This window comes from Nothoprocta perdicaria, unplaced genomic scaffold (assembly GCF_003342845.1).
Source record: "Nothoprocta perdicaria isolate Ctin4 unplaced genomic scaffold, notPer1 scaffold_219, whole genome shotgun sequence".
Classification (NCBI taxonomy): Eukaryota; Metazoa; Chordata; class Aves; order Tinamiformes; family Tinamidae; genus Nothoprocta; species Nothoprocta perdicaria.
This window is the reverse complement of record NW_020455406.1, coordinates 263642-335730: the sequence shown is the minus strand read 5'-3', so window position 1 is coordinate 335730 and position 72089 is coordinate 263642.

Here is a 72089-nt window from a genome sequence, read left to right as displayed (position 1 = left end):
CATTGGTAGTTCTTAGGTACAGAGGTCTGTCTAATGTTTGTTGATCACTTCTTTAAATGGCAGAGTCTTTCTTCATGAGATGCATTAGTGCTAACATCTGAATATGACTTGCGGCACAGTAAGTGCATTTCAATGAGCAGAGTCACAAAGGGCAGAGAGCTTTGACAGATTTTTGAGCTCTTCACTGCAAGAAACTGCAGGAAACTATGTAACGTACAGCAGATTTCCTTGCTCCCCGGCAGGATTTCAGAGCCTCTTCGAGTCCTTCTCAGCAGGGTTCTCTTCTTGTCTACTGTCTACACGCTGCAAATAAGACTCCAGGTAGCCAGTGTGGTATATGTGCAGTCTGTGTTTTGTGAGGATAGGAATGGGAAAAGAATCCTCATTTTTTTTCTGAAAAACAGGCCAAATTCATATTTTTCAAGATCGAACTAGAAAAACACTTCAGGAGTTTTTAAAGAATGATCATATTGCTGGGTGATTATTTACACTGAGAAGGTATTTTACTAAGAGAAGAGCAAGTAGTTATTTTTATATTTTTAGCATTGCAACTTTCAAACTTGTTAATTCTTCAGTGAAAACGTGCCCTGAGAACCAAGGAATTCATAGATGCTGCACAAGTTAGCTGCAAAGATACATCATAATTGTCTTGCTGCTTTCTGCATGGTAGAAATTACATACAGTTGTTTGAACATTCCCCTCTCCGTTTGCTTTAATTGGAGTTAGAGCAGACCCATTCTTCAGGACTGCTTCAAGGTCTGATGCTGCAGCCAGAGGTGTGTCTGCAGACCGATGAAGTTGGCAAAATTGACTGCAAATGTCATAGCAGGGGATCATGCCTCTGGATGGAGATAATACTTTGTAATAAATGGGATTCTTACAGTTTCTTTTCTGACTGTTGCTATGCAGTTATCCTGCTCTGTGCTAGTAAAGACATTTACTTTTGGGATCAGTCTTAATGAACTGATGGGCTTACAAATGTGATCAGGAGATTTGTTAGAAAATAATTTTTAATTCTCATGGTTTCCAAAGATGTAAGTGAAGAACAACTATAGTTAATATTGCTTTTTATTCAGTGTAAATGGCCTCTGTCTTAGGAGGAAAATTAAGAAAGTAGTTTGAGAGAGCTGGGATATTGCCAATAAATAAGGGACCCATCCTGTAATCCTTACTGAAGAATATCAGCCAAGGAAGGACTAGAAGGTTTTATCTCTTAAGCAGCTTCCCCTAGAATCTGGACTTTCACTCCAGCTGTTGGAGCAAAGCCATGAATGTGGTTTTGTGATGTGGCTGCAATAGTCACATACACAGTTCAGTGATGGGCAGAAGTAATGGCCAACAAGAGAAGCAGGAATCCAACAAGTACAATATGTAGCTTTGTCAAGTAATCTAAGCTCCCTTCCACCACTGCAGCATATGACAGCAAAGTAGTAAGGATTACATATTTTAAAGCATGTTGTTGAGGATTCACTTACATTTGTAATGTGCTATCAAGTTGAAAGCAATATGCAAATGCAGAGTATTATCAGCATGCAATCCGTTTCAAAAGGGAATACCATTGTACTGTACTAGTACTGTATTGTTCAGATTGAGAAATATCACTGAAAACGAATAAGCTGAGTTTTCCTTTCTGTATATTCTCCTCCTTCACTCACTGAATAAACCTGTTTTCTTGATAAAGTAATACAACTCTCAGCCATGTGCAAGAAAATATATGTCTAACAAAGATAAGCAAATGTGTTCCTTCTAAAGAGAACATCTGCAGAATAATAATAAATATTTTTCAAGAATACAAAATTGGCACTTGTTGCAGTTTCAGCTTATGCTAGCAAGTTGCATGGCTAAGAGATGGAATTGGAGTTGATTCCTATTTCCTGTGTCCATGTCATTTGTTATAGAGTTTGCAAAGAGGAAGATCACAGAGACAACTAAAAAGTGGTGTGGTGGGGACACATGACCTCCGCAGAGATGTCATCTCCTGTACCCAGTGGAACAGATCTCTGTGGCATGGCCCAGAAGGCCCAAGGTTTGGGATAGTGGGACAAGGTTGGAGCAGGGCTCAGTAATGCCCTTGTTTTGACAGAGCAGGGACACAGCGGGAGAAAAGCAGCACAGCAGCTCTATGACCGTGATTTTCTTTTGACTGCTTTGTATAAGGAAAAAAATTCTTCCCTTCTGGGTCCACCCTAAGCTCTAGAGTTTGAGGTGTCTGAGCTGTAAGAATTTTTTTGACTGATGATTTTATGTGGCTAGTGCGGGACCTACCTGCAATTTGGGGGAGGTCTGTCACTTTTTTCTCTCTGTGCGAAAAGTGTGCTGTCAAAATTGCATTAACAGCTCTGAATGATTCTACAATGTACTGCTCACAAAGAGTGTGTGCATATGTAAAAGCATCGTCCCCACTTGTTATTGCTAGTATCGGGGATGGTAGGAGTGGAAGGTTGAATTTACCCCCACTAAAACTCAGTATGGTGGCTGGATGCTGATCCTTTTTTTCCAAAATTGTATACATTCCTAGAGAATCATTTGTTTCCTGAATCGCATCACTGTGATTCCCACTAATACATAGAGAGGGAAGATGTTCACCCTTTTTCCTCATCCTTCTGTGGAACTGAAATTCCGTGAGTCCATTGTCAAGCCTTAACAGGCAATGAGAAATCCTCCCCAGGAGAACTCCACTTTGTGTAACGCACTGAAGATGGCACTGTAGCAACAACTTCACACTGTGAATGATAAGATACACTTGTGTTTGTTGCTGGGAATTTACGTTTGTAGTTTGTCTTTCTTTTTTAATTTATTTGGCTCAGATAATGTAAAGCCAAAGGTCAGCTTAATGTAGCACTACCCAGCACTGCTATTGTAATCAAGGCTAGAGAAATCCTGCCATTACTTAGACTTCTGTGCAAGGAGATTCCCACTCTGCCCAAACTACATGAAGTAATTTAGAGTTGATCTTATTAGCTAGTTTTTATACATATATTTATTATTTCTAAAATAGCAATGAAAGTAACAAAATCCTTCATGTTTGGGCATAAGTTCTCCATCTATGTAACCTTTAAAGGTCATGTTAACACCGTAGTGACTCTTTAACGTATATGGGGACCACAGGTCAGAGCCTCATGGTAATAATTATTTATATTTTACAAACTTTACAGAATTCAGCTTGTCCTCAGATTGGAATTTTTTGTTTTGTATGAAATTTCATATTAAAAAAAATCTACTGGTAGGTAGGAGTCATTAGAATAAAGAAAAGAGAATGAATGAAGTAGCAAGTGTCTGAACTGTTATTTCATCCATTTCTTTCACCTCCTTTAAACTCCCCACTCAAACCAGGTGGGAGTTTTGATGTATGTTGGTAACTGGGTTCCTGTGCAGGAACTGCTTGGCAAAGCTACTGCCATCATACATATCTAGGCTATTTTGGAGGGGGATTCAAAATGGAAAACATTTATTATTTTTAGGATTTGCTCTGCTCCAGACAAGCCAGTGGAACTATTTGCGTGAACTGCTCATCAGAGAGCTTGCTTTCTGGTGTGCAGGAATATTACAGAAAAGTTTTAAAGAATGAATATTAATTTCCATCATAGATAGTTGCACCAGCAGACCTGGTGGTCTGTCAGAAAGCCAAATGCGGGGCTGGCCTTTTCAAACCTTGTAGAATATGTATTTATTGTGAGAAGCTGCAGGCAGAGAGGTGCTTATGGTGTTAGACAGAGCCTTGTTTTTTCTTTTTATCGAGAGAAATGCGAGGCCAGCCAGAGATTACATGATGGCAGAAAAACCTCCATGTTTCATTTCCACTTGAAAGGCCTGACCCCAGAGCCACTGAATCCGTCCCTTTGGGCTTTTCCATCAGGCTGGTTTGTTTCCTCTACCCACGGGGATATTTTTCTGCCCAGCAGCCTCAGCCCTGGTGGGAGGGGAGGGAGATGGCGCTTGGCTTCACCCAGCGCTGCCTCCCCCGATTAATGAGCAGTGTTTAGGGCCTCGCGTAGCCATTGGGTGCCCTCCGCAGGCAGGATGCGGGCTGGTGGGCCATGGGAGGTGGTGGAAGTGTGGTTGGAGTGAACCCGTGCAGCTGCTCGGGGCTGGGGAGCCGGGAGCGCGCTAGGCCGTGCAGTGGGCCCGGCATGGCGGCTCTGCAGCTAAGCCCGCCAGGCTTTGGGATCTCCTCGTCCTCACAGAACAGGCATTTCCAAGGTCCTCTCTGTGCAGCACTTCAAGGAGATGGGAGTTAAATAGCTAAATATGTTTGGGGCCTTGATCTTGGGATAAATCTCCTTGAAGCACTTTCATTATCCCAGCGGGGTGCTCCCCTTTGCACACAGCTCTGCCAGCGACATTCGCTCCGGAGCCGCCTCAGATTTTACCGCTCTGCCTGCTCAAAACTTCCTTCAAAAACGGCAATTCCTCTGCAGGGAGGATGCAGTCCAGGTTGTGCTCAGCTTCCAGTGGAATCCAGGGATTAATCTTTTTATTTATGAGGAATGAATAGATTCTCCCCCACAGCTCCCAACTGGAGTAGAACAGAATGTGGATGATGGAGACACAAATAAGACATGAAGCATATGATAAGGTTAAGGGATATTTCATAGATGCTGAGGGAAGAACCAAAGCGTTTCAGGCCCAGAGAGGAATTTCTGCTTAAAAGTGACTTGGGAGCTGTGGATTGCTTAGGGAATTGTGAGACCCTGATCAAATCAGAAAGTTGCATGAGAATAGGCTGAGCTGCAGCAAAAATATGCACTCCGACTTAGACACCAATGTAAACTTCTAGGGATCTCAGTGATGCATTGGCCATTAATCTCTAATTTAATACTTATTAAATATTTCATTTTGTATAGTTCTGTAATGGAAAGGTGATGGATTGTATTGCCTACAAGAACCACTATGAAAGATCTGGCAGATTTCCCCTTCTTTTGAAAAATAATTGTATTTATATTCAATTTTCAGGAGGCAGAATGTATTATGAGGAGATTAGTCATGTGCAATGTATTGTCTCATTTTAGTTTAGAAAAAGGCAAGGATGAACCAACAGGCAGCGTGTGCATTGCAAAGGGACACTTTCTGTGACTGCAGCAGACCTGCCACCTGCATCTCCTCTACCACCCGCACTGCACCCAGTGGGTGAGCTGCACAAAATCCTGGTGTACATTGAAACCAGCCTCCCTCCCCATTTCTCAAGCTTCCTGCTGTGTGATTGACCATAAACTCCTCCCTCTCGCTCCTCTACCAAAGGTTTTCTCTCCATCCAGCAAAGCACCTCCTTGGGTCCTTAATAGCAAGCTTTAGGTTAAGCATTTGTTTAAGCAGTCTGCTAAACTGTGTTTCCCTGAATCCCTGCCAGATGAAAACAGATGGGCTAATTTACCCTGATGTTCTTCCTCCTGAGCCTTCAGGAGTGCAGTAAGAGCAGCAATGAAGCCAGCATGGGGCAGAGCTGTGCGATTCCAGGCCACAGGACTGCTCAGGGCTCTTGCAGGAGCTGTAGACCTTGGGAACTGAGCTTGTCCTCTTTATCCCTGCTTTTCCTGGGAAGAAACATCAGGTCTGTGAGGATCCTGACTGCCTATAAGGAGCAGAGGCAAAGGAGGCTAGTCACTCCCGTGGCAATGGCCTTCCTCAATTTGTCCCCAAGAGCTGGAGCTGGATGGTGCCCAGTGAGCCAGGCTCTCCTTCCTCTCCCATCATCCAGGCTCTGCTGTAGCATGTCTGAGGATTGAAGGTTTGAAGTATTGCCCTCCTGTAATGGCACGTCTGCTGATCCAGAGGGCACACAAACTATTGATAGATCCGTAAAGCTGTTGCCTGAAACTGAAAAGAAGCCAATATAATCTGCTTGCTGTAGGATTGAAAGATTTTGGAGCCTGATACTAAAATAATGCAATTTAATAGAAAATGGTGACCAGGGTCCATCAACCAAGAAACAATGTGATAAATTTTGCAGAATGTCATATGCTTAGCAAAAGAATACTAAATAATGACTTGTGCACCATATAAATGAAACTTATTTGCCTTGAAACACAGATTTGAGGATCTGTTTCTAAAAGAAATTAATAACATTATTCACAAACCAAAAAATGCAGCTAAAATTTCTGCTCATGTTCAAATGCCCTGATTGTAGTATAAGCTGTCAGGAGAATATAGGGCTAAATGCAATCGAGTCCTAAGGAAAAACACCAAGTATGGATTTAAAAGCTTGAATAAGACTCAATCAGTACTACACTGGCAGTATTTTTGGTTCCAGTGTTTTATGTAAGGGTTTTGTGTGTGTGTGTGTGTGTGTGTGTGTGTGTGTGTGTGTGTGCGGGCGTGTGGTTTGGTTTGTTTTACTGATGATACTCCTGTTATCCATAGGGCATCTAGCTTGTTGCCAGTGTGATTGTTGATAGTTGTTTTAATGCCAAATGCAAAAGCACAAGGAGAAAAGGATGGGTAGAATTTGGTGTTTAAAAATGTTTTTCTCATGAATTATTTATACTATTTATTTGTCGAGATCAAATGCTGTTTTTTTTTTTAAAAAAAATGGTATGACAGGGAGCACGTAAGTGATTTCAGAGGTTGTATATGAGCAACAAATCTTCCCTAGGAAAGAGAAAATGATAAAACCATCTCCAAACCTCAAACAGAAAGTTTGCCTAAAAAATATCAAAGACCTGTGTTGTGGGACTGTGAAAGGCAGACCCAAATCTATCATTTTTGCAGCAAGGTGTTGTCAAGCTCTTCTCTGATCTAAACTAAACAGAGCAATTTGCAAAATGGGGTGGCAGAACACAGATCACCTGGATTTTAGCACTTTGCAGTCTGCAGGGAACCGCTGTCTGTGCTAAGCTCTGTATAAACGCAAGGAAATTCAGCCTCATTCGCAGCACTTGGTTCTCTTTTGGTAATTAGCAGTAGTATGTGGAAGTGCAGTCCCCTGATTCAATGCAGGGAGCAGCAAAGGATATATATAAAATTCCAATCTCATCCTCCCTTGTTTTTTATAGTCATTTAGGGAACAGCAGTGGATATCTTTCTAAATGTCAGTGGCTATGTATTGGGAAAAAGAGGAGATGAAAGAGAAAAAAAAAAAAACCCACACTATCTTCAAATCACTTTTTGACTTTGGGCAATTGCTGAGATTGGCTTCCTGGTAGAACTCTCTGCACTGCGGAGGGAAGGCAAGGAGAGCTTGTGGCACGAGTTGGTCCAAGGTGGCTTTGTGGCTTTGATGGCTGCGGTAGATGGTAGTGGATGAATTTCATGTCTTGATGTCTTCATGTCTTTATAGAAGATATAGCAAGAAGTAACTTGAGTTCATTGTTTACAAAAATGTCTCTGATGTTTAGGCATTAAGTGCCAAAAAGTTCTTCATTATAAATATAAACAAATGACAAACTGCCCTACAAAAAATACGACTTTTAAAAATAAGTGCTTACATGGCATGCCTTTTCTCATGTTATATGTGTTTTATTTTGTCTCCATCTGCCTGTTATATTTTAACATGATTTCCCACAGAAGTTTTCTAAGAGGATCTGTCACTTAGAGCTAGTTTTTTGAGACTATTTTTCTTCTCAGACAAAATGAATGGTTCTAGGATCAACAACTGCCATCTGTTTCTTTCCATCTTTTTCATAGTGTAGCATGCTGTTGCCTCAGTTTCTACTTCCTATGCTAATGTTTTGTTAATTTGTCCATCTTAATCATCCTGTTTCAAGGTAAATTCAGCTAAGAGATGGCTCCAACAGTGACTCTTCAACAAAATCTGCAAACACTGCAGACCTTTTAATTCCTCAGATGCTTTTCCGGAGATCCAAGAGTATCTTTTTTAAGTATCTTTTAAAATATTTTAATTAAAAGCAAGCCTAACCTAAGCCCCTAAGCTTATAAAGTCTTTATGAGTCCTGATAGATGCAAAGACTTCATTGTGTTCATGAGCACAGATGATATTTTCCCCACCTTACTTTGCACAGTTCTTCAGGTGAGCTAACTAGGAGCATATGGTGGATGCCCTAAAGGTTCTTGTGCTTATGGCCTACTCCTTGTTTGCATTGGCATGTACAGAACTTTATCTCATATCCTTTCTCTGTATTTAATTTGATATAGAAAAGCATCTGAACTCTGCTTCCAGACATGTGGTCAAAGCTGGAACTTGAATAGCTGGAGGCCGGAGTTTTGAGGAGCTGCAGGACACAGTTCTTGCTCCTGCTCATTCCACATGCTTTTTTACCGTCTGCTTAATGTACATGCAAGAAGACAGTCTGAGCAGAAAGGGAAAGATGAAGGATTATCGGACAGTTGCTCTTGAACAAAAGTGTGACATTATCTTAGAAATACATATTTTAAACTAAAACACCGGGAGGTTGAAACTCCTTTTTACCTCCAGCTCCCAACCGCATGCTTGATTCAAAGCTTGACAGAATAGAAGACTTTCTCTTAATCTTCATTGACCTTCTAGAAAGTCTCTTTATTTTGTTATATTTAAACACCATGTGATCAGCAGCTCTTTCTGGCCTGGAATTACAGCAGGCTCTGAGGTGATTTGGAAACTCTCTGCCCACCCATTTTACAGAGCAGGAGGTGGAAACACATGTATGCAAACCCAGTCACAGAGGTGAAGGGCTTTTTTTCCCCAAACTCTAACACTCTCTGCCATACAAATGTGACGAGCGTCAAGATTTGTGAAGAAAGCACTTGCTTTGCAGTTGGGTTTTGTAATCCCACGCCATGTGAGCAGTGCGCTGTGATGTGGTGCATGGCTGCTGCTCGCTTAAGAGCAACACGAGCTCCCCCAATAAACGGTGCTGACCCTAAAGAAAAGCCAACATTTGATCCTTGCCATAGCAGCAGGTTTATTCAATAATGAACATACTATGGATGCACTTTCCCCCTATTAGTTTTGTTCCGCAGGGCCCCTGTTAGCTCTGGCATGGTGACTCAATGTGAGCTGAGGCCCCAAACACCGTTTGTATGTGTGATTTTTACTGATGATTTCAGTTTTACAGTTCCACCCACCCACTTGAACACCCATGACGCAAGGCACTATTTAAGAGCTTTGCACTGTACATACCGGTGTGAGAAATCTGCAGTAAAAATAGGTTCCTCTGCAATGCTTCTAGTGGGCAAGTGATTTGGGTTTCAATAAGAAGCACCACTGGGAAGCCTCACTGTCTTTTTATTATTATTATTATTATTTATTTATTTTTAGCAGTATTACAGCCCAAGTGCAGCACACCCAATTTACTGCATGCTACTAAGACTATTCTAATGATCAATGTTAATCTTAGGTCCTGCAAGTCCTGGGTCTGAATTACGTTGTAAGAAGCTTACATTTTATTAACTTAAAGAAAAAGCCTCAAGAAACACCCCTCTGGCTTTCGAGCCTGCTTCAGCATGGAAAGAGGCTTAAAAGTCTCATAACCCAGGAGTCAAATTAAACAGTACACAAAGATATTCACCATTATGTTAAGTTCCAAGATCTTCTTTTTAAGTAAACCTGATTTTTTTAAGGCATAATTTTTGATTGCTTGAGGCTAACGACCTACAGTGGTTTGAAAACGACGCCAGCGCCGAAGCCACCCCTTGTCTATGCAAGCCCCATATTCCAGTTTCTGCAGGACATTCGGCCGTCCAAGCGTGGCCGGGTCCTGCCGGAAGCATCTGGGAGAAGCGCGGAGAAGGAAACCCGTGTGGTCGGAAGCGAGGGGGAGGGATGGGGCGAAGATGAAGTTTGGCTCGGAGCTCCCACATGGACCACGTTGCTATGGAAATGGGGGCCTTTGCACTGCCTGTTATATCCATATACGTTGAGAAGAGCCATCTCTTCTGTATGTCATTAGGAGGAGTCTGAAACGAAGCTCATCAATTAACTGCCTGTGCTATGAGGAAAAACGTAGACAATAGCTTAAATTGTGCACTCAGAAAACACTAATGAATCACCCTTTTATGCAGTGACATATAGTTGCATCCAGATGCCATGCTGTGCTTCTTAGGGAGAAGAAAAGCAAAGACTGATAAAAATGGAACTGTGCTTTTAAATTCAGTTGCTCACAACCTTTTGCATGTCCTTATCCTCACGGGTGAGCCAGTCGGCCTGTAATATTGCCCTGCCGTTCTGCCATTACCGTGAGCATAGGATAGTGTTATAGGATTATTCCTTCAATTAACAACGCCTGTGCTTGGAGGGGTAGATGCTGCCACTTCAAGCACATTTTCTTGTGCTGTTTGCAGTTTGTTTGTGTGAGTGACTGTCTGATTGTTGCCCAGGCAACCGGCAGAGGCACCGATTTGATCCGATGGAGTTTCGCAGATGTGGGTAAGTGTCTCCAGCGCCGTTTGCTGCTTCCGTGCGTGCTGGAGAGAATTCGGGCCGCCACCTTTCGGAAGTTGCTCTCCTTTGAAGGACTGGAAGAAAAAAGACAGAAACCATAAAAAAAATCCATTTTGATTGGAATTATCTCAGCTTGGTAGTTGCTCTTCCTGCTTGCTAAGGGGCAACTTGTTCTCATGAGGAAGGCAAATCATTCTACGTAAGGCAAAAGGTGGAAAAGTTCCAGTATTGACAGAAGGGAGACATGGGAAAGCACAGGCAGTTTTATTGTCTCCACCGAAGCAGATTAAATTATTGTGATCGTTCTAGAAGACAACAGCTTTAAAATTTGAAAACTGGTCATATCCCAATGATAAAAGTAGCAGGGACATATTTTGATGTTTAGCTGTGCCTGGGCTGTCTTGTGCAGAGGCAGCTTGGTACTTTAACCGATGGCAACCTTGTGCTCAGCGAGTTTGTTTTCCAGCTGCAAACATCTGTTGAGTATGTAGCTGCAGGACACGGCTCTGCCCTTCCGTGTGCGCTGCGTTGCTGAGCAAGGCTTGCTTTCGTCTCCTGTTGCAAAAGCAGAATCGGGAAGTCAACTTGGAGATAAATAAACTGAAAAGACTTCCCCTAATGCTGAACTTTTCTGATTCCAGACTTGCTGTTCAGCTTTGCAGAGACATAAGCTCTCGTTGCAGTGTTCAGCTCCGTTTGCTGGTACAACATTCAAGGGAGTTGAAATGTTGCGTTCTATTTCGAGCTAAGCTCTAGAGTAAACAGGATTCGCTATTTAACCGTGATTACTTGCCTGGCTTTGCAAGGAGCAGAAGCCTGGGAGCTGCCAAGATGACTTCCCGCACACATGGGGTAACCTTGAGAGCTCTGCTGCGTGGGATGACTTCTCCGGAGCAGGTCAGCACTTCCTTGCGATCCCAATCCTGCCGGAGGGTCATGTGGCTGCCAGCAGCCCTAACTCATACCCCGTCTGTCTGTGACTTTGTGGGAGTCCAGTCTTCTCCTGGGAACAGTTAAGTCTGTTTTTTTTTTTGGAAAGAAGCACAACTCTAAAGATGATGTCGTCCATCTGCCTGTGGGTTGGTCGCTTGCTTTGGAATTTCTTGGCAAAGTGCAACCCAATTTTCAAATATCAGCTAATTTGGTAGTACAGGCATGATCTGGAAGATGCTGCATTCCTACATCTGTTAAAATCAGAGGCTTTGTACATGCAACAGAGCCTTTAGTGAGGGAAAAAGAGGTTTTCCATCCAATGCTGTCCTTTTTTATGGGAGCCATGTAGCCAGCGAGCCCTCGGGAAGAAGCTGTTATAGATCAAAACTTTATTAATGGGATGACTCCTGCTGACTAGAGTGGCTGTGGAACTGAGGTCGTGTTTGGTAAAAAGAAAAAAAAAAGCAAGTAATCAGGGATCAAAGAAGGAAATAGTAATTGAGAGAGTAATTAAAAAGTCCATATCCAAGGGCTAGATTTGGAATGAGTTTAACCTTGCTCATTGATGGTCATTTAAAGCTTCAGTCTGTGAGATTCTCACAGATTAAGGTGTGATTTTATTTAAAAGGTTAGGAGATGCACTGAATAATTTATATTAAAAAAAAAACCCTCTAACCTAATGCTTCCTTTGGAGACTTCTAACTATTCATTCTAATAAAATTAGCTCTTTCTGTGAGTACTGTCAATACAGGCTTTGATTTTCTGCACATCTTCCTTATTCACCCCTGTTAGCTGAGAAGGTGCGAGCGCGAATTCTGCCCTTCCAGCTGATTGCCGGTGAGTGTTAATGTGCTGCGCTTTGTGATCAGCTGCCATTGCTCCCGCAGCCAAATAGGGCAGTTTTGCAAGACAATTGCTACCAACACACACCATATGCTGGGCACTAAGGCCTTATGTCCCATGCAAAAATGGGAAATTTGTATCTGGTTTCTTTGTCAAGTATCCTTGCATATAGAACAGCCACCGTTTCCCATGAGTGTGGTCAAAACACTCTACCGTGTGGTCCAACACCATGAGTGTGGCCAAGTCTGTTTGCATGGTGGCTGAAGAGCAGAGCAGTTAACAGCTGCCCCACGCTACCCCCAGGGTTACTGTGCCCCAACATTGCTTTCCCCCCCATGTCCTGAGTAACAGTATAATTGTGGCTTTTTGACCAGTTTTGAGCCCGTTAAAATAGAGCATATATAAATATTTGGGAGGAACAGGGAGAAGTGTGAAGAATTGACGTAATTCAGTACAATTTCATTTCTTGTAAATGGAATGGGAGTAGCTTTTGATTCCTCCTTTGAGTTTTTAATACTAACTCCTCTGCAGACAAAGGTAGTTACTCAGATTTAAATATCCTTCCACACCAATAAATAAATAATAACCTCTCCCCAGCCCCTCAGTCTTGTATAAAGGTAAGGACAAGGACGAGTCAGTATTTTAGGCTTTCTTTTTTCTTAGACTCTAGACTGTCAGATGCAGCACCATAGCAGCCTCTTAAACTCCATATATCTGTGTGTCTCGATGCATTTTACACAGAATAGCTCTTAGTTTGACTTGACAGAAATGGACTCAGATAAAGGATGATAGGTCACATGCCAGGGATGGTTTATGTCCTCTACGGAATGAACAAAGAAGCCCTGTCAGGGCTGTAGATGTGGTACGTGCTGATCGTACTGAGCAACAGATCACATTATTGTAAACGTAAGGCAGCCTGGACAAAGGCTTGCAGGTCTTTATAAAGCAGCAAGCCACATACAGGGAAACTGTATTCTTTCTGTACATTAACATTCACCCAGGAAAGACATTGCAATTCAGGCTTTTTAATAGCACTGCTACTGAATCCGCTTTGTATAGTATGTTTTCATAAAAATAATATATGTGCTTGACACATAAGCATATGCAGATGTGGAAATATTAAAAATAGTAGGGAATAAAACAGTTGGAGATTGGAAGCCGAGCTTGTTTTAGAGTGGGGGACCAGTTCAGTTGTTCAGGCCACCGCATGATGTTGTGGGAATGGGAGTTACTCCAGCTTCCTGCATTTAATTAGCAGCTTTTAATTATGCAGTTCCTAACCCTTAGCATTTCCTGCTGCTTCCTCAGCTACAACCGTTCCCAGCTCTGCCAGGTGAACACACAAAACTCTGGATATCCTGAAGAGCTGACCCTTTCTTAAAGTGGCTGGGAAACCAGACAGAAGGATGTGCTTTTGTACTTTGCTTGACATATTTTTATTTCACTTGCTCACAGAATTTTCTTGCAGCAAGACCAGTTGTTCAGCTGGGATCAGATTTTTAAAAGCACTCGGGTCTCACTGGGCATCTGGAGAGCTCAGCACAGATTTGGTGAGATTTTTTAAAAGGAGCAGGGTGAATCTCCACCAAGTCTCAAATCCTTCAAGAGTTTCTAGGAGTGGCAAATACCAAGCCACTAACGAAAGGCTCGTGGGCAGCACACATTTGAAAACAGGGACATATTATGAAATTATTAAAGTTAATGTCAACCCAGTGCATTGTAGCAGGCATGGATATCCATCCTCTTTCCCACGGACAGGTGGGTGAGGCAAACTCTGCCCCGCTGCGGTTTCCCCGTAGCATCACTGCCTGCACATCCCGTGCTTTCACAGGCAGCCCCTCCTTGGCACGGGAGCGCCGCACCGGGGCTGTAATTGATTCACTTTAATTGTCCCCATTCTGAGTTGGAGCAGCAGGGATGAGGCTGTGCCAGCAGCAGGAAACGCTGCCTTCGTTCTTAGTCACTAATTAAAGCAGAGGTGTGAGGCTGGATTGCTCCAGTGATAGCAGCCTTGAGCTTTGTGGGGGCCTGAGCTCCCCACGTGCTGCAAGACTCTGTCTGAGGATTTGTGTGAGCACGAGGCAAACTGATTTGTCACTGCAAAAACAAGCCCGGCCTCTACAGAGCTGGCGTCCCCCCTATTTGACAGCATGGCTCTATTCTGAGAGACACTTGGGCACCATAATGTGTCAGAGTGGTTCCCTGCCACCTCTGGCTATAGAAAGGACAATCTCTCATTCACTGGGGGACAAAAAAGAAAAAAAATCCCACAAATATAAGCTACTCTTAATCCTGAGCAGAGAAAATCTCTCTAAAAGTCCCCATGTCTCATCATTGAGCTGCGTTGTGCTCGAGGCTTCTGATAAAGGCAGAACTACTTTAGCTACAAATGCTTAAGGTTCAAAACCTAATATTTTGTTTTCCTCATTTATGTATTAAAGTCAGTCCTATGAGATTACACTTTAGGTTCTGTGATAGACTGGAAATTGTAAACATTTCTCAAAGAGTAACTGATACATTGCTTCAGGGTTTGTGTTATCAGTAGCCTACTCCATTGCTGAGTAAGATTTTGAGTCTCTACTGCTTAACTAAAGCTACAAAATACCATCGTCGCTGTAATTCACTGAAATTTTCATTTGATTGGGGGAAAAAGTAATAAAAAAAAAAAAAAAAAGACCCAGGAAAACAAGCAAGTTTCTTTGGCAAGATAGAAGCCCAAGCTGTTCATTGTAATTTAAAAATCTAGTTCTCTGCAATGCCCACAGGAAGGAATTGTGAATAGCTTTGAATTAAGAAATCTTTCGTGCTTCAATTTGGGACAGCAAAACTACTTACATATCTTTCTTCGAGCTTACTCAAAATCCAGATCTGTATTCATCTTCCCATTTTAGATTCATCCAGAATCACAAGTATTTTGATAAATAGATTAAATTGCTGTGATATTTGTATTTGTCCAGCCAATTCCCCTTTTAATAATTTTTCTAGACACTCACTTGGGAGGCAGGAGGAATTAATATATATCTATGTCATCTTTGCTGAGAGAAGTAACTCTGGGAATCAGCCATGAACGTGTGTCAGATATATAGAAGGTGAAATATAAGGTAATAAATTCTGTGATTTAAATATAAATATATTTGGTAGTATGAGAAGAACAGGATTGTGTTATATTAGGGGATATGCAAGGGATTCCTTTAGCAGTACTGATGCTATAGACAGCAATGAGAGAAACATGCCTACCTATACACATTTCTTAGGTTGCTGATGTCAGTGGAGTCATATTCTCTTTCAGTAGCCGTAAATTTAGCCTAATTTGCGGGATTCTTTTTTTTTTTCCAGCTGCCACCTTTTTTTTTCCATCACCACCCCAGATGCCATTCTTTATTCCTTTTTGTCTTCCTCTTGTAAAGCTCTCCAGAGTAAAATAAAATAATTTTAAAAAATCCTTGAAGCGATAGATCAGAATAAACAGCATGGAAGAGAAAGTGATAAATTTCTCCAGGAGAGATAATGGAATTTGGTTTCATTTATGGTGCAGGGAAAGAGAAGATGGAAGAGGAGATAATGGATCAGCTGGTTGTCATTTGGTTTGATGTGGTCTGTCCATTGATCGGAGGATGCTAATGATTCAGCCAAAGGGGAGTCCTGAAGACGGTGATTTTGCATTGTGAGAGTGTAGGGAAGGGCACGTTAGTGCCTTCAGGCTGAAACCTGTCTATTTTAGTAGCATATTCTCTGAATGTTGTTGTCTGTTCCTGTTTGTCTTTTCACGGAGAAAAAGCACAATGCATATTTATTGTGTTATTCCTCCATCTCTTGACTAGAGAAATCAAGCGAGCTTTTTGTTATGGCTGTAGGCTACCATTTGCAAACTGCTGGTTATCACAGTGTATTGTAACCTTAAGGTACCTAGAGGAGTTTCAATGGAACTTTGTTTTAAGCCTTTAAAAGTACATGTTGCTGGGCAACTTCTTAATGACTCCACCGTAAAGCTACAGATGTAAAAACATGGGCAATTTTTATCTATCTAGCACTTCTCAAAATAGAGCACATAAACATCAACCAAGATTACAGTTCAGTCCTAGTTTGTTCTAAAAAACATGCAGTAAAGGTTTGCTATTTCTGAAAAAACAGTCTAAGCAGGAGAGCCAAAGTGTAGGAGAAAAGAAGAACTGTTTCTAACATTTTCTAAGGCTGTCTGATCTAGGCTACAAAGGAAGCCTCAGCAGAAGCAGAAGTTTAATGGTTATCTCAAGAATTATAAAAAGGTTCATGGAAAAACACATTTTCTTTGGAGGCTTTTTTTTTTTGTATTGGTCACATACAAATATTCTGTCTTCCCTCAGCTTACATTTGATGAGTATTTATTTACAACCACTGTTCAATAGAAAAACCTAATATGAGGGCACAGAAGAGAGAAGATGTGTGGCCCTGTGACGTTCCTAACAAGAGAGGTGCAGAAGAGAAATGCTGGATGTCCAACATACCAGGTTATGCTGTTCCCCTCCTGTTCATTGACCCCTTAACGCCTATCCTGAGCTGTACGTGTTTGCATGCTACGGAACATGGTTATACTGTGTGAAGAATGATGCATATATGTTATCGTCTTAAATGGACTGAATATGTCACCGGTTGATGGAGTCCGAAAGGGAAGCAGGTGTGAGGTTTCTGTGGCAGTTTGTATTTGCTTGGTGCTTTTGGCTGTCCATAAAGAAATCTGCTTGCATATGGTGTTTTATTTAGTAAGAGGCAAGTGCACCAGGAGTCAAGTTTCCTGGAAGATAGTTGTGAGAGGCTGAAAGCTGCTTTCTGCAGTTGAAGGAGGCCATGTCTGAAATCTCAAAACTTGTGCTATTGCAAACCTGGGATGAAGGCTTTGTTTTAAATGGGAGCAACTGGCTGAACAGTTAAAATATAACATTATACAAGGAATCTAGCGGAAAGTTCCTGTCTCCTTTCAGGAATTTCTCAGTTTCCTTCTTTAGTGGCCAGCTGTAACTTCCATCCTCTTCCTAGAAATCGATTTATGAATTCTGTGAGAGCAGAACAGGACAATAATGTTTCTGTCAGTCCTGTGATACAAAGGACACTACACAGTGAGTCCTCAGGCAGGCTCAGTTTCCTCATGCAGTGGAGAAAAGAGCTTCCAGGAGTTTCCTAATACTCTGCTAACCTGAGAGCTGCTTCTCAGCAGGTAATTTTTCAGGGTAAATTGACAAATGATAGTTCGTTTTCCTGTCCCCCACAACACCTAACCTTACACGTTCCTGGGAGATCTTTGCTGCTTTCATCTCTGCTCATTCTTGTTTTCAAAGATGAGCTGTGCTTACATTTCTGTGTAGGTGAATTTCTTTAGAATACAGAACAAAAATCAAAATAATCAAATCAATGCTATTGCATGTTTTTGTACCAGTTGCTTTATTCTTTTTCTAGGTGGCATGAAAAAGCATTTTGAGAAAATACTTTTCAAAGAGGTGCTTGGAAAAGCGTCGCTGTCCAGGGAAGCAGCCCTGTCTTGCGAGCGCGTCCGTGCTGCAGTGGCCCGGAGCGCCGGTGACTCACAGGGACCTTGGAGAGTGTTTCAGCAGTAGCTTAGATCAGAAAACTCTACTTTTAAAACCACTGAGCCCAAACCTCCCTCTCTCCGTATCCATGCAATTCATCCTGCTAAAGAAATTATAAAAACCTGTGGGAGTAAAAAGGAAGCGTGTGCAGTACATGGTTGCTAAGATGAGTATGTGTCTGAGGGCCTGACCCTCAGCCGAGTCTTCAAACTAATCAGATATAGGGAAACAAGGCCCTGCAGGGCTCTGACGGAGGGAGAAATCAAGCCCATTTGGATCATTCTTCATGTCCGGTGCCTCTGGGAAGCTACAGGTGTGAGGCCAGGTGTGTTCAGGTGTGCGCAGGCAGGGAGAGCTTCAGCTGTGCGCGAGCTGTCCAGCTCAGCATGGTGCCCCGGGTGGCTGCAGACACGGCGGGCGTGGGGCTCGCAGGGCCTGCTTGCTAAAGGGTGAATTATTTCAGACGCTGAGCATCCTGAAGGAGTCATCGCCTCTCTGTCACTTGTTCTGGCTTTGTTAGTAAACACCGCTCACCTGTGACAGCCACTGATAAATCTCCGGAGCTCCTGCTCTGTTATAAACAGCTCTCAGTTGCTCCCCTGAGGGAGGTGTTTTGGGGAGTTTGGCATGTGTTATTGCTCAGATGGCAGCATTAGCAGGGCAGTGCTTCCCCGGTGTCTGGCGTGCTTGTCAGGAATGCTAACGAGGCCCCGGAGGGCAGCCTGCATTCCCGCTCCCCCACCTGCCCTCGCGCGGCCCCGCCGGCACCGGGGCCTTCAAGGGAGTCTCAGCAGTGCCCTGAAGTCCACAAGAGCCGCAGCGCTTACCAGCCAAACTTTCCTCCCTATCTGATGAGTTCAGTGCTATTTTCCCTCCCTCGCACCTAAAATCCTCATGATTTGTGATTTCTGCTGTCTCTAGGGTGGATTGCCTGGACCAGCAGCACTGCGCGCTCCGCCGGGGTTGTCCTGTGGTGGCTTCCAGTCCCGTGCGCTGCCCCGGCCTTCCCTGAGGCCCAGGGAAGGCAGGTAGATCAGACACAGATTTAAACCTAGGCCAGAGCTTTAGCACCTTGTTGGACTAGGGTCCTGATTACCATAATGACAAGACAGAGAATTAAAGATAAATGATACATTTATACAAACTAATGAAAAACATGCTGGGTTCCAAAGTTCTCCCATCGTATTTGCTCTCAAAGGATCTGCAGATCTGCAGTGGTGTTTACATTTCAAAAGACTCGTTGCCATTTACAGATCTACTAATGCAATGCAGTAATTTTCTCCATGATTAAGACCCCAGGAAGTTATGAGAAGGCAATATGAATAACTATATGTAAATTTTTTTTTTTTTTTTAGCGGAAGCCAGGGTTTCAGAAATGCAATATACATATTAATGAGTGCTGTGCTCATAAAAGGTGCTGGATTAACCTTCCCCAAGAGGAGAATATTCAATTTATGCACTGTAAAAGTACTGCATTAGCAGCAGTGCCAGAATTGCCAAATTGGGAGTATTCTCCATCCCAGTTGGGTCCATGCTGCTGCAAAACCCAGACTTAATGCCTGCTTTTACACATAAGACTAGCTAGAACCACTTAAATTAAGTATAGATTCCTTGTTTACTGTGTATCCAGGGGGGTTCTATAGCTTGCATATATGAAAGAGATATGCTTTGAGAAAGGGAAGACTGCTTGTCCCCTGGCCTTGCTTGTCCTCTAGACCTTCAGTGCTCAGCCCACAGCTCTGAACATATTTGCAGTATGTGGTGAGATTTTGTTTGTTCATTAGGAAGGTGGCTGCATAAAGGGCATGGAGATGGTGAGAAGTGGCAATAGTGTCTGACTGGCAGCCAGCAACTCTTCTCAGATGCAACAAGTTTCAGACGGTCACGACTTTTGGGTCAGCCTAGGCCAGATTCAAAGCAAAATCTGGTCCAGGACAACGTCTACATGTTGCAGCATTTCTAACAAGTTTGAGGGATCTTGACAATCTTCTCATTGCCCTTCAGCAATGCTAGTGAAATTCATGAGTTTGGCAAGAAAATCCAGTAATTGCAAATGGATGGCTAGGAATCTTCAGCAGCACATAGCTACCACACATTTTGTGGGTTTCTATAACCCAGATATTTCCCAAGATTACATTGCTACATGGCAGCTTCCTCTGCAAGATTGGAGTTAGTCATTATCTGGTTTAAACCTGCAGGTTTATAGATTTCAATAAGTCTATGCTGATTTAGCCCAGCTGAGGTTGTGACTTGCAACTGGCAATAAATCTTAAAAATACAGTGTACATTTTGCTAGAGAAAAACAGACTTTACAAATTGAATATAAAGCTAATGAAATAATACTAAAAATTAGACTGTAGAGTTTGATATAGACTTTAATTAATGCATATAGTTCAAATTCTAGTTTCAAATGACAGCTACTTTTGGCAGGAATATCAATTTCCTCTCAAAAGTGGTCAAGACAAGTACACTTTTTATTAAGAGTTATTTCCTCTCAAAATATTTTCTTTTTGAAAACTTGTAAATCATCCGATGCCTTTTCTATTTCTATTAATATTCATGGAAGTGATAAATCATAACATTACATCATTAAATTGAATACTAGTAAAATGATTTGAAATTTGCATCAATGAAATGGAAATATTGCACATGCTTCAGTTACTCATTTAAAGAGGAAAAAACAATACTAAATCATTAAACATGAAGCAAAATATGGAAATACTTCAGCAAAGCTGAACCCACAACTCTGAATAATACATGGAGGCCACTGCAAATGTAGTTGTGAAGGGCATTGTTAGGAAAAATAAAAAGCAGTCTAGCCACAATCAATGTTAATTCATAGTTCCATGATATTTTTATTGTTGAGGAACAGCATAATGTTCACAGGTAGGAGAAATATTTATAAGTATTTTTCAATAGTATATTAAAAGTATGACCTTTTAATGTGAACAGAAATCAAATTAAACCTAGTTGCTTCCTAAGATACCTACTTTATATTTGTAAGACAGAAACTAAAGACAAAATCAGCCTGACAGCTCCAAAGAGGTTATGCAGAAAGACAAGCACATACTGCCCTTCCTTTTGGGTATTCCCAGTGTGTGATTACAGGGATAGTTAGACGTTCTCCTCTGGATCTGTTTATAAAGGTGTAGGAAATCACTTCCATCTGCTATACCATCAGCCAGCAATTACGGTCCCACACTTGAAATACCTCTTTGGATTGTGCAGTAAGAAAAAAACTGGCTAGTAATTATTTCAGCCATTTCAGTTATATGGGTAAAAGATTAATTATGCCAAAAGCGTGGCAAAGGTAAGTCAGGGGGCTTATTTTTTGTATGCCTAAAATTTTCATCGTCATTCCCTGCCAAATTTAACATCTGGATGGATTGAGGCTTCAGTATTCAAAAGCCAGCCTTGATGTTTTTTTCTTATAACCAATTAACAAGACAGATTTTATATGGCTGAAATAAATGAGCTGTCTGTCACAATAAAGGCCGTTAGGTGGTATTGGTCATCTGTCAAAGCTAATAAAACAATTTGACTATAGCATCATTGCTAGGCAGGTGTCTGTAAACAGCAGGACTCCCAAACTAATCTTTTTGTGTTTTAAGCGGGAGGACGCTGCAGATATTCGCTGCTCTCCCCTGTTACACAAGCTTTACATATCTGAATTTCTTTTATAAGTTAACTAATTTACATGCTTTATATGTTGTTTTCGCAATGTTTCGTTACGATTTTAGAGTAGTTTTCATTGGCCAAAGGCATAATGAATTCTCTGTTTGCGCAGAAGCTGTAGCCATACGAGGGCTGTGGTCTGTTTTTAAGAAGGTTGACAATAAATAGCTACATTTAACAAAAGTCAACAAAAGCCACCAAGCAGTGTTTTCACAGGCTGTGGGGGACAAGCTGTCACCAGCGAAGGGCAGGCAGGACAGGGCTGCCCCTCGCCGTGGATGAGCTACCTGCGCCCCAGCAGCACCGGCTCGCTGTGCCCTCCTCCCAGGGCTGGTGTCACCCTGCCTTGGCCACACAGCTCCTGGGGAGCAGGAGGCAGGACTGTGATTTCCCTACACCTCAGTGCTGCATCAGCAAGGCAGGGTGGTTCAGAGGCTGTCTCTGTCTCCTCTGGGGGTAGTTTTCAAGCAGTGCGGGAGATTTTTTTATATTGTTATCTCTGGGACAGAGCATTGTGTTTTGCCAGCAAAAACAGGCCTAGTTGCATCTTGGACCTTTCTGCTGCCTCAAGGTGCTTCTGCGGTCAGCTTTGCCCTTGTGCATCCCACAGATATTGGCCAATTTCCACAGAAGCCAAACAGACACCAGCTTTCATCAAGGGAGAGAGCAATACATCAAGTAATATCAAGGTTAAAGCACCTAATCATCATCTCAGCAGCAGGATAAGACAACATTAACCCCGGTTTCTGTCATAACAAATTACAGCACAGCAGGAAGAAACTGCTATGGACAGGATGTCTCCTACCCCATATAAGTGAATAAAAGTGCTCAAACCTGACCATCCCAAGTTGATACCTTATTGCCATTGCTGTGGGACCCTTATTCCACCTCAGGAGACATGGAGACTTTGCAAGGATTCGAGCTGAAGGGAAGGGTCACTATTGCGTGTATTTTGCAGAGCATAAATAGGTAAGTTGTTGCCAATGAGACTGGGTGTTACATCGATCCCACTGGGTGCTGACCGTAAAAACATGCATATATGGTGATTAAATAGCTTTGTTGAAGGCAATGCACTTGATATTTAGGAGAGTAAAGCTGGAAAGCTGATTAAAGAGTCTACTATAATGCACAAGCCACTGGCTTGGGCAAGGTCTACTTGTAATTTTTATGGTCTCTCCAATTAGCGTATAAAGAACAGATGGAATAAGATAAACAGAAAAGTCCCATTCTGAACAGAAAACAAAGTACAGAATAAAACCAAAAATGCAAACAGTCTTATTTGAGCCCAGTGCATTTTATTTATAACTGGGACCAAAAATCTTTTCTACTGAAAATGTTTCCCTTGGGTATCTTTACAATACACTGCTGAATACTTTATCTGTCCTAAAGCAGAAATTAAGAAACATTTTTGTACATTCATTTGCTTTTTCAGATGCTTTTTACAGTACATCTGAGGTTTACAGCACACTGGGGATCAATACAAGCATGTTGTAGGCATGAATACTATATTTTACATGTAAAATGTAGTTTGTTGTTAAGCTGTATATTCAACTGGAAACGAGACCAAATTGGCCAAAAGTAAAAAGAACGGTATGTACAGGAGAAAAAGCATTTGGTCACAGTGCATTGGCAGAAAGTACAGTGCTCAGAAAGCAAAATACGACTTTTTTTTTTCAGCTGTGACCAGGGTAGAAACCATTGAATGAAAAATGAGCAAAGCTAAGATTTGCTAAAGCTGCCTCTGGGCAGACCCTGGTCTTGTTCATTTCAGAAAGAGCTGGGTGTCCATTTCCCTCTGCTCAAATGTTTGTTACAGAAAATATGAGGTAAACTCTCAGCATTTGCTGTTTTAAACTTGTAATGTTAATTTGGACACAATTGGATGCTAGTGTCATGATCACTAAATACTTGGAGAAAAAAGGATGATAGAGCAGGTTTGGTTCAAAGTCTGTGGGTCTTTCCGTAAACTTAGCAGACTATGGCATAGAATGAATATTTAAGTGTTGTTTACATTTTAAATTCCACTCAAATGTACTACCTAAAATTTAGGGTGATTGGACATCATTTGGCTGTTGAAAAGTCCAGCACCTTCAGTGGAGTTAAGTTTTTATCGGCTGGACGGCTGTTGGTGACTTTTCATCTAAATTGCAAGGAACTGCACAACTAATACTGCTATGCACAAAATTAAAACAAGAGAGGAGTTGTGTAGTATAGGGTTTGAAATGTTGTTAGTAAAGCAAATGCTAACCTCGAAATCTATTGTACATTCTACAAAAAAAGAAGGATTGTTCTCTTTAATTATTTATGACAGAGTGATTTATGGATTTTAGGTTGTGGCTTTTGAATTTTTTCCAAGGCTGTTGTTTGCCTCCAATCTTGATTTAACAATATCTTCAATATTGATCTGGAAGTGACAAGCAATGCAAATTTCTAGTGCTTTGCATCATGTGGCATACTTCAATTATTGGCTGGCATACCATTGGCATTTATTATCCTGAATGATGTATAGCTATGTTCTATGAATTTGTCATCGATTGCCATCTTCTTCAAAGTGAGTGTAACCCTCAGAAGGGTTGCTGGATTCACAGGTATGGATGAATTTCTTATGCTTAGCCACAGTGTGATAGAAAACAGTGATGCTTGAACGTTCCCACACTGCACACAGCACAGCCCAGCACTGGTTTCTGACTACACCCGAACAGGAACATATTTCTCACGCTTCATAGACATCCCGGGACCTTGTGGAACCATCATGACATGATCATGGAAATGGGAAGTGTGAGACTGCTTAGCCTGGGAGGAGAATGACTTTGTCTAAAGATTGCAAGAGTGTCAGGGTAAGGCTGCCCATCTTGTGTGACTAGCAAAGTCAGGAAAGAAACTATCCTGAACTCAGATCAGAAATAATCCACCTTTTTTTACAACGGAGCAACAATAATGATTTCTTCTAGTTGGATCCTAAATGATGACTGAAAACAGTATCCAGACATAGAAATAAAAATGTGGTAGAAAAGCTATTCTTTTGCACTATAGGAATCCTAAAGCTGATCTTCTGATAATAATTATCCTTAGATAATACAGTTTTTTAGTAGGAACTTTCTTCAAAAGAAGGTCATGAGATGGATCACTCAGAGGGAAGTAATTGAAGATTGTTAAAAAAAATATTTTTTTCATTGTTTTCTGACTTTTCTTTGAATGAAAGACAATCATCCAAACAAGTCACTTTGACCATACTTGTTAGCTATCAGTTGGGGAAAATTGGGATCAGTATTTCTAGAGGATAAAATCTTAATAACTGGTGCTTATTTGGAACATATCACCTATCCAAACTAATACACTTTAATAGTTCAGCCTTCGTAATACTTCTTGCAATATAGTCATTGCAATCTTTTATGTAGCAGTAAACTGCAACACAGAGGTTTTCGATCACTTCTAGCACTGGCCTGCCCTCTCTTCCACTGAAGTCAGTGTGTTTTCACGTTGATATTTATGAGTAAGAGTCAAGATAACACCAAGTTTCTCACTGACCTCAGCAGCAGGAGATGAGTCAAGGCTGATGGCTTTTGAAAAGCTTTTCCTGAGTGACTTCAGCCAACTTATCATAACAAGACATTAGCAGAAACGTAAAGGTCACCTGGGTCACCAGTTCCAACCATGGCACTGCACTGCCTTGGGAGGGAGGTTTTCAGATGCTCCATGCACCTGCTGAGAAGTGAAAGAACACAACTTACAAAAAGTGTTGAATTCTGTCTCTGCTTTCATATGCCTAGAGAAGGACAAGAGGGAAGGTGAAGGTACAAATTTCATATCTCACGATACTGAATATTTGTGTAGTGCCATATGACTAGGACATTTTCGCTGCACTGCCACACGTAGAATAAAAACATCAAAACTTTCAAGTATGATCACAGAATCTAAGTTGAATATTAAGACTCATTATATGGTCACAAGCCATTAGTTCCAGCTCCAAATTGGCAAGAAATAGCAATTCAGAATTCATATGCATGTGGGAAAAATCTACTCAGAAAAATCTAAAAATTAATTGTAAAAAATGTGTTTCACAGTAATTCTCTCTTTCCATTTTAACACCCTATTGCTTATGATGATGGCTTATTAGCTTCTGTCAAATATTTCATCATTTAATCTTCAGCCTTATTTGAGAATAGCTACATTATATTTCTATTCTGGCTTTAAGGAGGTTTGTATTTGTTAGTCTTGATTTCAAATGTCTTTAAAGCTAATCCGCTTCATCAATTCATAGTCCTTCAAATATGTGTTTATTCATTTGTCATTCTTCTACAATGCAGTAGACTGGTTTTCTGCATTGACAAAAAGCTTAAAATGTTCATTGTTGTCCTTAGTAATGGAATCCCATGAAATGACTGTGATGAGGCAGTCAGGATTTGTAACTTTTCTTTGCAGGGACCTGCACTACACACCAGTCACACGCTGATATTTTTAAAACAGAGCAGCCCTGGTGAAACTTCTCCTGGGGCGTCCAGGTTTGCTGAGAGCTCCCCCAGCTGCTGTGGTTGGGTCCTACCAAGGACCTCCCATTGGCGTGAGCAGGCTGGTGGACCCCAGGTAATTTCCTGCGACATTTGAGAAATGCTGATTCATATGTGAGACAGAAGAGCTTCTTTTAGACCTTTAAAATGACACAGAACATTGTTGAGACTTCAAGAACGATGGAAACCAGACTTAGAAACAGTGCTTTCCACCATCTGCACACATGTGTAATCCTAAGAGCAAAAGTTAATCTTTCCTGTTTTGACTAGAAGCCTGACTTGAAAGCAATTGAAGCACAGCTGGCCTGGCTCCCTAGAAACCAAAGACTTTCAGAAGGAGATGGTGTGATTGGAACATTTCATCCTAAAATAGGTGCCTTACGTCAGTGAGAAGAAGTGTGGCTTGGAAGTGATAGACTCTCTCTCTGTTAACTTTAAAAGGAGTCCAGATGATTGGCTTTGATAAGATATTTTATTTTTGGTCGGCTAAAGTTAGGTGAGCTATATTCTGTACAAACAACATATAAACAGTTATCGTGACCACAGCTTGCTAAGGTTAGTTTAGACAGTATGTACTTACCAGAAAACAAATCAAAGTTGTTTTGACTCCATCATTTCATTCCGATACTACAGAGTGCTGCAGGAATAAGATTATACAGGTGCAGGGTCCTTCCGATAATTTGTGTAATGATGATGATTATGGTATTGGTAAAAGCAATTGGCAAAGGGCAAGAAGTGTAAACAAATAAAGTAAAACAATGATCTAATATCACCAGAAAGAAACAGAGCTGTATTTGACCTGAGGATTGCAGTTGCAAATATACATTAATAGGATTCTTCAGCGGATGTAGCAGAACATAATTTAATCTGAAGGGCACTTGAGAAATTAGAAGTGCTTCTCTTGTGTAGCTTTTTGACATGATGGAGGTCTGGATTAAGTGTTAGGTTCTAATGTAAATTACAAAGATTAGTATGTCTGCAATTTGTCTACAAATAGTCGTAATTTGTTTAATCTCCTTCGGTGCTGTCACCATCTATCTCTTCTTCTTTGAGATGCTCTAAAGTGAGAAGAGTTGTCAGGGCACAAGAATTATATAAATTCAATTTAAAAGACCATCTTGGTATTTTGGACTGTCTCTTAATCATCTTGGAGAGAACAAATCAAGATTGCAGTCCCATGTTCAAAAAATTCCAGGAACTCATAACATGTAATGCAAGGAACTTAAAATCTGATAAAATGGTCTGTTTTCCCCAGCCATTGTTGCTGGGGAAAACATGGATAAATGAGCAGGGTACATAAGCATTTGTTTAGTCAAGTGCTTCTCTCAGATGTGTTAATGAGAACCATTTATATTCAAAGGTAGCAGGAGTTCCATAGGAAAAGTCTTCAGTAAATTTTGTCTTAAATGAAATTTTTCCTTCAGTTCAAAAGTATTTGGATTTTATTTAGCATAATTTTACCAAATCATTTTTGTTATTCTTCCCTGCCTTCCCCCACCCCACTTTCACTCTTGATACTTCGAGCTCCATTTTGCAGATTTACCAAAGATGCTCACAAGAGATCTGCAGACTTTGTAAGATACCATCTCAGCTTCAGCGTCTTTGGAGTTCACATCACTTTTCTTCTTTTCACATCACTTTTCTTCTTTTCCACAGAGAAAAAAGAACTCAGGATCATAGAGGACTCACTCCTATGGATACATAGTGTTTTATATCGTTGCAGTTTGTTTGCATGTGTGCGCACATAAAAGCAAGGGAGGGATATATAACAGATGGTTATTACAAACATTGGTTTACTGTATATATTCCATTTGCAGATTCTGCTTTTGCACATGGACCCTTTCAACTATCAGACTGTATAGCACAAGGGCTTACACAATATCGAGTAATTTTTGGCAGTTACTGCTCAGGCTTTCATTGCTGCCAGATCTTTGGCAGTATAAGCTGCATCCCTGTCTAGTATACAGCAAGCACAAGGTCCTCATTATACTGGAATCTAACAGGGCCAGAAGGCTGTACATACAGTGTAAACCCAGAATCTCTCCCTTGCCTTTTGACTGAACAACTGTTTAATATGTGGTGCCATACATAAAGGGATAATTATTTGTATACACATTCAGTTCCAATGTAAATAAATACAAATAGAGAAATTAATGGAATAGATTTCCGCAGTTAAATATTTTCAGATACACCCATTTATGCCACTGGGGCACAGTGACAATTGGCACAGAGGCTTGCACAGGGCAATTATGACACATTCAATATCCAAACCATCATGAAGTCTGCCACACATCCTCATGCTAGAAGCAATGAGCCTACACAAATATATTTTTGTGCACACAAGGAAGAAGGAATGAGATTGCAAGTCTGTGTTGCAGGCGTTTCAGTAGGCAGTATCAAAGTCAGAAAACAGAGGTTAATTCCCCAGTCAGATGCTCTAACTGTAGCCAGTCACGAAATAAAGGATTATGGAAATTGTCCATGAAGGCACAGACACAATAAGAAAGTGCCTAAAATGAGCAGAAGCACTGTGTGGGTTTAGATGCCACTTTAAGAGCCTGAACTGTTTATTTGTTTTTTGTTTTTTGTTTTTTTTGCATTGACTTGTCATTGGTGTGATACAGCTCTTGGAAGAGCAGTGCCTGAAAGGCAGGTGCCAGAGCAATGAATTTGGGAAGCGGAGGCAGAGAGCGATTCCTCCTCTTCTCCACAGCCTGGCAGACAGGGAGCTGGGAGAAGGTTGGAAGCACCCTGGGTCACCTCTTCCTTCCCGGCCTTCCGACTTCTTAGGCAAAAGATGCGTAAGTAAGTTTTCCCTCCTCCAATCTAGGGTGCATTTTTTAGGTAATTCGGTTTACCCTATGTCCATCACATTTAAGGTGTTAGTACTGTTCTGGATTTTATCCTGAATTAATCGGCAATGTGAGTAACACTCACAGGGATCTAGTGGATAAGTATAGAGAAAAGGGGACTCAACCTCACCAATCAAGACAGTAAATTTTTAATTCATATTTTTAATTCATTCACCTCCAGTGATCTTTTTTATTAAAATGAGGCAGTGAATTTGGGAAGAACAATATAGAGGTATACTGCGCTTAATACCAATTCATGAGATTTTGAGGTTACTTTATTGTGTGTTGATTTTTAAAGCCTTTTGAAAAAAATCAATCATCGGTTGCTATGAAGCTATATGACACATAAATCAGGACTCCAGGTTAAGTGAAAGCTGAGGTAAACTGTGCGTGTTTCTATTTATAGTAGTAATATTATGACCCTGACACCATTTTCTTGAGCTTAGTATTTTGTCACTAAAATTCCCTTTGCAGACTGAGATTTATCACAAGACTTCAGTATTTTAATAGCTTTTTAAAGGATGAATTTAGACTCTGAAGCTGGGAAAGTCTTTGCTGCTTAGATCAAAGCTGGCTGAAATTCAATTTTGTTTCATGGGAAATTAGGATATTTTGAACAAGTTTTTCTTTCAGTGTGGAGATGAAAGTAGAGTTTTCTAAATTTCCCATGGAAGGAAAATCAAAAAAAAAAAAAAAAAAAAAAAAAAAAAAAAAAGATAACGTTGATACTAATCAACTAATCATTAAAAAAGAAAAATCAGAATGTGATTAGATCTTTCTGAAGTGGAAATGAAGTAGTACTGCAGGAGTACAAGACAATTTCCAGGAAGTGGGAGCAGCCAAAGCAAACTCCACAGGTGAGTTTGTGGACTCCTAGGAGTGGCCTGAGGTACTGAAGACACAGTTGTATTGGCGTTCACAAGCTTTACAGAGCTTGGAGGGACCTTGCAGCACGGAAAGGAGCTTGCACACTGAAAGAACTGATGCTTCAGCACCCTGATTCTACACATCATCATCTCCTCCCACTTTATCTTTATAGCTTTATCTGCAGTTCAGTACACCCAACAAAATAAGGAAAATATTTTGAAAATCAGGACAAAGAGACAATAAGGACATTATCAAGATGTAAGTTCATCTTCACAGTACGTGTCCTTTGAACTATATGTTTCTTCTTCAACATATAAGCAAAACAAAGGGTGGAGAGCAACAGAAAGTGAAGTCAAGCTAGCTGAGAAGAAATATGCCAGCTAGGTCTGTGATTTGGCCTGGATGATGATGATGCAGCCCCCATTTGGAAATCACACTACTATTTTTCTTGTCAGGCCAGGAAACTAAATTAGGTCGGTATCGTCACATAAAAAAAACCAGGAAAGCATTTCTGCCTGATTGTGTCAGTACGTTAATGTAAGAGGCATTTTCAACTTCCAAAGCTGTTCCGCTTCCTACAAAATACGAGAATAAGCATTTGGTTATAGAGCCTGAGGGAAGAGAATGTCTTTACAACACAGAGGGTTAGACCCACGTGGCAAAATTGCAGAGAATTTATAAAGAAATTATAGAGAAACTTTGGCTCTGAGCTGACAAGTAGCAGATTTGAAGATCAATATTTTATCCTTGGCTCCTCTGATGTCCTTTGTGGATCCAAGACCATGTTGATTGTCCAAAGGCGCAAAAGGAAAGCTGCAGCTGAGCCAGCAGATCAGCTGTCTTAGAGAAAACATCCTTGTGCTGTCAATGCTGAATATTCACTGCTTATTTTCACATCTCCATTAGAAATGGTGTAAAAAAAAAGTAATATACATTTTAAATATACATTTTTAAATCAATAATAATGAATACGTAGTTGAGATCTGTAAAATGTAAATGTATGCTTTAGTGTGCTCCATTTTTTTGCAACAAAATCATTATGGCATATTCAAAGATTATGCAAGTCTATGAAGGACTTGCACCCTGTTAATGCTCTATAATATGGAATATATATTGCGTATTCGTAATAAGGCCCCAAATGAACTATCAAAATCCAAACTGTGAGCAAGCATTGAATGTAGGTCACAAAGCATGACTAAATTCTGATATGTCTATTGGTAAAATATTAATCTCAAAAAGAGTTTCCTTTTCCATTGTGTATTAATATTATTTTGAAAATGTATATCCTTTAATATTGCCAAAACAAAATGAAATTACTATACAGCATGATAAAAAATGTTTAAGTAGTCATAGAAAAGTGAAAAACTGCCACCCTATTCCAAATCATTAAGGCTACTGTGGTAGAAATTTATCTTATGTGATTGCTGCAATGATCGCCAATTTTAGAAATGATCATACCTAAAACAAACTACATTATTTATACTGCAAACCATGAAAGAAACTAAATTAGAACAAATAAAAGCAAGAAAAAGAGTGAGACGTAAATCCATGGCCTGTGATTTTACACGATAGCACATCATTAGCTCTGCAATTTTGACATGGTTTCCAGTTGAGGCATCCTACACAACATCAACCGCCAGTTTTTTCTAACGCCTCAGCTAGCTCGTAGCTGTTGCTATGAGCAAAGGTTGGCGTGAGACTCAGTTCATAGGGAGAGAGTCTATCAATATGTGGGTCTCCAGGTTCATCAGTCACAATTTGAAATAATTTGTGCCATTTCCTCAAAAAAAACCAAACCAAACCAAAAAAAAAAACAAAACAAAAAAAAACAACAAAAAAACCCCCAACAATCCACGTAGGAAAAGCTCCACTTAGAGCAGATTCGTGACTGGATCTCTTGTGACTCATTTAAGTGCATTATGGAGGCATTGATGCATGTAAATTTTATGCATATTCCTAAATTTTAGCTGATGAGCAGGAAACAACTACATCCTATACCTCTTGTCTAAAAGGTTTATTAAATTTGCAGATTTACTCTGAAGATTCTGATGAAAAGTCCCGTGGTGGAAGCAGAGGGACTCAGCAATGATGTGACCCATTTTTGACATCAAAACTTTCCATACGTTGTGCTGGGAGAGGTGCCCATCTCAAACCTGTGGCCAGAGTGTGCCTAAGCCAGCAGTTCAATGGCTCACGCACGCAACCAACTGCTTGCAAATAATGACATACGGAAGAGTCTGCAGGATGAGACAGTGTTAGGAGAAGGCAGAGAGTGTGTTCAACGGCTAATCTCCATCTCTCTCTTTCCCCCCCCCCCGCCAAGTGTAGCATTTTTGGTGAGAGAAAATTGGACTGAATTTCAGAACTTGGAACAGTGAATTTTCAATAATTGACTCAAAAGAACAACACTGCTTCCTCTGAGAAAACGCTTTGGAAGCTATGAGCTTTTTTTTGAGTTAGCATATGCCAAAAAAAGTGAATTGTTGCAGCTTTTAGAACTAAGCTGATAATTTCAACCTATTCTCAGTTTCCTATTCTTTTTAAAATGTAAGAGATTCTTTCTCTGTGCTTAAAAGCCAAAATCGAATGCAGTAGCTTGTAAAAATCATGTTCTTTAAATCCTTGAATTGACAGAATTCCTTGGTAAAATGGTTAATTTTGAAAGTTAAGGCTGCGCTGCTTCCACAAGGCTTTCATAGTTCCCACAAGGAATGTAATTTTGGTTAAAAAAAATAGTAGCAGTGACACTGCCAGTGACCTCTGGATTTTATTGCAGCTCCTTGGTGACTATTGCAGGACAACGTGTCGCTGGCCCTGGCAGGGTGGAGATGCTCGGGGGGTGCTGGGGACACGCTGGACCTCAGCAGACTTGACAGTGTCCCCTCAGGAGCCAGCTGGCACCAGCTCAGTGGCTCATTGCACCTTCCCGCTGGGAGGTCAATACTAGTTCCTTGCCACACAAATCTAATTGCAGCAGAAAGCACCTTTTTGGGGTTGACAGGCCCCATCATGCCACATTGTTAATGTTTCCCAGGCAAAACAGCGTCAGGTGGGAGAAGTGGAAGGGGATGAGCCTGGAGCGGGATGCTACAGGCGACAAAGAAAGTGATGTTTTGTTTTGATTGGTGACAGAAAGCGTAACATTTCTCATGAATGAAGATAACGATAAACCATTAATAGCTGTGAGATACAGAAATATATATGTTTGTAAAAGCTTATGTCATAGAGATGTGCTAATGATGCTTTAAATCCTGGTCAAATGTGATGTTCTTTGATTGCTCTTTTTTTGTTTTTCTTTCTTTTTTTTTTTTTTTAGGTTGCTAATAATAAGTGATAAATATTAGTCTGTGAGTTGAATTAAAAAAAAAAAAGAAAAAAAAGAAAAATTAAAAAAAGCGCCCAAACCAAATCAGGTTATAGCCTGCTTCCCTTCTTCAGCGTAGGGCATGGATAACGGCGCGGAGAGCCGGGCGTGTGGCAGGGAGTCAGGCGGCCGCGGCCGCTGCTCCACATTCCCGAGAGCTCGGTGATTCATGCCGGGGGCGGCTGCCGGTTGCGGGTGGCTGAAGCGCTGCCTATATTTAGCCTGTGCATGAGTTCATAGCACGCTCTTGGAATGAAAGGTGCTCTCTGAAAGCGCCAGGTAAATTGGCGTTGTTTTATTATTACAGCAAGGTGCTAGCAGCTGACAATTTCAATAATTGGATCAACTTCCTTGCTGCAAATGCCAGCAGGTTTGACTCAGCTGTTTATAGCTTGGTAGCAGATAAATTATGTTCTACGAAGCTGATTTTGTTTCAGGGGAGATTTTGGGGAGCTTCAGGGGACTGGGGGCGGTTTCAGCCTGGCCTTTGCAGTGGTTTGTGACCTGGGCACGGCTGTCCCCAATGCCTTTTCCTCCATGGCTCTATGTTGGGCAATGCTGGATTCATTTCATCCATGTTCCGGGCTGCAGCGTAATGACTCAGTGCCCAGAGACTCCTCACCTCAGGTGGTGAAATCCCCATTTCCCATCCCTGTTCTGCTACAGGCGCTGCACAACACAGCAGAGCTGGGTCCAAACAGGCCCACGGATGGCTGAGATCTCTGGGCCTTGGAGTGAATGCTAATGGGACCCCCCCTTGTGTGAGGGGCAGTGAGTACATGCACAGCGATGGCACATGCCTCAAAAATCATCTACAGGAAGACAGGAAGGAAATGCTGAGGACCAGGATGCATTTTAATTTCTACCTTTTCCTGGAGTGAGGCCTCAGTCCAGGAAACTACCTGCAGGGCGGCACTCTAGGAAGCAGCGGCCTCATCTGCTTCCTGACATGAAGCGCAGGCCCCATGGCGGGACGAGGATCTTCGTACGGGTTATCCGAGCACAGACACAGTGGCCTGCAAGCTGGCTGCACTTGCTTCCAATCTTGGTGCGTATTCGATACTGGATATTGAGCCTTCACTGTGGAAAGCTCTTGCTGCCACAGCAAGTCTGGGCATTAATTCTGTTGATGCCGCTGGAAACGCTCATCTAAGGACAAGAACTAGGTACTGAGGTAACAACGCCTTGCTTTTCCCCAGCGAATCATAATTTCATGTACGGCCCCCAAGAGCCAAAGCAGCGCTGCCCAGGATGATCTACATTTTACACTTTGGAAAACTACTGAGAAGCAGCTCTGTGAACTTCAGAAGTATATTTATTAGTGATTAAAAAAAACAGGAAACGTACCCTTGCTAGTCTGTTTACTTACTTTCTCCCTCGTGGTCTCTCTCTTCCCCTGCCATGAATAATGCATTATCATTTTTTTCTCTCTCTTAACACCCAGAGAAAAGTGGAGATGTTAATGTCTTGCAGTGGCAGCCAGGATGAGAGCAATTACGCACACTGATTTCCTCAAGAACTTCCTCTGCAGCTAGTGCAGTTGAGGGCCGCAGCATCTAGTCCTGGCTGACAGCAAACAGATGGCCTGGCAGCGGCACTGTTCATACTTTAGTATGAACATCATTAATGAAACAAAATACGAGTTTACAGTTCCAGCTTCTTGGCATTAGGTAAGCGGTGCAGTATACTGTAAGAGGAATATTTTAGCTACCATGTGCCATTCAAGGAAAGCAGCTATGCTAAATCTGTCACATGGAAAAAAAAAATCAGCCTTCTCCTCAGGTAAGGTATGTCGGTGCCCTGCATCCTTTCTGACAAATTTTATTGTTCTACAAGTGAATAAATACTGAAACACTGCCTTCCAGCTCCAAGAGTAGCCCTGTATCTCCTGACATGGTCAGGTGTCAAGGGATGCCGAGAAACCTAGGAAAACTAGAAATACCAGTCAGTAAGTGCTTTTCGATCTTTACTGTCTTTTTTATTTTTGCTACAGACAGAATAGTCTGTGCACTGGGGAATAGCATACAATTGCAGTGCCTTTATGGAGTACTGCACGTAAAAACGAAGTTTTAAGAACACATGTGGTTGCGATTTCACATACTTTGAAATTCAAAATGAAATATGAATAGTTAAAGGACCAAATCCCACTCACTCTTCTCTCTCAAACAGCGGCACTGAAGCTAAGCCTGCTGTGCAACATCTGCTCTCCTGCTCGCTGTTTGCTCCCTAGAAATGAACTTCTGGGCAGGGTCCTGTGTCCTCACCAGTACAAAACGGCCCTTTGCTTCACAGCCTTTAGAACTTCTTTGGGTGGCAATGCAGTCTTAAATTAATCCAAAGTCTTAGACAGTGAGAGATGATTGTAGGATAAAATGTAGAGATAAATAAATAACTGCAGTGAAGCTCAATCTTAACAGTTATAAAGATACTGACAGTGCCATAGGCAACATACTTAAATGCTGTGTTACTGGTCCACAGTGTTTGTTTTTTGTTTTCTGATGTATTTTCTTGAGTATTATCTATGAACGGCTTACTCTTTTAAGAGAAATTTCTTCATATCCCTGTAGTCATCTGTGTCAATTTTGTAATTGCTTGGTAGTTTTGTTCACTAGCATGAGTTAGAAGGTTTTCTTGTGTGCTGTCCCCTTTGATTAGTAAACTTCTCTATAGGGGGAATGATAATGTCTGAGGGCTAAAGCGGTTACATTCAAGGGCTTTTGGTTGAGAAGTGATATTTTTTGATAAATGACTACCATTTAAGAAAACATTAAGTGTTTGGAGAAGTATTATTCATAGGTGTATTGTTGTTTTTTTTTTTCATGTTCACTATTTGCTATTCTTTTATTCTTTCTTTCTCAATTACTATTGATGTTCAGGATGCCTGTCAGCTAATGCCTTTTTATAAGCAGTTCTGCATGTTGAACACAAATAACATGACAGCTTGCAGGCTACTTGTTGTCATGGTGTTCTTACTTTGCTCTGGGCAATGCCATATAAAGAATATTACATCTCAGCTCCTATCTGCATCAACCAAATATTTTAACATTAACACAATAATATCAGGATGGCAGGATGTTTATGACATTACCAGCATCAAGAAAGCAGAATAAAATTATGTTCTGTTTCCGCCTCCTCAGTTTCACCCACTCCCAAGTTTGGTCCTATTGTGGTTACAGAATTATTGATTTCCGTGCTGGTAAGTTGATTTCAGGTTCTAGGCCCAATGATGAGATTTAATTTTAAAAGTTTTTTTGATTGCACTTGCAGGCATTTGCTAACTGAGCTGTAACACAGGGAGCGTGACGCTGCGTGCCACTCTGATCTAGCTCCCTATTAAACAATTTACTCTAAGGTTATCTTGATTTCTGGACTTCTGAGAGCCTTATCTGCAGCCCAAAACACTGCATCGCATGACAGCACAGACCAAGAGCAGGTGGAAAAGAGTTTGCATAAGAAAATTACCAAAATTATGGAACATGGTGTTTTCCTGTACCAGGAACTACTTCTCCATGGCAATATCCATCCTGCAAGTTAGGGCTGCTGCTGTTGGGTTTTAGCTTATTCATTTTGGACTAGCATGAGGCTCCTCTGTGAAATAAGATTTACTTTAAAGCAAACTTCTTTAAAGTGATTGCTTTGTACCAGCTTGTACAGGCTTCCCCTTGAAGTCTCCAATAGACCCCTAAACACCTATTTCATCTATGCCAAGATATTCCTGGTATGTCACTTGCTGCCTCTTGCCTCCTTTAGGCCAGTGCTCAGCATCTCTTGCCCATTAAAACATTTTTCAAAGCAGCAGCTCAGCAGCTTAATGTTTTTGCCTGTTTTGCCTTTCATTTGGGAGGAAGATCTTGCAATTATCTATGCAACTAACTGCTGTCCTTCAATACTTTTCTCAGAAATGTGCTTTTACCACTGGAAAACGCTGTCGTGCTCGTAGGGAAATTCCCAGAAATTAAGGACAGCCTCAAATCCTCCAGCCTAAAGTGAACCAGATTATATACATGTGGCCTTTAGACATGGCAAAAAATACCTTTTTTTTTCTTTTCTTTTTTTTTTTTTTCTGAAAATAAATATTTAATTTAAAAAGCTGTTTCATTTCATTATGCTTTTATTTCCTTCCAGGGAAAACAAGAAGCAAAACACTTGGCCTTGCTTTCAAACCTGAAAAGTGTTTCAAAAGGCGAATACAGAGAAGGGAAAGAGAAATGGAAAAATTTTGGATTGCTAGGGAAAAAAAAGCAGCCTATAAACCTGTCAAGCCAGCAAACAAACCAATAAACAGGTCAAGCCTCAGAATCAGTAATGTGAAAAGTTGCTGTGAAGATTATTGCTTTTGCTTCTAAAGTGTTTTTCACTGGGGAAAGCTGATCTGAATAGCGTAATGAGATCCAGGGCAGACACAGGGATGCTGGGAATCAGTGAAGAATGGGTACAGATACAGTTCAGAAATGTATTCTGCCATTATTGGAGGACAGTTCTCGCTCATACCATTAACATTATTTCCTGAAGAAATTGAACTCACTAAAATTCACTACTATATGGCTGCATTTCCATAGAAGAGAATGGAAGAAAATAGATAACAACATGTGAATTATCATGGTTTCCTCATGGATATCTTGGGAGGAGGCTTGTTTTTCAAATCAACTTTGGTGATGCAGACCAAGATCACTGTGACTACAGATGAGGCTTTAATGCCAAGGTACAGTGGAGTTAAACAAAACCAACTGAGTTTATATAGAAACAAAGATATTACTTCTTTCTGGGATTTCAAGTTGATATATTCTCTTTCACAGCTCATCAAAAATTTTTGAAGTCACTGGAGTAATCACAAAAAAAAATCTGCAAAGCAAAACACATTTGGTGTATTCCTTGTACTTTTTCTATGGTTTATGGCCCAGCAGGGCATCAAGGATTCATCTGACTGTAGTTCTCAATAATTCTGGTAAAATAGATTTTGCACACTTAGTCTTCCTGGCCAGCCTTCGTAGGCTTTTATTTCAACAGTGGTATTCATTCCATAGGAAGAAATAAATATTTAATCATGCAATTTGCTTAATTTGCCCCAAATAATTCCATGCCCTGGAAAATATTACTACCTATCACTTCCTGTGCTATAAAGATGGAGACCAAGTTTTTCTTCCAAAGATTTCTAGAAGCAGAAGAGAGCTTTTAAAAAGTGGAATTTACTTATTCAATAATATTTGTACAGTTTGCTTAAGGATGGGAAATAAACAAAACTATATTCAGGCAAATTATACACATTTTTAACACTTCCTTCATCATGTCTTGTTTTACTCCTGAGATTTTTTTCACTTAAGTATTAATGTACACATGGCCCCTTACTGCTGAAAATTCATAACCACTTCAAATAAGCCATAGGTGCAGTAGATTTGTGCATAATGTCTCCTTTGTCACTCTTTGCTTGCTTTCAGCAAGAAAACAACAGCTAAAAGAAGTTGAATTTCTCATAGGCTGCTTTAAAGTACTTGAGCATGCAACTATTTATTGTGGAACTGCACAGCATTTTGGAATCTCTGTTTTCAATTAAAAATGTGCACACTTTGGAGTTGACCTTCAGATAAGCCGTAGTATATAAATTCTAAATCATGTCTTCAAAGAGAATGTTGATGAGTAAGGATTTTTATATTTGGCCTATGTCAAATAATACCTAAAGTTGTTCTTTTTTCTTTCTTTTTTTTTTCCCCCCTTTTTTTTTTTTTTTTTTNTTTTTTTTTTTTTCCGCTGAGCTATCCAATTCTGACACTATGCTTGACTTGGAGATGAAAGATAAATGAAAAACCAATTCAACTTTCAGGTTGAATATGAGCTAGTCATTCTTGAGGGTGGGCCAGATTCATTCTTGAAGCTTCACCAGAGAAGAATTTTGGTCCTGCAGAACACACTGTGCTGTTCCAGAATACCCTGGAGACTAGAAATACACCTTAAGAACCTTTACTCATAAGACAAGTTTTTAATGAATACTGTTAGGAAAGACTAGAGAATGCAGAGAATTAAATAGTACTCAATTATGGAGATTTTTTTTTTAATATGGTATAATGTAAGGTCAAATGGATATATATATATATCTCCATATATATATATGTATATATATTTGCCACTGAATTATGTCAGCTATATCTTGTAGCCCTACAAAACACAGAAAGATAAATGGTTGAATTAGTGGCTGTCTTCACTCTTTTTCATAGCTGCAAATAAAGTAAATACCTGGTTTTTAGACAGCACATAAGGTTGACCTGTATAGAGCTTGAATTTAGGAACAGTTAAAAGATGAGAAATTTTACTGTGTTTACTTAAATGCTGTTAACTTTGTACTTTATTTAAAAGTAAAACAAGTCACTAATGAGTCTAGTGCTCTACCTTGGAAATATCTCACTGGCAGAATCCTCCTGAGCCGTTTGCAGTTCTTTCAGGTAACAAAGACAGACATAGAAAATACTTTAAGTCAGGGAGATTTGTGGATTTTTGAACATTTCAGCTGTACACCATTGAGTAAGACTGAGTACTGTATAAAATGCTAGAGTGAGTAATCTGTCAGGAAGAGGAAAGGAGCAAGAGGACAACAAGCCATCACCACGTCCTCTTCCATAGCTTGCTCTAATGGGCAAGCCATGGTGCTATAGCAGCATATTGACAGATCCTCCATCCTCCCTGTGATGCCCAGCAGTTCAAGTGACCTTAACCAGATCCCAAAGCGCTGATTTCTTTCATTTCTGCACCAGAGGGCAGATAGCAACAGGCTGACAGAAAGGCACAGGAAATCAAGGGCTTGGTCTTAAGGAATTAGATCACAAGGGATGACTTGGACAGCCTGGTAGCTGGGCCTTACTACAGCGCTAGCAATTCCCTTTGAACTCTGTGGTTCTCGGGATCAATGAGTCTGGATTACATCAAAACAAAAGGCAATTAAAATAAATGAATTTTCCAGCAACTGCTCTATAAAAGCTCTCCTCTTCCAAAAAAATAGACAGGTATTCTGACTGGGCAGATTTTCATTTGTGCTCAGAATCTCAAGAATCTGGCAGCTCTGAACATTGCCCTGGAGAAATCATCTGCGCAAGCACGGTACCTTCAAGGCACCGGTTGTGTCAGATTTATCGTGCAAGCACAGATCACCTTTCAGGATATGAAGCATAGCTCCTCACCATGTAAGATAAGATGGCCAAGGGAAAAACAGTGGGATAACTTTATCTGTTCTGTTGCGTAAGGAACCTGTGGAACTTCAAATGGTCTATAAGCAATAGGACACTTTCTAAAAGGGTATCTAGTGTTGATTTAGGATAGTATGTGAAAGAGAATTCAGCAATTCTCTAATGCAAATCATTCCAATAATTTTGCACATTTACATGCTTTCTGTATTTGAATTTATTTGAATTTTGCTACTTCAAGTCCCAGATATTAGCTTCCTCTGTGCTTTTATCAAGGAGATTAAAGAAACATATTTATGAAAATATTAATCATTAAATGTGATGGATTCATTAAACATTTACTGAAATGCCGCCTATACCAAACCAACTTGCAGTTCACGCAGTTCTTTGAAGCATTTCATCTCTTCTAAAGCCTTCCGATCTTATAGTTAAATAACTCTTAATGATGACTAATCTCTTATACTTTACACAAAGCTCATTCTTAAGATTTCTCAACAAGCCCAAATGATCTCCAGGGTTGCCCCACTCAACATCTTCAAATATTTTCTAATTGTCTACTTAATTCCCTAGAGAACTAAACATGCCTCCGAAGGACACTTTCTTAATATAATTGCAGAATAACTCCATCAATTTTGTGCTCACATAACTCAGTTCATTTCCAATTTCTCTGCACTTTGCCAAAACCATTTTTAAAATGGATCATCCTGCTCACTTAATTAAATTTCCACTGTATTTGTTTCCTTCATCGCTTCCCGAAATAAAAATCCACTTCATCTTTAACCTCTTCCTTAACAGTCTTACAAATACACAGTGCATCATACCAGTGAGTGATAATTACTTAGTCAAATATGGTCAAATATGTTCATTAACATATTGGTGGTATAGACTAGACAATAATAACTTGAAAGGGAACCTGTAAATGCTGGCTAAAAAAACCTCACATTTTCCTTGTTACATTTTCTTATAAGGAACTTTCACAGAGCTTGACCGTGCTTATAAATTGAATTAAGCTGACTGTGATCAGGAAAAGTCTGTCAGCAAATTCATGCAGCAAGCCATCTAGATTCTCTTCTTTTTATGTCAAGAGAACTCAGGCCGGGTGTCCCTGAACGCATAAGTTCCATCTCATGTCAGCAGCTAAAAAAGAAGAGAAGGCATTTTCACAAGAACGCCAACATAAAAATATTCTGACATTTATTCTAGGCTTCGAGAGCTTATGACAAAATTCACGAAACCAGAGATTAAGGATTAAATGTCCCAGAAGTGCTATGGATAAATAGTAGCCCCTTTGCATAATGCTCCCCTCAGCAAAGTCTGAGCCCAGTGCTGGCATCAGGGCAAGGAAAGCCGACCCTTTACTGACTCTTCTGGTGGCCAAGTATGCTCTGAGTCTGCGGGCTGTCTGGTTTATGGATGCCTCTGTGCCTACCCGTAATTACCAGAAAACCCTTGTCACATATGGGTCACCCTTCGGCAGTTAAGAAAGCCCAAGCTTATGCTCTTAGCATGCTGCAGAGTTTCAGGAAAGTGTGGTGTCAGTGGGGTCTTTCAAGACACCTGTGTCTCTGAGCTGATTTTCCCCCTGAGATCATGAATATCCTGATCCATAGAGTCATGGCTGGGTTCTGTGGGATCTCCAAATAGAAACCGTTATACATCATTCAAGATTGAATTATACTGGAGTGCAAAAGAAGTAAAACTAGGTAATTTGCTTGGAATAATAAATTCAATTTATCATAAACAATTTTTGATAGCTAAATAGATTTTTTTTCTAAGATATTCTCTTATTATCTTTGCTTTCTGTTTTAATTCTGTATCTCAACAAATTGCTGATATAGGTGGATTACTTAATTTTTTTAAGGAAAGGTTTAAATGGCTCTTTCCAGTTCAAATAAAACTTTACTTGGCTAAAACATTACTTTACAGCTTTCCAGAAACAGATATATTCATAAAAATTTTCCATGTTCTTCATCAATATGATGGTCTAGATGATATGGAAAGATGCAAATGCCTGTGAATGTCCTGATTTTCTTATGTTTCATAAGAGAATAAAATACCTTCTTTCCTTACATATTATGGTACAACACACTAATAAAATGAATCCTTTAAAAATATGAATATTGTCTTTGCTTTTGGCAAATAAAATCTGATTAAATTTAGTTGCATTTCATTTCTGTTATATATATGAGACAAAAATAAAGAAATTAGGTTTGGATAAAAGTTTGAGATCTCCTAAAACTTTTATTTTTAAGTTTCTGGTAAAATGTAAATAAAAACTCTTCCAGATCTTTTTTTTTTTTTTTTTTTTTTTTTTTTTTTTTTTTTTTGGCATGAATCTCCATTATATTCTTCAGCATTATATTCTTCAGTTCTAAGAAGTTGTTTTAAACTGTGTATTTGTGAAATGATATCAATTATTTAATAAACGAGAATAAAAAATCCACACGTTTAAATATCCAAGAATTCTATGTTTACATGGAAGTTTACCATTACAGTATCAAGATGTGAAAGAAAGAAACAAACAAAAAAAAAAAGCAGAAAGAATTAAAGAATTATACATATCTTTAAAAGGTATTGGAATGGAATAGCAATGTCTCAGTAGCAAGCAGACGCTCTGGGACTGGGCATTGGTTAAATGGTTCCTATGTCTTTCCAATACTAACAGATCTGAGCAATCCAAACCCTGATGTCATCTCTGCCTGTTTTTCAGCCCATATTAACCCTGCAGTTTCTGAGGTCTCTCCCTCCTTAATGAGAAATAAAAATATTCAAGCTGTAGTCACAAGAGGCATTAACTTTGTCTTGTCTGTATGTGCCCAGGCCAGAGGAGTGTCAGGTCTCAGAACACTGAGCACAGGTCCACTACAAAGGAACAGTCACAGTAAAAGTAGAGAGAATTAATCATTTTTTGAAGGTAGATCCCAAGAAGAACCTGTTCAAGTTTGAAGAACTGCCCTCTGCCATCCCAAATCTCCACCACATACCCTAATCGTCGGACTCATCACTGGTGATTTAGATGACAGGGTTGAAAGGACTTTAAGTTTGCAGATGATAACAAACTGGGAGGGATTGCAGGCACTTTAGGGGACAGGAACGAAAATTCAAAGTGATGTGGAGATATTAGCAAAATATTAAATAATTCAGTGGCAATAAATACAAAGTGACATACAGCTACAAGACATAGGAAGACTGACTAATAGGAATAGTTCTGTGGAAGATGAGCTGGAAGCTAATGATCAAAAATGAAATGTGTCAACAGGGCCCATAACGTATTGGCAGGTATGTGTAGGAGCGCCATATGCCGCCTATCTGGAGCAATGATTCTCTTCCCTGCAATGCTGGAGTGGCTCAAGCAGAGGACAGCCGTTTTCAGTGCAACGTTACAGATGGATCAAAGTGAGACCCCATGAGACCGGGACACCCTGAGATGTGAACAGCAACGTCTGAGAAGAAAAACTGGAAACATCAACTGTGCTCAGCCCAGAGACGACCAAGCGGAGGTGCAACTACAGGCTTCAGTGAACAGCTGGTGTCCTCACAAGGTTGGCAAAGAGCGGAAAATACTAATGTCTTCTCCAAGACCACAAGTAATGGATTTAAGTTGCCACAGGGGAGGCTGAGGCTACACATGAAGAACATCTGAATGAGAAGACAGTCCAGGGCTGAAGTCCAGAGAAGCTGGGTACTACAGTGTTAGTATTTCAAAACAGGTTAGGCAAATGTCTGTCAAACTCTTTCAGAGAAAACTGAATCTCTGTAAAGTAAAGAAAATCAATGACCTCTTGATATCACATCACTCCTGTTGCTATGGTTCTGTATCCTTACTCATATATTTCAGATTATCACAGTTTTGCAACTCAGGATATTTATTCTGCATTGCATGCCTGCACTCTGAGCCAAATCACATTGGCTTTAATGGAGCCGGGTGTTATCATCAAATGCCACTAAATCAGTGGTATAGACACATCCTTTATGTAACTTCTGGGGTTTGATTCAAGAAGGGGGGATATGGGTCAAAAGATAGTTATCATTATTTTTATTTACGGAATGCAGAAGGACTCCGGTAATTGTTAAAATTTTTGCTCAGTAGCCTTAAATATAACAGATTTGTGGTCCTCTTTTGCCTTTCCCTGCATTTAACAGACAGTAAAAGACTGCTAAAAATAATGAGTTTCCCTCATAGCAGTTAGGCGTTGAAATAATAAACTAGAGGCCATAAACACAAATGTCCCTTAGAGATTTTATCCATCTGGACTAGATAGAATATATTGCTACCACAGTTATTTGCAAACAATGTTAACATCATTATTCTAAAGTTTTCACATTGGATCTTAAAACACACAACACACATCTCCTCTGTTCCAAAGACTCCCAGACTTCAGATTTATGTCTGGAAGTCACAGATGGCCTTATACTATAATGGACCAAACCAAGTGTCCTGACTCAGGAAAATGTTTAGGCAACAGCTAAAACTTTCCTTATTCAGCAAAACAATACATATGTGCTTAACTTTGACAGTATTAAACTTTAATACAGTTAAATCCAAATATTTTTTTTCTCCCAGGGGCTTTCACATATGCTCAGTAATAGACTTAAGTTCTCACTGTGAATAGGAAAGAGGTCCCTAAAAGAGACGAGACTCAATATATCACCATGTGTACATGGGAATGGGAATGCAAACTTAGACGACAGTGTCAAGGTCAGGCTGTGACAGAAAACACTCTCTGCTGCCTTCGACAGTTGCAAAAGGCGACTCTCACTCTCAAGATTAGTGGTTATGGCCATAACAAATTTGAACTGAAACACATTATGCAGCTTTCCAAGGAAAAAAAAAAAAAAAGAAAGCCTAGCTGATTCTATCAATATCAAAATAGCTATTTTAGATTGCCATGTCTTCTTTTCAGCTGCTCAGCATGTAATATTCACAGTGTTCTTTGAAATTACTTTGTCCTACTTTAACTAATGTGGCTGATCTAATTCCTAAAGCCTTAGTCCGAAGCTGTAATTGACAAGCATCATATAACATTTACAGGAGAAAATTAAAAATCTATACAGCATACCTGAATGATGTAGCTTTCTCAATGAATGAAAAGGGTTTGAAATGAGCTGCTATTATGGATCAAGAATAAATCAGTTAATTGTGGAGAAAGAGGCATTACTCCTATCTGCATGTCTGTCAGCCTTTTAAACAACTTAGTGCTCTGCAACAGTCAAGAGAGATCTGGAAAGATCCCAAAGCAAGGGAGGCCGGGAGCGTTACATGCGGCACTTTCAGGACAGAAAGGAAACGTGTGAAATCCTCCAGAACTGCTGCAAGGGATGTCACTGACTCCAGCTCTATGCCCATTAATACATACACTTAGTGGGAAGCAGGGTTGTGTCTCAGAGGCAGAGCAGCAGGAACAACGTTGGCACAGCTGACGTCAAATCCTAACAACCATTTTCTCTTTTTGCACTGGGCAATATCAGCTTGGGCCCAGAGGCATAAAACCAGGGTCAGGCAGCACAGCCAGGCTCACAAAGGCTGAAGTGATTTGTGGCTTGTTGAATAGAAGAAAAATTCATGAATTTGCTGGACTTGAGTGATCACTAGGACAGTTCCTTAATGGCAATATGCAATATCAACCTTGAGCTTCTCTGATAACAAAGATTTAACACAGTCTTGTCATCATATAGGGACTGAAAGCCAGACCTACCATTAATCACCTTAATCATCTTTGGAGTCTTTTTGGAGCCCATTATTCTCCCATCATCTCTATGCATTACTGTATTTTCACCTCCATACCTTCTTCAAGACAACCCCCATCACACACAAAGCAAGTGTCCTCCCCTTACTTGCAAGGTCCACCTGCCTAATCCATGTGTAAGTGCAGTTAAAGACCCACCTCTAGTCCTTACAGAAAATCACACTGATTTGACTCTTCTTAGCATCTGGTATTTCCTTAACTGTTCTTAAATTCAGAGCAGCACTTCTAAGTTTTGCTGTGGGTTTACTGGCTGTCACAGTGCACAGAAACAGTAACTAGCAATTAAGGAGAAGCCTCTAGCTAACAACGCCAAGACAATGCAACAACCATCTCAGTGGCATACCCAGAATGGCAGATTATTGAACAATACCTACCGTGGAGGGATTTATTCTCTTCAGCCCTCTTTTCCAGAATGGAATCCAGAAGAATATCAAAAATTACTTTAAAACCCTATGTTCATTCACCAAGAGCTGAGAATCCTGGATGTCAACACTTGTGCTCTGCTGGACAATGGATTTTAACCAGCATCTTTCATATCCCACATCACAGTGGGTGACTGAACCCCTAAATTTTTGGATATAAAGGGAAAAAAAAAATCAATTTCAAGTGTTTTCTTCTTCTCAGCATAGTAGAAGCATGGTGGAATGGAAACAGAGCCAAAAAGTTACCTCATTCAGGGTACATGGCCTGACTTGTGCAGATCAGCAGGGGCCTCTGTGAGAGCAGCTATACTGTGTGCCTTCTACTGACAAGCTGAGGACCTCATCAGCCAACCTCCTCAATCTGCTTTATGGTACGCACTGAATTTACTTTTAAAGGAAAGGATAATAAGTTCCTCCTGGTAGATGTTCCAAAGACAGCTACTGATGTCAATCTAACTTAATGTTTCTCTGCTTCAGTGCTTGCTAATGAAGAAATATAAGAGCAAGAAATTCTTTATGTATCTCATAGTGTTTGAAGGATTGTCTGGCAGTGGGAATGTATGCTTCTGCCTCTGGAAGGCTAAAATCCATTTGTGCGGCTGGTGGTTATATATATGAAGTTCTCAGTAAGATAATGGTGCCAGAGATTGTTACTGTCTTATTCTGTCATGAAAGGAGATTATAAATAGGCTGTAAGCAAACAGATTAATTTAAAAAAAAAAAAAAAAATCTGATCTTCAGTCAACTAAATTCCAACTGAATTTAAATTCAGTTATGCTTTTGCACCTCTTATTCTTCTAGATCTGATTAGGAACAGAATCAGAAATGAAAAAATACCTGAGCAAAACATAACTGAGTATTTCTAAGACCAAAATATAGTGCAGAGACCTATTTTGCTTAGCATTCTGCCTAGCTGTGCACATAATAAGTCTACAGTTAGGTCAAGGTGATTCAGATAAATAATAAAATCGCAAGAATTTACCGATTACTAATTCAAATGACAGAGCCCCAGTCAAGTGATTAATCTGAGAATATTATACATTGTATTTCCAAGCTTTTCAAATTATTTGCTGCTGAACTTATTTGCTGCAAAATCTATCACCATTCTGTTTATGAATCATTCATGAACCATTCCTAACTTCCACAAATGCATTTGCTATCAGTAAGAGTTTGCCAGATAGTTTGAGTATATAATTTTCTTTTGACTGTTTCTTTTGCTTTAACCATTTACTATAGGACTAGTCATTGTTCGTGATTTGTGACATATTTAGTCACATAAGTCACATGGAGTTATTTCTACTTTTTGACAGTGTAACTGAGGTTTTCTATAAGAAAGAAAGAAAAGAAAGAAAAGAAAGAAAAGAAAGAAAAGAAAGAAAAGAAAGAAAGAAAGAAAGAAAGAAAGAAAGAAAGAAAGAAAGAAAGAAAGAAAGAAAGAAAGAAAGAAAGAANAAAGAAAGAAAGAAAGAAAGAAAGAAAGAAAGAAAGAAAGAAAGAAAGAAAGAAAGAAAGAAAGAAAGAAAGAAAGAAAGAAAGAAAGAAAGAAATATATGAACATTACAAATGAGGAAAAGCCTTTAGGATCACAAAAACTGCCATCCCAGAATAAACCATCTGGCATATATTGCAATATTTTGTACCTGACAGTTGTCACTACTGGATCTCTCAAAAGGAGGGAGAAGAAATACATAACAGTAAGGAGAAAATAACATGAAAACTCAAGAAGTTCTTTGGCTGAACTCTTTGAGATTGATTAACATCTTCAAAACAAGACGTCAAAGTGCTTCCTAATGTTGTCTTCATTACTAATTCCATCTGAGGACATTCCTGGTATTTTTATACGCACCAATTTATTTTGAATTTGATTATTTTCAAAATAGCAAATGACAAATTCAGCTTTTTAGCACATGGGTTTAATCGAACTGCCATTTATGAAACTTCCAGGATCATCAACACATTCGACAACACTTACAAGCTGTCAAAACAAGTACATGTGTGTCTACCAGTACTAGAAAGCTAAACGTAGCATTATTAATAATGAACCAGAGCTTTAGGACCCTGAACTAGCTACAGCAATGAGAAGAAATTCTGGGATAATAAAAGAATTCTCCTGAAAGTAAGATTTTTTATTTTTTTTCCTCTTTAAGGACAGGAAAAAATGTTGGATATGTGTTATTAGGGGTTTACAAACTGTTTCTGGGAGAAGCCTCAACAGACACATAGACCGGGTTTGATGGCCTAGTGCCCCTGTTGCTCGTCCTCACTCACATGTGGTCTTTTACCATGGGAACTGGGTGAAGCAACATCTTGGGCTCCGATTCCATCTTTGCCTGCAGGCCAAGGCAACTCTGTGCACTGCTCCCAGCTCAGTGCTCCCAGCCTCCCATACGGACATTTGGAGATAGGAGCACACAACTACACCTAGGAGGGGCAGCTCAGCCCCTCTCAGATTTAAGCTCAAATGAACAGAATTTGCTTTTAAAAGTAATCTAACCACAGGTTACTGAAACACTGGAGATAACTGCTTCGAAATTCCCATTAGCATCACCAAGCAAAGATTTATAAAAGTCAGCATTGTTCTTTTGCAATTTCATTCCCAGGAAGCCCAGTTCAGAAAAAGGCCACTCCATCTTATCATTAAGTTTTACAATAAGAGCCTTATTAGATTGCAATTGATTCACAGCAATCTATTCATTTTTAGTCAAATTAAAACAACCTTTATTGTAGTGCCACAGTGCTTGCTAACATGGTTAATGCCATGTGTGAGCATTTCTATTATGAAAATCTTTTCCTTCCTGCCTTTATAGCTCAAGCATAAAGAACTCACATGGCAGTGAAACTTTGTGTGCAAAGCCTCAGCCCAGGTGAGAAGGTTAATTTGTGAAATAAATAATAATAGTAGAAAAAAAAAAGATTTTACTGTTTTCTACAAGCAGGAGTACAGGGAGGTGAGAGAAGTGGGGAACATAGCACTGAAAAAGGCAACTTGCAGCATCAGGTCAGTATATTTTAATTGCAGATGGCCAAATAATACATGTGAGGACCAGTAAAATGGATAGGAATATCTGTTCTGCCTCCACTTTCTTTATAGTGCAATACTGATATAACGGTACATATAAGCTAAAGGCACGACACGCTACGGTTCCCACCCCTTTAACGTATCCTAAATTTGAACTGAACATAGAAAACCATCACAGGGAAATATAGGAACTGTAGCCAGGTCCTATGTTGCATAGGCTGCAAGAAAAAGAGAAAGAAGGAGGTGAAAAGAAAGCCAATGATCCTCCCTTTGCACTCACAACACAGCCAGGAACAATCTGCCCCAGAGGGAGCATCAGTGGAGAAGTAAGAAAAGAAGCAGAGCCTGATATAAAGTCGGATTAACACAAATAAGTTGGGAAGGAGTCATGAAACTGCAGGTGTCCAGATGAAGGATAGAGTAAAGCATACCTTTTATTCTCCACATCTGGTATTTATCCTGGATTCATGCTTTGGGCTATATTTTTAACTCAGTGTTAATAGGTATTGCACAAAGCTCAGTGCTTTGCAGAGGGAATACACTCCTAAATCTTATTTGTGGGCTTAGCAATGCGTGCACTATGCTATGTAACATTAATTTACAAATGCATGAGCCACAGTGAGCCCAGCACCAAGGCTAAGGAAGCCATTTCCCCCTTTGTCTCCCAGTTTTAAAGGGAGCTGGCAGTTCTTCCTTGAGAACTGTGCTCGTGGTCCCTTGAGCACTAGAAGGTGGCATGAGCCAGGGTTGTCCTGTTGTCAGGGGGTCCATCCTTTCCCTTCATCCAGAAGTGTCACTTGCCTAATCAGGGAACTGATGCTGAGTAAAGCTCATCTGGCAAAATAAGTGATGATCAGCCCTCAGAGCTCATTCTTTGCATTGCTGCCCAGATGGGTCTTGGATAAACACGAAGTAGAGCTAGGAACAAACAAGTGAGCAGTGCTCCTTTGGCATCACTGGATGACTTGGCCAGTTTAAAACATTCCCCTGTGTTAATTTTCATATCCAGAAGCTGAAGCTAATGCTGCTTGCTTCAGCTTATCCTCTGCCAACAGAGCAGAGCAGTGTGAAAATCATGGAAAACACTCTGGACTCCTGCCACCCCCTTCACCTGTAAAGCGCATGCAATAATTTCAATACAAGCAGTTCTCCTTCCCACTCCATCCATCCCTAAATATTGGTTTCTTACCTGTCTCTTTTTTTTTTTTTTTTTTTTTTTTTGGTAGGAGGTTTTATGGGATTGGAGAAATGAAAAACAAAAATGGTGATTTATTGTTTACCCAAGTCAGCTTTCTGATCTTCATTTTGAGGCCCCATATGTTTCCCTGCCATCACTGAGGGCACAGTGGCATGATGCTGGACACAGTGAAGGCTCTTAACTACAGATGCATCAAGAAAAATTTCCATGGGGTCTTCATTCCCCCGAGCATCTCAGAGTCTTCCTGTATGGACTTTTGCTGCCATAAAACAACTCAGACTGACTCTTCAGAATATACTCAATACTAAAAGATTTTCTGTTCTTTGGAAAACTGTTTTTGGAAACATCAGCATTCTCATTAGAAATATCAACATTTTTTGATAGCCTTAAAAAACATATATGTCTTTTGGGGAAATGGAAATAGTTTTGTGAGAGAAAGTGATACTAACATTGGATTCAAATATGAAGACAGTCTTGGGAATGGCCAAGTCAAGTAAAGTGTAACAGAGAAATGAGGCACAGTGAGACTCTCATTTTGAGCCAGGACTCACCAAGTTGGGTGTTTTGCTTTGACCACTGTGTCTGCAAGCTCTAGGATCTGCGGTACCGAATGGGAAACCTTTCCAGTCCTGGCCAATAAATGATCCACACAGGGAAGCTGAACAGAATTCTGGATGCCCTTGCAGCCTACCTCACAAACTAGGCTGACACTGTTATGTTTCCACAGAACAGTTGTTTTTGACGAATCATTTGCTTTAAATGTTCTTGGCTGGCTCTTGCTATTACTGAAAGCAGCAATTGTTCAATTTTTGCTACCTGACAACCAAACATACTTGTATTTCTCTTTTATTATTCTGCTGTCCTTCATTTCCCACTGCAAAATCAGTTCCTGGGAACAAAAGCTGAAAGTGTCATTTAAACAGACAAAGCTAATTTATGCATTGAACAGAACAGTAGTTTGAGTCAGAGATTTCAATGTCATGGGGTATATACAAAGGAACAGTAATTGATTTAAGATAGGACTAGTCTCCCTCATTAAAGGAAAGCCAAGTACTTTGGTGTATTCCTCAGTCAAGCACTAACTGAAAAACATTCTTGCAATAAGTTACATATTTTCTTTTATCTGCCACAAGGCTTATCTTTCCCACAAAGGCACAACTGCATTTTCCAAACAGCTGGACATCACCTGTGCGAGTATGGCCTTTTCTAAGAAAAAATGTTTTGTGTTTAGAGTTTAAGACACACACTTGAAGATCGTTTCAGATCCAACCCAGAAGCATTTAAGGAGAATGGAAAGATTGCTATTGATCCAAGCAGGGACTGGGATGCTTTGGTAAGGCTGTATCTTGTCACAGCTACCGCAGATCTTTCAGCAGTCCTGTTGACGTGTATTTAACCCTGTGTTCTGATTATATATATAAAAATATCTATTGTGATATAGGGGAGACTGCAGCTGTTTTCAAGTTTGGAATGAGGTTCACAGCTCTTACAATTTAACGTGTATAATGCAGAGTATCCACACATGAGCTTCACTGAGGTAGAATGAATTAAATTGTGACAAATACTTATTTCAATACCACAGACTTATAAAAATATGCAAAACTGCACAATGTGTTCAGTCCTGAAAGGAAAACACAACACAGAATGTGGAGATCCTTTAGTGAAGCCATATAAACTAGCATCCATTTGACTTTATATCTTATGTTTATTGTTCAGTGTAACACTTCTGCCAATCTCTTTGAAGATGATTCTCTATTTTTTTTTGTTCTAATTCTTCATAAATGTGGAACAATTATCAGTTAGCAAATGAATTCCTCTGCTGCCTTACAGACTTAACTAGTTATTTTACAAAGAATATTACTCCATTTGCATTGTTAAAGTAAAACCTAGTGATCTTTTCCCAATACACTGTTCATTCAGTTGAGACTGCTTCTACTGTATATTTTATGGACATAATCCTGATTGCTACCACTAACCTGAACATGCCCCTTGTGAAGAAAGCACCTATAGGAACAGTCCATAGAAACTTATCATTAGAAATTTTTAAAGATCTCCAATTACTCACAGAAATTAGTAATAACTGCACTGTGGGCTTCTGAGGGCAACTTTTTTCAGCTGATCTTTGTTTGACCTTATGTATTATGATTCTGGAAAGTTATATGGATCCAAGGGCAAGCTTTCACTCATCAGTGTCTTTTCCTCATTAAGATTCAGATGAAGGCATATATTAGCAGATAAATGACTGATGAGAACACATGTTGCCATATGCTAAACTAGAGTATGGTTGTCCCTAATTCCAGCTCCAGTGTCACACTCCGACACAAGCATTGCCTTTCTGCTACATGACAGCAGATGTTCAGAGCCTTAGAGGTTGGCTTCCCAGTGAGGGAGAAAGTAATGACATAGAAGCTGAGTGAGCTCAAAATGGCCATAGCTAAATTTACACACAGACCGAAGTTCTGAACTCGGTCATAGAACATGCAGGGCAAACCAAGCTCCAAAAAAAAAACGCTGAGAACGCTGTCACCTGCTATGATAGTATTTTATTATTAGCTTTGAAGAGGGAAAATAAACTAATTCAGAGAAGAAATTTTCAGAGAGAAAATTCTAATTCAGAGAAGATGACAGCCATTAAGAAAACTGATCCAAATTTATCAGGAAGCGTTAAGGTATTTTACAAAAAGAAAGGATATCTTGTAGGCACACTGCCCCATGATTTCTCATGTGCCTCATACTAATTTATGGTACTCCCTTGAAATAAAAGCAGTAGAAAACAAATGATGCAGTTAGAGAGGAAAAAAAATGTTATTTATCATATTCTGCAATTTTCTCATCATCCTGCTGTCTTTCACAGCTAAACCCACTGGTTTATGCTTATATTATTCAAGGCAACTTAATTAAGCTAATAAGGCAAGATTTAATGGCTAAAGTAACAACGCTGAGACTGTCAGCAAGAACATTTCGGGTTATGGGTAAATGATAAGGATTAAGCATATATTTATACATGGTCTTGGGCAGATATAATTTAAAGTATGTGCTTAAACTGGACTGAGTATCTTAGTTTCCCTCAACAAACGGTATTTTTGTCTCTGCTTAAAGAGTGTGATGGTTATCTGAAAATCACTCATGCCCTGTACAAGAATGTGAACGATTGTGTCTCAGTCTGAACAGACAAGTACAAACATTTTGACTTTTGTGCTTTAACCCTTGGCTGCTGTAACTATTGACTATTACCTTTCTTATTTGTCATAAGAGCTCATCATGACAAGCAAGTTAAATGCACCTGTAGCAGTACCATGTCGAGCCAGTCACCCCTTTGTGTGTCATTTCCCCTCATCTTTAAGAATAAAACACCATTTCATGAGGGTGTTGAGAGAGACAATTAGTGAGTGTTTGCAGAGCATTCTCTCTAGCTGTTAGGATTTGATTTTTCAAATAGCCATTGATCATATTGTTCACTTTTGAAATATAATGTAAATTTTGTATAACTTACTCTGTTATTCTGGTCTCATATACACTCATAACATTTTCTTCTTGTGTCTTTCTCCCTGTAGATTGTTAACTTAAGGTTTTATTGTTTATGGATTATATTTCAAACTCATCTTGCAAGTCATCTGTTCTTCATAAAGGTCTTCAAGTATTAAAAAATGTTATACTAAATGACTGCTGTATGTGTCCAGCTTCCTGCTCAGAATTTAGGCAGAAATGAAAGCTTGCACTTTTACGAAAGTTTATTGCAACCTGATATAGTTTACATATGTTTATTGAAGCACTGTGTGGCTTTACGAAGGAGAATGGCAACTGCACTCCCAAGATGAATTGCCAGCATAATGTTTTAGGCAGACTTTTTGCCCTTGGACAGAGTCTAAATCCAATCAGAGAACCTAGGACTAGTTTCTGGGGCTCCAAGTCATTCACACGAAAAGCAGAATCAGTGCAGAGCTTGTCATTAAAGACTAGAAAGCTGTATCTTATTTCAAGGCACTATAATTAATTTTATACAAACTATATAACGAGTTCACTAGAAGTTATAAATTAGATCTCAGATTTCTTCCAGAATAGCACTGAATGCCGACTTGTTACATTTTTCTTTCTACTGGAAAGCACAGAATGGAAATGTGAAAATTCATCTAAAGGGTAATTAAAAAAATGAAATTTAGAAATAAAAAGGGGAAAAAGAAATGAACTCTATTAACTTTTCATCAACAATTCTGAGATATTTTGCATAAAAGCAGTATGTTGATATTTCACTTAACTTCTGTCAAGTATTTTCACATAAATGTTTTTTAATTTATGCTTTTTTCCCAATTTCATTCTGAAAAGCATAACAATATTTTGATTATCATCTCACTTGAAGATAAATCCAACATCAAAATGTTGAAATCCTCTTGGGACAGAATTTTCACTTTCTCAGCAGCTCTACATTTCATACATTTAATATCCCTGCACTTCCAATTTGTATAAATAATGCATAAATATATCACAGAATATTTTAAATTTCTTATCTTTTTCGTCTTCAGCCTCTCTCATTTTTTTCCTGGTAAACAAACAAATTAAGAGGAGAAGATAACGTACCCCAAGTGTAACACGACGAGCACAATGCAAAATTGACTTACAAGAATATGGAAAAGTGGCATTTCACTGATGCAGAGAAGTGAAAGCCTCTTGAGCTGGAAACATGAGGCAGGAGGACCTGAGCGCGGGCGCAGGTGGGCACCAGCTGCTTGAGCATTTTAAGCTGCGTTGAAGGTTAATAGAGATGACAGCAGAATTTCACCTCGCGTGCGCAGCCTGTGCGCTCAGTTTTTCACCCTTTCTTCACAACCATTACCTTAACCCACCCAGGGAGTCCCAGTAAATGAAGGATTACTCACTGGTCCACCTGTGCAGACCCAGTGGAGCTGCGGGGAGGAATTCACATTGTGGTTGGGAATCCTGCAGATCCCTTCTAAAAACCCATAGCTGACAAGAATGAAAAGACAAACAACATCACTCACACCTGACTACTTTGCCAACCTCTCCACAAACAGTGCAAAAGGCTCTACAGGAAGGCACGGCCAGAGCAGGCAGAGCAGGGACATGTCCCTCAGCTCTCCCTGACCATCCTTTCCTGGCAAAGCCCAGCGCAGGCTCAGCTGCAAAGGGCTCCAGTTGCGTCCTCTTTAAACAGAGGCTTCTATCTGCTCATTTACTGTTTATTATTCATCACTTCTTAGGCCAAGAACTGGATTGTGGAGATTATATAGGATTTGTATACCAAATCCTCCTGTTGGAAACCAGTGACACTCTCCTGCCCCATGCTCCCCTGGCTGCTTCTGTAGTGGGTCAGTTTGGGCCTGCTCTGAGGCACTATCCAAAGCTAAGATCACCGTAGGAACTTGGGCTGCTTTTGCAGAGTAAGCAACTCTGTAATATCCTCTTCTAAGAAGAAGATGACAATCCCTGTGCTACAGAATGAAATCCAACCTATTAATTAATCCCTTCTGCAGATCTCTGCCTGGTAGGCTGGTGTCCTCAAACTCCTCTTGCTATCTACATGGCCAGCAACGTTCCAACATCTCCTATCTGCTTCCCACTAACAAGCGATCTTCTATCTATCACAGAGGGGCTTTCTGCACCCCAAGACTACCAACCAGCTCCGAGGCGATGGTTCCCTGTTGTCACTGTGACTCCCTCTTTGTCACATCTTATTCTGAACCTTCTCAACGTGCTGAAGGACGCTCTGCAGGAAGGCAGCTGGCAAGTGCAGTGGTCAAAGAGCAGATACAAACCCAAAGTTCACTACGGCTTGGTCCTGCCCACAGTTACGTCCTGCTGGGCCCATCAGTACCAGTGTGGCTGCAGGAAGCATAAGTCCGAGTTGCTAATTATTTTCTGGGGGCTCAGTTCCTACAGCTGTGGATGAAGAGTTCCCTTTTCTTCCTGCTGCTAATAAGTACGAAAAAATGGATTATTTTGCTGAGAAAAAGGAAGCAAATGGAAACGAAGCAAACAGCTGTAGTTCCAGCAATTCTACCTCATAAGTTATGCTGATAAAGAAGGAAAATACAGCTTGGTATTTTTACAATGCTCAAGTATCAAATTGATTTAAATAAAAGTGCTTCGTGTGCAGAGCAGAGCACTTTCAGGGCACGTTCCCCGCCTTTCACGGTACAGTACCTTTTAATAAAATAGGTGTTGAGGCTTTTCACTATCATGATGCATTTTATCCAGAAAATCTTACACTGCACAGGAATAGGAAATTAGTAATTGAACAACATGGTTCCTTTAGTCAGTTATCCTCACGCTGAGATTTGAAAAATAAACTTACTTTAAATCTTTGTATTTTGTCTTCTTTAATTTTTTCCTCTGCTCTAACTCTTCCCTAGAGTCTCACGTTTATTGTAAATCATAAATGCACACATAAAAGATTCTGGCTACACTCAGCATGCCTTGGATCCTATTCACTGACAAGCACAATGAGATAAGCTGACCAGAAGAAATGCAATTGTGAATTCATGTCAGAAGATCTGCCTTTTGCATATAAATGTCAAAATTCCTGCTTCCCTAATTTCTGAAAACCTGCCATAAACCTCACACTTCTTAAATTGTTTACTGCTTTCCATGTCAAAGCTGGTACATAGAGTAGCAACCTTGTGAGACGCATCATCGCAACATCATTTTACCATTTAACAATAAAACATTGATCAATTTTTAAAGGAAGATTTCAACTCTCAGAGATATGCCTGAAGAACTGTGCCTAAACCCAGAGCACATCTTTCAGAGAATTCTTTTGTTAATCTTCCAGCTATGAATGCTACAGTTCTATTTTTTGCACATTCAAGCTGCCCTACGGTCATTATTTAACGAACAAATCCCTTGTTCTGGCTTGCACATGCAGAACATTTCTCCTTCCTAAATCTATGCAGAATGTCACACTTAATCTCCATTTATCTGCCTAGTTTTTCCAAATAGGAGTAAGTTGCAACACACCATTTATTTCACAAATTAAGACTTCATCTTTTGCATCTGTTATTGGCATGTAAGATAGCTCCTCTACCTTGTGAGACAGTGCCATACGTATGCATGATATTCCAAAATTGTCTTGGTCAACTCAACAGCCCTTTTGTGAAAAGCCACTCGTAATAATACAATGCTACTATATGAAGTTCAAATACTGCTAGGTGGAGCATGAAATAGGAACATATCAACTGTAACACAAAATTCCCTAATAACAGTAACACAATACAATACAAACACAATAATACAAATGCAATAATAATATTACACTAATAATAATACTAATACAATAACAGTAGTTAGCTCTGCTTCCCAACACTGGAAGAGGAGTTTGCCTTTCTGTAGTTCTGAAAATTTACATCACTCCAATTTACCACTAAATAGCTTTAACATCTAAAGAAATGTTCTCAAATAAGACAAAAATTGAACTGATAATGGAGCTGACAATAAGAATAAAGTTAAATGAAAGTATTCTTAGAATTCAAATTATACTAACAGATTACCAAGCAAATTGCCAGCATAAGAAATATTCCAATGACAAGTCCCAGCATAATTCTCACTTGAGCATAAAGGAGGCTTTGAGTTCACATTTCTTCACATTTAACATCTGTCAAAATTTCAAAAATGTTTTCTTGTCCAAAATGCTGTTTGAAATTTTGTCACTGAATTTACTTACCTTGAAGAATTCCACTACTTCCTGAAAGAAAATTCTAATGGGATCCTGGGACCTTCAAGGTACTTGAAGTTCTTGGTACTTCTACTGCCATTGAGCCTCACTGATTTAGTATATCCTGAGACCTTCAGTGAACAAGAGTCCTAGTTCAAAGCTCAATCTTTGTGATACGTCACAAACATAATCTGACTTATCATGGTAGTTTGTAAGAGAAAATATCTTTCACATTCAAAGTTATAATGAAGAGCAAAAATGGGACAACTGTGCTGAATAAAATTGTAATAGAATTAATGTGAAGCCAACAGTTATGAAGGAAGACATGTAAATGAATACAGAACCTGACTGATCCTTTATTACCTATTTTAGAAGCTAAATTCCTGTTCACAGGGATAGACTCATGAGACATACATCTCACTTTCATTGCAGTGTACTGTCACCATTAATTTTATTTAAGACTCAACTTGATTAACTGAATTACCTTTCTAATTCCAAAGTTTGTATTCTTAACTTAGATTAAACAAAAGCATACAAAATATCCCAATGCACTGTGATCAAGTCAGGATCTGTGGTCTTAAAGTCTGTGGAATTCGGTTAATTTTCCAGTCATTCAAATTATGGTGGAACTTTAACAGAGATGACAGTGAAGCACTGCTGAGAAATACCACTGGAACTGGAACTGCTGCCCGTGTAGAGGCTTGAAGCCAAACAGATGAGGTGTCAGCACCCATGCCAAGAGCTAGTGTTTGGCAGACATGGAGATTTGATTCATGGACTCATTCCCAAGGGACAAATTAAAACTAAATGGAATGTCACAGCCCTTGCTGCTGCAGCACCCGTTGGTGGGTTGCCTCAGGAAATGTCAATGGGGTAGATCCCTCTTCTAAGTATCTGTGAGTGGGACAGATGGGTCATTTGAGATGGCAAAGAAAGGGGGCGTTTTCTTAAAGACAAAACTGGCTTAAAAATATTTTGACTGCTCTCCCAGCATTAGGGGGGTCTTGGGTTGTGCTCTGTAAGAGCAATAGTGGAGGCAGGGACTCCACTATTCCACTGCAGCCTCAAATCTCTACAGCTTCTGTGAACTGTATGTCAGATTGATGAGATATAAATTGAGATGAGTTGGACCTCTATCATTATTTAAGATTTCATTAAATCAGAGAACTAATTTCAACAGAGAGGAGGAACAAGAGAGACGTGCCCAGAGAGATGAAACTCAGAGGTATTTACATCAGAAATGGCTGTACCACAAACAATTTAGACAGATTTCCCCAAAGAGAACACCCAGAAACACTTTTTTACCCCTTCCTCCATCATATGTTGAGCATTTGTGTGTTCATGCTAAGCTGTTTAAAAAAAAAAAAATCATTCAATCAGAGCAATGCAAGGAATAGCTATAATAGATTTTTTTGAAGAAAGATGGGAAGAGGTCAACACAAGGAAATTGAGATGCACAATAATGGAGCGAATGTGCCTATCAGCAATGGTGCAATTAGCTTGTTTTGATTGCTCTGAAGGAAAAAATGTTTGAATATTTTGGAGTAGCCTCTTTGGTAAGTCACATTAGAGCAGATGCACATGGTTCCAGCAAGACTAAAGCCAGACTCATTTTGTTAAACCTTTTTGTTATACTTTATAGCTATATGCAAATAGATGACTTTGGCTTGACATGGGAAGAAATAAGTTGGTTTTAATCAGATTGAGATTATTAACTGCAATACACGTTGTTCGTTTTTGTAGACTGAGCACAGCGGACTAAATTTTAATTGTGATGTTTAGGGATCTTCATTAGCAGTGAAAGCCCATGTGCACTGAAATGGGAGTATTCCCCAGAGAGTGCAGGAGCAAGTAAGAGAGAATATGTAATGAACTGAGCTCAACAAAATGAAGGTCAGAGCTAACACTCATGCAGAAAAGAGGTCACCTTAGAAAGCTGCATTATTAAGTAGGACCTGGCGTATATACACCTTGACAAGGAGCTAGAAGAAATTGCTGCTTAGTCCAGATATAATCAAATGAACAAAGTGTGCTTGGATTTGCAGTGGATTTGAAAGCCAAAATATGTCTTAAGGAACAGATTTGCATTGGTTTGAAAATCGAATATGACTTTACCGGCTGGATTCTTGGCATCCCTGATTAGGAAGAGCCATTTTGTAGAGGTTTAAAACTGACACAAAACATTTTTAAGAAATGCAGATGTGTAAATGGTTGTTTCTCACCAGTCAAATAGGATACAAGAGCGCTCTCAGTGCAGACGTTACAGAAGGGAGAATGACAGCTCTGTGTTGGAACAGAGCATGAAACAGAAGCAGATGTGAAATTAAAATAGAATACGCCTTTGGAATGGTCTAAAAAAAAATGACAGGGGAGGAAAAAAATTCTCCAGGCAAATAATATCATCATGTGGACAAGCATGGACAGAACAAACTGTGGATGATGAAGACTAAACAGCACCACATGAATTACCCCTGGGAGAGACAAAATACAGTAAGCAAGATCAGAACAGCATGGGTGCTGAGAGCTGCAAACAGGAGAGCGCCAGCAAATTACTGAAGAGAAATGACTGACAGAGGGCCTTGCGGTTACCGTCTAGCAACGGCAATGCCTCGTGCAGTTCAGCTACCAGCTGAGCAGGATGATAAAAGTTTAATAATTGTCTGAGCAGCAGAAAGGCCACAGTGAGCTCTTACATGTATTTGATGTTTGACAGCACAGTTTTTCCTCTCCTAATTCACCAGGGACCTCCACAATAGGAGGACCTATCCTAGGGCTAGCTCCTCCAGCGAAGTGCAGCTAAAACAACTAGTCACTGAGGCTCTGTTTGAATTCTGCTTCTTCTAACTAGTACCTCTTCTTAAATAACTTTTTCTTCATAGCTGGATGTTCCAGTGGGGTTTTGGCTATCCCACTCTGTTATTCAATAGCCTCACGCACAGAGCTGTGGCCTTTCCATCAGTTTTTAATACTGATTGTCCTCCCTTTCTGTTCTCAAAACAATTTGCATAATTTAGCACTTGCACCTGCTGCTCAGAGCTGTATTACAATTGTCAGTCACAGCAAAACTATAGTTACTGCTTTGCAGCGTTGCAAGAAACACAACGGTTAAGCTAACAAATTAAAGCTAGTGGTGCCTCTATGGTATTTTCTATGCTTTTTTTCCAAAGTGTTTGGATACCAACAAAAAAAAAAAAAAAAAGCAGAATTAAGTGTTGAAACTCAACTCAGCTAACATTGACAGAGCTCCTCTGTCTTTAGAGTGGAGGATGGAGAAGCTGAGTAGAACATGGTTCACGAGCCACACAGTGCCTATGAGTGATCGGGAGGTGTCACGGCTAACAAATACAACACGTGGCCTTGGACTGGCGCGCAACCAAAGGCCTTTGCAAAATGAGCAAAGAAAGCAGCAATAACAAACAGTTCTCCATGACAAGCGCTGCAACTCTGCTGCTATGTCAATAGACGGAAAAATCATGTTTTGCATATTTTAAACGATTCAGAAACATCAAAACTTTGACTCTCTACTCTTCTGCCCACAAGTTTTCCCCAGGAGGGGCACAGTCTTTGCAGATAACCCTGTACACAATCTCTGTAAACGCTAAGCAGGTGGGCTCTGCCCCTTCCCACAGCTGACCAGGAGCAGGGGTCAGTGCTAACAAGACAGTGAACTCAAGGTGATACCTCCTGCTTCCCAGTTGGGCTTATTAGCTTGGGTCGAATGGCTCGTTAACCCCACAATACTGCTTCCCACGGGTTCAGAGGCCACGCAGCATCTTACAGGGGCCTGCAAAAGGCTGGTGAATATTGCACTACATTCTGCTAAGAAACAGAGCAGCAGGGACCTTTTCAACATTACTTTGGGAACTATCTGAATACAGGGCTTCATACCTTCAAACTGCTCATGTGCTAAATGGCAAAAGGTATTCAACAATCCTACAGCAATGCTGTAAAACAAGTCAGTTGAAATGCATGAGCTAATTCAGCTCTGAACAGCAACTGCTTGCCTGGTCTGCACATATCCTAACTTAAAAGCTTTGGGGGGGCTGCATTCTAATCAGGAAATTGTGAAAAAGGAATTGATTGGTCCAGACACAAAATTTCTGGTGACAAAGTAGTGCAAAACAAATGGAATTATGAACAGAATAGAGAGGCATGAGAAGAAGTGGGAAGCCTTGTGAATAAAATGTGTGTGTGGGGGGGAGATAGTAACAACTCTACTAGAGGTTTAAATGGTCTTTTCTTTCCACTGATTGTTACAGAGGGACAGGAGAGCAGGATAACCATCTCTCACCCTGGGTAAAGTTTGCCTTGGTGGGGTAGAAGGAAGGGTCTGCCAGCCTTGCAACTGTTTTTTAATCTCATGCTTGCAAGCCAGCACCTTGCTTCAGAACCCAAGCTTGTGCTGGACTGAATTAACAAGGATCACGTCCCTGTGACAGCTCTAAGGATGCTCCACGCCTCTGCAAGGACAGATGGAAACCAGCAGGAGACAAAGAAAAAGCCCAGTTAAGAACAAATTGATAAAAATGCAGAAAATACGACAGTGCAAAGAAGTTGGGGAAGATTGGAAGGCTTTGGAGCTCTATTTAAGCTCTATGGAATTGCTATTTATTTGTAAATCTGTTGCTATCCTCTCTCTCATTGTAACTCTAGTATTTCTGTCTCTCTGCCAAACAGGTTTATTTAATTAAAATGTTTTTATAGTAATCTAAAATTCATGGCACTTTACAAGTATATCAACAGGAAGGGTCCCTGATGCATCCTTTTAGAGCATAATATTTTAACTGGCCATTTTCATGAAACAGACAACTCATTTCCAGAACTCAGACTCTTATAGGAGCCCTGGAAACAAGCTGGTATGCATCGAACTCCAAATCTTCTCCTTCTGTGAGTGTCTGCTCAGATTTTGTGTGGTCTTTATAAACAGAAGGACCACTTCTTTCAAAAGGCACAGTGGGAAAGTATTAGGCTTCAAAAAAAGAGCAAACTTTCTAAAAGTTTGCAAACTCAGAACAGTTTGAGATGTCAGCAAAAACGCGACGTTTTCCAGTCATCCACCACTCCTTGGTATTCATTTCTCCTCTACGTTCAGGATCTTTTTTTTTTTTACAGCTTCATTGCGTCCTGCATGTGACAGTCATTTGACAACTGATGATCACAGCAGGCATTGAAAGGTATCAGACACTAATAACATTCACTGTTAATCAGAAGCAGGGGGCACTCCATTTTCTCTTCGAAAGAACAGAGAAAATGGTCATTTTACCTCTGCAGAAACCGACACATTAATTGACACTAACAATCTGACACTGACATGGACACTCAATGGCAAAATGGAGGTGCCAAAAGAGAGAAATGCCCCGCAAAAAGAGGTTAGCCTTGATATACACTTCAAAAAGCAAATTCTATTATTTGTGGGCATTTCATGTACTAAAACTTTAGGTTGGTGCATTTTAAACATCTAATTTTATTTTGAAGTTCTTTTTTCTAGCTATTCTAGCTGTTTCCTCACTTAAATTATTTTCGTCCTCCTCTTCTTATTTTTGGCAAGAGGGGAAAAAAAAACCTTAGTTGCTTTCAACATATAGGGCTGCTTCAGCATTTTGACCTCTGGATATCAGACATAGTGACATGTTGCAGTATCCAGGTTACAACAAACAATATGGCTTGTTAAATTCAGAAGTATCAACTCCTTTCTTTAAAATTGTTACAAATCATGAAGAAAGTTTAAATTAATATTATGGTTCATTAAATTTTTGTTTTTATAAAAGTCTGTATCCAGTGACTAAAACAAAATTATGGTTTCTACTTCTTAAATTGAAAAACATTTCTAGGTCCATTTGAGCAGATTCAAAGGATAATAGATTTAAAAAGAAACATAGAAGACTGAGCATATTACATAGCCTGGAACAAGGACAGAATGAGTAGATAAAAGCATCTTTATTGATATGAAATATATTTTCTACGTAAACAGTAGAAACAAAAGTGTATTTACCCTGTTGCTACTGACCAAAATTATCTTGTGAATATACTTGAAGACTGAAACATTATGATCATGGCAACAGATTATGAAATATATGGAAGAACCTGGATTTGGAACTGATTCAGGGCAATGAAACTCCACTAAAGTTAGCAGAGCCATGCTCATTTATATTATTCAAGGATATGGCCTTCATGACCAATATGCAATAATTGGATGCGTGTGACTGTTAAGGTGTTTATTTTGGTTCTATTCTTCTTCCCCTCAAGAAAAAGCTCAACAGTTGCAGAAGTCCTACCTGAAGGTCCCTTCAAAGGAAAGACATCCGATTTACGATCTCTAACTTCAAGAATGCAAATTAGTCACCTTCCCTCACCCACCCGCAAAACATATCCCTCCATCAACACTTCTGCATTGACTGAATCACCTGAAACTGTCTACTGATCAGATTAGACACAAGTTAATTCCCAACTAAATTGCCTCATGACATATCACAAGTCATCGCGTGTCTCACAGCGCGGTGCCTCCATTATGCGCGGTGACATTACTAGGCGATACGTCATGTTCAGAAAGCACCATTTCTCTAATTGCTTGTCACTACAAAACACTTCTGGTTGACATAACAAATCCCAGCAACTTGCTTTTCTTGCCCGGATTTATTTGGTTCCATGTTGAATCTTAGAGGAAAGGAAGGAGAACAGGTCAGGAGGAAAAAAGTTCCTATCAGCTACACAGACCAGAGCAGAAGAAACACTCCTGCCCTCTGTAATTCTCCAGCCTCCAACGACATTCCCATGCTCAGCAGCTCCTCTGGAAAGACAGTCAACAAGCATGGGCTTGCAGTAGAGTCCCTGCTCAGAAAGGCTTGCAGGCAAAGGGCGCAGAAGCCCTGCTCTGCATCTCTGAGACTGCAGCACCTCTGAAACGCGTTAGGGAGGACCGGGTCACATGGGAAGACCAATGGTGTCCAAGCTAACACGTAGGGGTTTTCAGAGCAGGGTTAAATCGAGATGGTTCTGCAAACGCTACAGTTCCTCCCATCTGGAGAGTATGGGCAGAGCAAAACAGTAATGACAAGCTATAGGATTGTCATAGTAATGACAAACCCAGGATTTTTCAGTGGTCTATCACTGCCACCGGGCTACCTGCTGTCTGGTGTCACAGCTGTATCTTTGATCTCATTGTGTATATGCATCATGAGCAAAGAACTACATCTTCCCTTTTCCCTTGTCAAAATTTTCATCTTGTCCAAAAATTTCCCATGGAGTGATGAGCTCAGCTTTATGTGGTGAGACCAAAAGGAATAGAAATGGCAGCATTCTTTCCTGAGGTGCCATGTTGTAGGATTAACCGCAGGAAAAATGTGGAGGCAAGACAATAATCACACACCACCAAATTTACAAGCAGCAACAAAAACCATCTCCCACCTCCAAGAAAAGCAACTGGGTTTTTAAGTACTTCTATGACTGCCTAGTCCTCACAGAGTGTGTCAGATTTAGGAGCAGGGTTCAAATTTGCCATAAGGTACCAGTCTAGAAAAAAATGATACTGTCATCCTTATCTCTAAGACCCTTTTATTTCACATGATGAAAGCATCAAGGAGCTTGTCACAATTGGCAACCACTGTGAAAAAAGAGGCCAAAGCATTACAGTAGAAAGTCATTAAAAATGTCCAAGTACAAAATCTTCTATAAAAGGGGCTGGCAGGGGAAATGCAGAGGGTTGCCTGCTTGGAAAACAGCAGCTGTATGACCAACATGTCTCAGTCTTGTCTCTAGCTTCTCCCCAACTTCAGCCAAAATGTGGTCAAAGTGAAATATGAAGTAATTCTCCTTTTCAGTTAATATTTTTGGTGCAATTCCATTTTTTTTCCTTTTTTTTAAGTGTCCTTATTTTGCCTTGCCAGTAGCATCTCTTAGTCCTAGAACAAGTTGGGAACATACAAATCTCCAAATACACACACACACACAAATCAAAAGACAAAGACCGAATTCCAATATTTAGAATTTTTTTACTTGAAGAAAGCAGGAATCACAGCAGCTGACCTTGAACACGTTCCATAGACTTCATGTAAGAGAATGAGCAGTACTTTTACCTCACCCAAGAGAATGAGATGGATTTTTCTAGTAGGCTCAGCCTCAGCTTGCTACACCAGAGCTGGTCTTGTTGACTTAGACAACATGAAGCAAAGCTGAAACAAGAGTTCTGGAAAATCCCAGCTCATATAAACAGGGGAAAAAAAAAAAAACAAAAAACACTTGCTAATGTATAAAACTGAAGCCTCTGAGTGAAAACTAATCAGGCCTTCTTTCCTTTGTTTTGCTTCTGTTTTTCAAGACTTGGGTTTTCAAAGGGCCATTTAGCTGGTACTGATATCTGTCACAAACAGACTGACTCAGTAGGGATTTAACATAAGCCAGGTTCACTTCAAACCAGCGTTCAGCTTTGGTACTTCTGATAAGCTTCTGTGGCAATGCAACAATAACAAAACTTGAAAATAAATAATCTTTTAGTCAATTAAATCTTATTTAATATAGGACACATGGCAATTCTCTAGATTGAAAATCACTCAGCTTTTGCTCCCCTTCAGTAATTATTCTGACATTCCTCTAGTTGGCAAAAGCTGTCTGGTAAACACATTCTCACTGGAAAGCATAGCTATTCACGTTAGACAAAGCATTTAATAGCTGAAGGACACTCATGAGGTTTCTTGGGTTATCGCATCCAGCTCCCTTTCTTTTGCAGTTAACCATTTAATGAAGCCCTGCTCACACTTTTTTTTCCACATGCAGTCACAGATCGAAAAAGCATCAGAATACCTGGTTTCAGAACTAATGAAAAGAGAAGGCAGGAGAGAAGCAACCAGCAATCAAAGAGAACTGGAGGAACTCTTATAATATCTGATATAATTGCACCCAAGCAATGCAAGCATTGCAGCCAGCTTTTTGTAACAGTTAAGGGAAGGCAGTAATTAGATGAAAATATTTTTTAAATGATCCGGGTTTTTTCCCGAAAAGCTGTGTGCCACAACACTTTTGCTTCCCTTGCAGCTTGACACTTTGCCCTAGCAGCTGAGGGATTTCTTTTTAAATGTGCTTTTACCAGCAGGTGCGGACATGAATATTTAACTTTGGAGAGCTCTAATTTCATCTGGGAAACTCTTAAATACTGATATGATGTGAGCCTCAACCAAGAGCCAAATAGGCAATATCACATTGTCCCTATTACTTTGTTCATAAATTGAGTAAACTCTATTCCCTTTCAACATCTAAGGAAGCCTGTTCGGTTAATGAGTCCTCTATTTTCTACACTATCAAATTAGATCATGAAAGATGTTCTAGGCATTCTCAAGCTCATATCTCTGAGGAAAAAAAAAAACCCTAAAATTAGATTTTACAGTGCAAAAGGCTGCACAGGAAAATAGCAAGTCAATATATGTAAAACATTTACTTGCATACCAGTGCATTTTGAAAGCTTTATTATAAAGATGCTATTTCTGTACTAGAACAGGCTATAACACTATGACAATCGTGCAATAGGTTTAGATTAATACTCCCTTTAAAGTAATTTCACTTTCTTCTGCAAACAGCAGAATAAGAACATGTGAGACATTGAAACCTCATTCTTAGATCTGGAGAACCAGAAACAGGAGTCTTAGATTTCATTTCCTGTTTTGTCTGTGATTTGCTGTCAAATATATAGAGAAACATATATTCAATTTCAAAAAGTTGGGAATCTAGATTCACATTAATCTGATACCACTTTCCTAGGGGATTGATAGCGAATCAATGGTCAAGAGAATTTGACCATTCAAGATAGTCAAGAGAACTCTTATTATCTGATTAAATTGGAAAAGCGCTATTTCCATTTGCATATTCATTATATTTAGTGATAAATGTAATATTTTAGTGAAAAATTGCAAATTCTAGCCCTCCTGAATAGCGTTCCCTCTGCCTACCTGCGAGTCCTTCATGCCTGTGTGTGGACTGTGGTCTCAGACCATTGACTTCACTTAATCTACTGTCTGAACAGATGCCCGACCCAGCCTGGGTCGGTCGAAAAGAGAGAATGATACATAACGAATAGTGAATAACAAATAGGAGTGTTAGAACATGACCGCCTTTGTTCAAACCCAAATTCAGTGATTTGCGTGATGCTCAGATGGTTTCCAAAAATACCCTGTTGCACAAGCACCCATGCTTAGCGAGCAAGGTGCTTTAAGAGGGATACAACAACTTTTGGGGAATGCACACCAATATCGTTAACGTTTTTTAGCATTTATCTGTCTCAAGATGAGTTAGAGATTCCTGAGTGAAAACTTACAAATATACACAAAGCTCAACACTGTTTTTCCTGGATAGCTAAATCTTTACATTGATGAGAGAGAGAGGCAGCCACATACCTAAAGACACAGCAAGGCCCTTCCTGGGTATCTGGCCTTCCTTTTTAATTTACACCTATCACAAAATACAGAGGCTTAATGACTCCTTGCATGATCTGTAAATTGAAGGATTACAATAACTTCCTGCCTTTCAGGCAGGGAGTAGGTAGAATTTTGTACTCTGTAAAACCCATTTCCACAATGCAGAGCCACAAGCATGTGCTTCTCTATCCATTTCCTTCATTTTTAATTCAGCTTCAATCAGTAACACAGATCTTAGAGATACCATTCCGGAGTCCCTTAACCAAGGGAATATTGTCAAGGAATATTTTCAGCAAAAATACTTAAGATTCTCATTTTCTACACTCCCTTCTTTCTCTGCCACTCCAATGATCGTTTTGTGTATTCACGTTGATAATAGGGAAAAAAAAAACAGAATGAGCTCAAAATGTCAGCAGTCTCTAGGTATGCACAGAATTCCTCTGCAGTCTTTCTACGATGCCCCCTATGAAGCTGTGTATTTTACATACTAATACTGTTCCATGCGGATAATTCAAGAGTACTGCAGCCAGGCAAATAATTTATTTTGTTATAAATTGATCATGCAGGAGATTTTCATAAATCATTCCTTTTACTATATCATGGACTTACTGAACATTAAAATATTCAAGCTTCTAAACACACTCAAATATATATCCTATGCTTAGTGCTGATGCAGATTTTATACTGACTTTGACCAAAGAAAAAAATATTTGTTCTTTCCTCTTTCTACATTCTTTCTATGCAGAGTGGTTTGTCATTAAAGAGAACCTTTTAAAAGTAAGATTATGGCAATATGCATGATTTCATTTCTTCCACAGAGCGAAATACTGTAATAATTCAGGCTACACATTGAATATAGCTAATAATTCACAGCTAATCAAATACATATTGAGAAATTAAGTGCAGTTTTTTAAATAGAGTCATAGCTGAATATTTGTGTCTGCTATGAAGCTCATTTTAGTTTAAGATGATGCAAAGGGATTCCTGAGACAATGAGTATGCATTCATGAATGCCATTAATTCCATTGGAAAATTAAATTTCCAAAGATTTTAATTACCTCAAGCTAAAAAAATCTGAAGAAAGCTGGGGCAGACCCTGCAAGACTATTCAGTGGTTGGTCAGCACTGTTCATGAAAACATTATAAATGCAAGATAATTTTTTTAAAAGCACCAAAGTAATGAAGAGGAATGAATTCATTCAAAGAATGAAAATTGAAAGTCAACCCAGTGCTGCTGAAAATCACATCCATATTGTTCTAAGGGCACTATAGAAGTAAATGGCATTAAGGGATAGGATTTTCAAAGGCACAGAAGAACAAATAAGTGCCTAACTCCCATTAAAAGTTATTTTTCTTGTTTTGAGTAAATACACTAGAAACAAATCTTGAGCCTTAATTTATGGAGAAATGGAGGAAAACGGTTTTCTTCATCGTATTATGAATTGCAGTGCTAAACCATGGAGGAGAACAACTTAGATAACACTATCACTCAGACAGCAGAAAAAAAATCCAGATTTTTTGCGTTGAACAAGTGAGTGATGGTAATGAGAAAGGTATCAAAATGACAGTACAGAGACATTCATTGAGATAAACCTACCCATAAGGAAGGCACCCACAACATGATGATGACGATATATCAACAAGATCATGACATACAACTACTTGATATCCTTCATGAAGAAATTCCCTAGAGCAGCACTCAGCGCTTAGCAGCGCTGAGTACTTTGTCTTAATCCAACAAGGCACAGAAAATACATGGAACTATGATTTTAAGTGTGTTCTCTAAAGGCAAGAAAGTTTGTTTGATTTGCTAGACAGTGGACAACTGTGCCCGTTCAGATTCTAACCAAGATGAACTTCGAATATTGGTATCATTTCCGTCTAGTTTTTCTGCCTCACAGCCAAGTGCCTGAAATATCTATGGGCATACCAAACTACCACACCTGGAAATTCTTGCTTTGTACTTACAATACTGTTTTACTCTGGTTTATGTAAGTGGCAATGAAAAGACTTAAAATAAATCATTTTAACACCTGTCGTATCTACAAAATTCTTAGGGAAAGCTCTGTTTGTAGAATTGCAGAAAGTTCCACTTCAGAACTGCATAAAACATACATTTTAAAAACATGAAACCCTAAGGTTCACTAAAATACAGAAAAGGATTTATAGCACAGATCCACACCAGCCTCTTGCTCCCCTGGACGTGCTGTGACTGTGCACAGGAAGGCGCGTGCTGGAGCTGCCGGTTCCACTCAGAAGCCAAACCACAGGTTGAAGGGGAGATTGGGTGCCGTCCTGGCTTGAATGCCCCTCTATGTGCAAGACACTCATGTTCTGTGTAACACAGAAAGGCAGAGTCTGTCAGAGTTCACTGAGCTCTGCAATTCAAGNAAAAAAAAAAAAAAAAAAAAAAGAACAGTAACAGAGAGATGCATATAAAAATAGAACAAAGCAAAACAACAACAACAAAAAACTGAAATTTCATCTTATTGCAGTACTTTTTAGCTTCAGTAAAATTCAGTCTCAGTCAGTTGACAGTTCTAAGGCAAATTAAAGTGCTCAGATGAAAGCAGCCAAATAAAAAGCAAGTAACAATAGGTTGTGTTTTGCTATTTCCTGGCATACCCGCATCTTGATCTCATTTATGTGGCAACAGTCTGAGGAAGTCTCAGTCTGTTATGTGCAATATTAAGTACAGAGGAGTACTGTTTATAGCTGGAGGAGAATGCAATCATTTCTTAAAAGTGCTGTGTGTATAGGGAAGGATCTCTTAAATCAGTAGAATTGCTGCAGTTAGGATATGGAGCGAGCGGAGCTATTTGGAGAGCAGTGAGTCACTCCCGGTAAGAGTGTGCATTGCATTTATGCTGTGCACTACAACTGGCTCAAGTCTTCTCAGCGGGACAGACAAAAAGTCAAGCGAGTTGCTCCAAGGATGAAGGACCAGATATTCCTGCCATGGGAAAGACACACGTAGGAGAAAATGATGTGGAGATAAGACAGCATGACAGCTCTGAGGACCTCAGACTGAGCTCCCTGTTGCTCTTGCTGTGGACGCAGGAGGGTGGAGGTGGTGGGAGGATGACTTGACAGCTCTAACCTGCCAAAGCCCAAGCTGAATGGGTACCACACAACCACTGAGCAACTGAGCCCACAGCTACTGCCAACCAAAAGGTTTAGTGCTCTTGCTACTGCTGTGTCATTCACAGACAGCATTGCTTTGTATACGGCCATCTGCAAGGTTGCACCTTTAGCCTGGATGAGCAGACATCTCATTAATCTTGCTCTCCACTGAAGAAAATGAGATCATAAACAAAAACAGGACAGGTATCTATAAGGCTTTGAGGATTTCATAGAAGTAGAATCCTTTAGTTTGGAAGAGACCTCTAAAGATCATCTAGTCCAAACCCCCTGCACATTCTGGGTCACCCAGAACACGTGGCACAGGGTTGCATCCAAGCAGGTTTTGAAGATCTCCAGAGAAGGACACTCCACAACCTCTCCTGGCAACCTGTTCCTCTGTGACCCTCACTGCCAAGAAATTTGTCCTTAA